Genomic DNA, 60,948 nt, shown 5'->3' on the forward strand with positions numbered 1-60,948 from the left:
TAATAACTAGGATCTGATTACTGAACTGTAACTGCTTTTTTTGACTGACAGAGAAACAGCTAAATTATGATTTCTGGAGTTTATCTCTGCCACAGCATTATAAATTTGAAAACTTTACGGCTTTTCTTTTAGCCTAGTAGGATAAAAATGTGAACCTCTTCATGTGTTAAATGCTCTCTCTTGGAGTGCATTATTGCTTAATATATCCTCGTTCTTCATAAATTAAAGGAAAAAAAAAAGTTAAAGTTAACTTCTTTTTCCTGAAACAAAGCTATCAGTGGTCTTGATTAATACACAGATGCTGCATGCTGCTGGGACTACACTTCCATTTTCACAGAGTGCTATGTTCTGCTTATGCTCTTGCAGCCATGCAGATTTATACATTTTGCATTTTAAGATAATGTATGGAACTTAACATTGTTATGCAAAATGTGTGTTTAAAGTAAAGTGTAGGACTTCTGTTACAGACTGTGAAAGTTAAAATGCACTGAATTTGCATAACATTTAGCAAAGTTAAACTTCAGAGTATCTCTTCGTAGCATAGGTATATGCGGGGAAAGAACATTCATCTCCAAGTACCATTTTAAGTATAAGTAGGTCACAAACCAGGAGCTGAAATTCTCCAAGTTATTCTGCACAGAATATGTTGGCTGTCCCTGGTTGTGCAGGCTGCTGGAACAGAAATCTCAGAGTCATTTGGCAGGAAATGCACACAAAGCCTGAAGAACATTTAAAGCAGGTTAGAGTCTCCCATGCCCAGTGTTTTGCTTTACATGCCTGCAAACAGATCCCATATTTACTGGGCTGACTACACAGCCTCGAGCACACCACGGGCACTCAGAAACCTTATTCATTACACAGCAAATTATTGCTTAGACTTGCCAAAGGCAATGGAGGATGTACTCAGAAAATTAAAAAAGTAAGGAGCAAGCCCCAAAATATGCAGGGAATCCCTGTAAATTCACTATTACCTTCTTCCTTTGTGCTCATCTTCACTTAACTGGCTCTGTATAGTTCTGGCCCTCATTAAGTAGATGCACTTTTCTCTTCATATACTGAAAATTGCCTTGCTACTTTGCCAGCAGTGCCATCCAAGTTGATGCCTGTTCATCTGTTTCTACTATTTCTTTTCCATTACTTCTGTAATTATCACCCGTGAAAGAAGAGGCCAGATATAGATATTGGTGAGATTATCATTAAGATTCTTGCAGATGCCTTTGCAAGAAGAGTGAAAAGGGAAAAGTCTGAGCTACTAACTTGTTTTTATCCTGCAGCAGCTCAAACTGAATCCCTAAATATCTTAAAGAAAAAAAAACCAAAAACAACTTATCTTTATTTTTAATACATACAAGTCCCTGATGCATTCAAAATGTTAATAAAAAATAATGAAAAAAAAAGTGAAATTCAGTAATTATTTTTAACAACCAAATTGGAACTATTGCTGGAATGAAGCCTGTCCATAAAGCCATAAAGTCAGGAAATACAATGTTACAAAACACATGGTAGCCTCCCCCAAGACCTGTGGGTTTTCTTCACAGCTAAAAACACACCACAATTTTAGAAGCACATCTGAACAAGGGCTGCTCAGCAGGAGGGCTGCATGAGCAGAACACTTAACCCAGCACAACATTAAAATGTGCTTGACATTGGCACAGACCCGACGAAACCCTGAAGCAACTGAGCATCTGCTTGAGAAGCCTGTTCTTGGGCTTAAACAATGAAAAGTGGATAATAAACAGCTTTTTGAGCACCTGAGTTCCTGATTCCTACAGGCCTATCCCCTAGCTCTTTGACTACTTATCTGAATTATCCTAAGGCTTTCTGTTACCTTTACATGTATATAAACTTCTCCCATGCAGCATTTTAGCAGCAATTTGCAGACAACCATGCTTAAAAAAAATCAACCAAAAAGAATCCAAAGTGAATATTTAAAACTCACTTTCTTACCTTATTTATTTAAAGGGTGTGAAAATTGAGTTATCCTGTAGACATTTAATCTCCTGTCAAATCTCTTCAAGGTAGTAAAAAACATCATCTTTTGTTTTTTGTGGACAGGGGGGACAGAGGTTAGAGCAAGAAGCAGTGAAAAAGGGTCAAATTATAAATAACAATAACTTCTACAGGCTTGTATTCAGCACAGTAATTAACTTCTAAAGGGCATTTAAAAGCACTGAACAACCTAACTTCCTCCCTGGACAAGCTTTATCAAACCTAAACCAACATGTGATTTCTGTACAGACACAACATCACAGGAGAACCTCTGGTTTATCTTCCTGAAAAACAGGCTCCTTACTTGTAGTTGGAACATATATATATATATATATATATATATATATATATATTTCTCCAACTATTCTGCAATGAATTCTTCAGGAAATCATATTATCAGACTATTTAGGTGACAGGTTTTACAGTTGTCATACTCAAGGAGGAATGATTATTCCATTTATATTAGAGTAATCCCATGGGACAAAGGGATTTACAGCGGCAAAGCTACCCAATATACACTCAAGTGGATAAATTGTTTTCCTGCAGTGCCAGTATTTCAGTCTGATCAGCCAGTTTTTTTTGTACACCCATTAGAACTGAAGAAATGTGTGAATTAAGGTTTTGGTATCCGTATAACAAAGCCCACATATCAGTGAACATTTATGAGCATCTACAAATGAAACTTCTATATAATTTTCTATATGTAGCTCAGATAAATAGTAATCGTGCAATGAAAAACACAAAAGTAGGAGCAAAGAATTTAATAATTCTCATTCCTCAACTGATTCTTGAACTTGGGGATTGGGGTTCTTGTTTTCTGGAATGATTAATAAAAATCATCAGTTCATTGTTAAACAGAGTTAGAAAACTTAACACAACACTTCCAGATAATGCTAGGAAACTTTGAGAACACATGCAAAATTCTGCACCAAAATCAATTAAAGAGAAATTGATAGGTTATCTTGACTGAATTTATAAATTCTTCTTCATGAATTCAGATCTGTGAGTTTAAGACAATACCTTAACTGCTGTCTTTGTTGTGACTGATCCTACTATCCCCTTCATAATTTTTTATTCATGAATCATGGCTGAATTTAGACTTAAGCCTTTCTTGATAACCTCTGACATAGGGGATCAAAACTCAAACATTACCTATGTTCATTTGTTTCTTCAGAAACTCTTAGAAGTGCTAATAGTATCTTGAAAAAAAAAACCCTCGACAGTTTACTAAGAAATCTAAAACAATCCCCTGTCACAACCTTGTACTAAGAATTTACATTGTTCTAGTTATCATACACCTACTTGATCTCCATTTAAGGATCACAGGGTTTTTTGAATGGCATAAATCTACCCGGGTTTGATGGTATAAATTATACTGGATCCTATTCCTTGAAGTCAGAGAAGCATTTTGGAGACCTGCTGAGAAGTTGATCCAGAAGATTCTCAGAGTTACATTAATTTCATAGAAACCTCTTAAAAATTGTTCTCTTTAATTTGCATCAGTTGCATAAAAGTAATTTCAAGGGAAAAAAAAAAAGTAAAAATGTCAGAATCTTATATAAAGTTTTGGGAACTTTTTGGAAGATGTAAAAAATCCCTAAACTCTCAGTCTGTCTGCGCTTTTCCTATTTGTCAAAATTTCCTCTAAAGAAATAAAAACTAACCCAAAGATCCCACCTAGCCATCTTCTATATCACCATTACATTACCTCGCAATAACAATCAATGGCAACCACATCCTACTTTTCACTACCACTCATATGGCTGCTTATTTCCAACTGCTAAATTCCACTTGCTCTTGCAATAAAAACAAGAATTTTTGGTTACTGATGGAGCAAATGGGAAGCACCCATTTATTCTGCTTCCTCCATCTTTTTTCCTCTACAATTTAATTCTTAGTAGCAGCTGATCTGAATAAAAGGTTGCAGTTTGGCTATTTTGGGCTCATGGCTTTCCTGCAGGAGCTTGGACTCCCGGTTCATAATTCAGTGAGCATCTCCAGCCCCAACAGAGTATCTCCAAGTACAGCATGACTACTACAGCCATCTGACAGAGAAGGATTAGTAAGAAAAAGATTGGATAAGGCATGGTACATTCAGAGTTACAGGTCCTAGAGGGGGTTCAGGCATCTCCAGTGACCCAGGAATGGGAGGACATCCCACTGCCACAGGAAAAATAGCTTGGGCTCACAGTCAGAGTGGGGAACAAATGTCATTACATCTCAGGAGCAGCAGGACAGTCCTGCCTGCCTCCTCGGAAAGCAAACAAACCAACCCAAACAACTTTAACACCTTAAAAAAGTTAATTTTAGAAAAAAGTATGGAAAACTCCAGATCCTTAATGTGTTGCTTGAACTGTTTCACCTTATTCTATGAAAATATGGGACATTGCTGTGGGTTTAATGATAGGGAAAAGATAAAAAACAAAACCAAAAATCCCAAACTTTTTATATACAGAAGTTTTAACATCTAGCTACTCTTTTCCAATAAAATACCTATAAGATCTTCTATGTAGTTCATATTGCATATTCATGGTTGTAAAAACACTGAACAATAAGTCCATAAGTACTCATTAGTGTTTAGGAAGTCAAAGTCTGCTTTTGCAAAATATAAAATAATATTCAAATATAAATAATATAAAATAATATTCTCTAACTTATTATATTCATTTTACATTGATATTAGTTATGCAATCTGGATGTCTTCACTTAGTATTTAATGGTTTAGCACCTGCCTGTGTTTGGGGTTTTTTAAAAAACATTAGCAAGTGACATAGAGAATAAACTCCAAGGGAATAGTTATGGTCTAGTAGCACAATGTAGAAGTAAAAACAGAGATTCTCTTTTTTTTTTTCCTAGTAGAGTGAATTTAGTCCATTAAATAAAAAGCATAATTCTTTAAATGTTTAGTTTTTTTGAGGGTTTTTAAAATTATTTTTTGTTGCTGTTGTTGTTTTCTTTTTTTTTTTTTTTTCTTTTCTTTTAAATAAAGCACTGCAGGCTTAGCTGTATACTGGATTTTAGCCAAAGATTCTATTTGAGGGTAATGTTCCTTGCCTCATATCTTCTGAATTGTGACCATACCTCTCCTTTGTGCATGGCTGCTGCTAAGGAAAATACTCCTCAGTGGTGGCATAATGCAAGTGCAGATGAGTGAGTCAGAGAAAAACAGACCTAGATTATCACAAAATTGCAAAAAAATAAAACCCTCACGAATGAGCAGATTGCTTATGTAAGGACAGTCTGTATTATTAGCATTGAAAGTATTTTGAAGTGCAGTTAATCTTAGCTAAACCCAAAAATTTTACAGTAGGTAAAATTACCAATGCAATGCATATCATAAAATCATTAATGACAGACAGAGGATGGATTATTTGCACAGTTTTGCTTATTTTTAACTAGATAACTGAAGTAAAAAAGAAGAAGGTTGTTCCAGTTAAGAACAAAAGGGAAAGAAAGGGAGTTACATAATGAGAAACAATTGCTTTTAAACCTTGGCACAGTGCAAAGGACAATATTTGGTTGTTTTTTGTTTTCCAAAGATAAACCTTTAAGAATTTTTGCTATTTTCAGTGCATCATTTTATAAAGAAATTTTCTTTGACACACAGAGACAAACCCAATCAACCAAGCAAATTCACTTTTCTTTCTCCTCTCTAATTTGATGTTTAAATACAGCATCACATACTTAAAATAATAAGTTGAATCCAGCAGAGTTAGGCTCCTGGACATTGTGCTGTAGATTTGAACTCAGTACAGTGGCATAACTGTTTTGACATGGCCCACTGGGGCAACAGTCAAGAGGGAGAGAACTTGAAGCATTGAAAGTTTAAAATAGCAAGCCTTCAAAATATGTTGTTTCTACTCTTCATTTCAGCAAATGATACTGTTTAGGGGCTTTCAATCACATTCTGTTACCTTCTTTTTTAAAATTGATTAAAGACAAGAGCAGTCTCAAGCAGGAATCATGGCATCTCAAAGGTGTGCTCCATAATCTCACCACCCTGCAATGAGCAGGGACATCTTCAGTAAAATCAGCTTGTTCAAAGCCCAGCCCAGCCTGCCTTTGAGTGCTTCCAGGGGCGAGGCATCCACAGCCTCTCTGTGCCAGTGTTTCACCACCCTCACAGTAAAGAATTTCTTTCTTCTAGTTTGAACTGCAATGTTATGGTACCATATGCTAATATGGTAACTTTGTGTTGAAAACAGCATAATGGAAAAATGAACTTGCTAAATTCATGCTTGATTACTGCGTGGTTTAGGCTGTGATTGGGAGACATTGCAATTTTAATTCTACTACACTACAGATGAACATTAATAATATACTTATGTAATTGGATGTGTTTCCTTAATCAGAGCTGGGAAAATGGATAGTTCAGTAAATCAGTTTTGGTTTTAGAATTGAGCATTTCTACACATCATTACTGAACTACCCTGACATAGAAGGTGCTAAAATATAAAAGAAAATACATTCTACTAAAAATTTCACTCACTAGGAGACAGATTCTGACAACTCCAATTCAGATTCAATAGACTTAGAGCAATAAACTGATATCCCATCAGAGTCACAACAATCATTCTATCCATGTCCCTGGGTAAAGGCCAAGGCAGTCTCTAAGTCAATTCCTATTTCCCTGTGTTCATGGATTCTGGAGAAACCATTAGGCTTGGATCAGACAAGGGAGATCTCAGTCACCTGACAGATCCCGAGCTCTCAGGGATGAAGTGGCAAAAATCCTGAGGTTACCCAAATGAAGCAATTTGCTTGGACACTGGAAACATGGAGCAGCAAGATCTACCAGGCGAACAAAACTGCATCTCCCCACTGCTGATACCAAGCACTGTTCAGGCAGAAGAGGAGCCAGCATTTATGTGAAACAGTGAGAATTAAGCTCTAACAAAGATTCCTGAGTCATACAGTAAGGTTTGTTCTATGACTGTTTGAGTTTTTTTTTAACTGTGGAGACCCTTTCTCAAATAGAACAAAATTAGGTTATATCATGAAGATCTCCCAGCTGCTTTTTTTGATCAGCAGAATTGTATTTTCCCAGTATGACAATATAGGGTTTGGGATCTTTAGTTATTGTTATTAAACAAACATTATTGAACAGGCAGTATCTCCTTAAGCCTAGATAACATAGGCAAACCTTGGTATTTGTTGACAGATATCACTGATGTAAAATTGGGTTATTTTCAAAATGTGTTTTAATTAATTTTTAATTTAAATATGTGTGAAATTTCTTTTTTATGTCAGCTATATTTCAGCTGACCACTAGAAAGATAATTATTGTTAATTACCCATGGCATACAAACTGGTACTTTTTAATAACGTTCTCACACATTTCACAATAAATATGTTTCAAAAACCCAGTTATATTTAATAAGCACAGAGTAGCTCTCTTTAGCCTGCATTTTAACGTGCTCTGCATTTCAATATGCAGAGCTATATCTCTACTCCCCTTAATGCTGCAAATGAAATAATGGCAACATGCCATAAATGTAAGTAATATGATGTTACCTTTGTCCTTGGCAATGCCTATCCTGCTTTTCAGTCACTTGATTTTGACACCCAGGGAAAATGTTATTGTGCACTAAAGCACTTTGCAGCTGCTACACTTAAAATATGTTTTAAAGGTGAACACACTTCACCTGGGGGCTAGGCTCACTATCGATTCCCTCAGTGGCTATCTGAACAAAGATTGGGAATGAAGCAATTACCTACCATGTGTGGAGATGAACTGAAAAGCCCCACAGTTCACCATCTACCCGAATTACTACAGCTCACTATATCTCCAGCTGCAACACATCCATCTAGCAGTTTATTTCAGTGCTCATTTTATCAAGATAACGTTGGTTGCCACATTCACCCATCTCAGGTATTACTGATTGTGGATCTTTCTTTCCTCCTCTGGAACTGGAGGATATTGCAGGCATTGCCAAGCTTGAAAGTGAATGCTGCCTTACCCAGAGCTGCAAGAACATTTTGTGCCAACTGGTAGGAAAGAAAGGAACCCATCTGCTTAGCAACTCAGGTGGTGAGCATGCTGTCCTCGAGCTTGGCTCCCTGCAGGCACTGCCCACGGACAGCAGGGTTCAAGGCACGGCCTCTGGAGGTGTTAAGGATGGGAGCTGGGTGGGATTGCTCTGCTAAAGGGTGGCATATGCAAAGATGTGCTGAGGCCACACCTCTAAGGGAAAAATCTTTGAGGCATTCATCGTGAACCAAAGTTTCTTGCAGCTTTTGTGTTCCTCCTCTGATTACTTCCCTAGCCTGAGGTCAGGGGTGAAATGATGAAGCTGCCCAGTAAAGGCACTAATATCTATTTTCTGCTGAACTTCTGCTCAGGGTTTTTTAAAATGGTGATGATTAGTGGAAGCTGCCTAATGGAGAGCTCTGAATTCTCATGATGATCTACTAAGCATACTGGATTTTTCTCTCCTTCAAAATACCAGTTTTACTGGAAGCTGATTTCTCTCTGTTCATTTGCACCTGTTTTTTTCCAGTGGGAAAAAAGCCAACAACTTAGCATTTGCACCAAAATTATAATGAAATTAAGTCCACTGGATATAGGGCATTAAAAACACTCTTTCCACACAATCTCTTTTTGATTAGTACTGAATGAAATCTGGCTATAAAGAGGTTTTACATTACAGCCCCATAATCTATTTGTAATGTCTGCTTTACGGAGACACCTTTCTTTTTCTCTGCACTGAAGTACAAAATAATTAAGTGGAACAAATCCCAGCAGAAGAAAAATGCTAGTTAGACTTTCTTATGGCCATAGCTATGTAACAGCACAAGTGTTAAATAAGTTGAATCAGACTGATAAAACTAGCATTATATACATGCAAATCCTCACAAATATACATTTACATACATATAAATCCTCACAAATTATTTTCTCTTATGTAGAAAATTATAATATTAGGAAAAAAAACCCCATGATGTCATGTTAAAATATTTATGGGAGACTAACACAGTCACTTGTCTTCTAAACATTCTTAAAATACTAAAGCTTTTGCTGTATCCAACTCCTAAAGATATTAAATGCCTGGAATTTCTTAATTATTAACACAAATCTATGACTGGATTGGGATTTAGCCTTACTAAGTTAAAACATTTCTATACGTCAAATTTTAATATTTTGAGTTAAGGAAAGCATCTCAGTTGCTTACATATGATAATGTGGTTTGCATAAGTAAAATGTAAAAATGATGTTTAATTAGGAAAAAATGTAGCAGCTTATTTCTCTGTTAAGTTAGAATCTCAAGTAAAGTTTAATTAACTTGTAGACTCTGGGTCTTTTTCATGTACAGTTTCTAAGAGGCTTGTTATAAAGCTGCTAGAAATCATATAACAAGACAAACCCTCATCCTGTTAATTTTAATTCTAGCTGTTACCGGGTTCTTAAAGTACATCAAATTTCTCTCTTTTTTTTTTTTTTTTTTTTTTTTAAACCAAAGGGCTCCTTTTAGCGAGAGCATTTGTTTCTTTTCACCTGAAATGTAGGGGATGCTGCTGGGTTTTGGGAGCCTCTTTTACCTCTGCTGTCTACGAATGGTGGGAATAGAGCTGTTGTCTCCACCTTCTCCTGCCAGGGAGGCCACAATAGCTCTAAGACACAAGAGCCCGATTTTTCTCTGCTGTTGTCCCAACCTTTGCAAGAAGAGTAATCACTTACCTCTTTTTCCAGAGAAAGATGATTTTTTTTCTTTTTCAACTTAGTCCATAGAGCTGTAAATATACATGTCTAAACAACTAAACCCCACCCCCCAAAACAGGAAGAAAAAAAATCAAAACCCCTACAATTAAATAAAATTATGTTTTAGCTATTACTTATATTTAATATCATTAAAGAAAACATTATGTTGAACATGAAGTACACAGAATATTTAAATGTATCTCTTTTAAAAACTACAGTGCTATTTCCTCTCATACAGAAATTGAGAAAATAATACTCTCATACAGAATGGAGAAAATAATCTTGCAGAAATAATCTGCCCCACCAGGAAAAGCCCAAAAATTAAAACTAGTGGTTTTGCAAGGCAAGAAAAAGGACACTTATAAATCATTTCATATTCAAAAGGGTTTAGCAAAAAAAGTATCTGGACTTCACAAAAGCCAATTCACAGAAAATACTTATGGAAAATGCATACAGTGTATTCCCAAAGCAGCTCAAATAATAACTGTTTTTGTGTGATAAAGGGGCAGTACTAAAGAAGCAAACACACACTAATCCCGCTCTGTCTCTGGGCAATTCATGGTATTCCCACAAGTTTCTGCTCCGTGGATGTCCTGGGTAGATGTAGCTCTGAGGCTTCACCTCTTTCCAGCAAAACAAATTCATTACAGTTTAGTATTGCTCGGAGCTGCTCAACCACCTATGGAGTCAATTCCTGCTGTTCCAGCTATGCAAGAACAGATTGACTTTAATCTCCAGTTTTCACAGGCACTGGCTGGCTGTAAACTGAATGGTTTTGATGGCCACGCATGTTTGCACAGGGCAGCTCTCTCTCAATACTTCTGAAAAGCTGGGCCACAAATCCAGCTAGAGCTGGCCAATCAAGAATTAAAAAATTGCATGAAGACCATTCCAAGATATTTGACAAGGAGAATCTTGAATAATTTGTATGATGAATTCCATTTAACTATCTTCAGAGCTCTTCAAGTAATGAAGAAAGCTACTGCAAACCTTTTAATTGAACTGTTTGCAGGTGTTTTTGGTATGTACAATACAACTAGTTGTAGGGAGTTGCATTTTTAAAGTTAGGTCAGACTTCTAAATATGCAGTTAGGCACCAGGATTAAAACAGCCTTATATCTCCTCTAGTGCCTACTGCAACTCCAAGTTGAGACTAAGCAAGTGGTGTCTGCAGCCTGAGGGCAGCTAGCTGGGGTTCTCACTTTGTCCCATATTAATGTCTAAACTCAAGCCACACAGTTCTGTTAATGAGTGAAAATTATTTTTCTTTTTTTTTCTTTTAAGTTTATCTTCTATTTATCTGTGTCTTCTTAGCCCTCCTATTTCAAAGCAATAGAACCTTAGCAAGATTCTCCCAAAAAAGCTTTTGAAACTATACCCAAACTGCCTTTCCTTCTGGGCTTGTCAGGCACAGACAAGACTCAGTTTCTGGCTTCAACTGAGCTTTCATGGAGATCAAGAGGAAGGGCTGGGGCAGTGCTACATCAAACACTCCCCACTAGTCACAAGGACTTGATTTAGAATCATCACAGTGCCTGTGGCCAGGTGTGTTGTGATGCCTCTCAGCAATTTTGGGCTTCCCAGTGTTCAGCAGAGACCTCATCCCAGGCTCATTCCAGGATGCCTTGACATCACAAGCCACAAGCTACTGACATAGAATTGGCAGCGTGGACACCCAGCATAAATCATGTTTGAGCTTGCAGGTGCCGCAGGATCCAACAGCACATGCACAGCTGGATATTGCAGGTATTGCTCCCCTCGTGAGCATCACTTGGTAAGCTCCTATGCCCACACATACAAAATCCCTGCAGCAACACTGTCTTCTCCCACTGAGCACTTCTTTCTAAGCCATCATGACCCAGCAGGGAAAGCAACCAAATGGGAGGCAGCAACAGTGAGTGTAACAGGCCCCACACCTGATACTTGAAACTGAAAAGCACAGCTGAAGGAAAATGCCTTCAGCATTCCCACAGCTCAAGCAGATGTCAGAGAGCCCTTTGAGGAGCAGGAGCATGTGATGGGGCTGCTGGAGTGTGCTAGTGACATGAGATGTGTGGCATTTGCCACCTTGAGGCCCTTGCAAGCTCAGCAGCATCTAATTAGCTCCCAGCTGGAAGCCCCATCCTAAAAACTCCTGCTGCTGGGTGAAAATTATTCAGATCAAGTTTCTGGACCAACAGATCCTCCTGGGTTTGGCTGGTAAAGATCTGCATCTCCTGCAGATTGCAGCATAATCCCTGTATATATATATTTCTTCTTCAGAAAAGAAAAAAAAAAAAGAAATAAGTATTTCATAAATAATATACTGGCAACCCCTATAAAAGTGATTCTCCACACTGCTGCCACAGGACAAAATCATTACATGCTTAGATGTTGAATGAGAAACCCAATCGCACGTTCTCACTCTCAAATCTGACTAGCTTTCAGAATACAGTTTCCCATCTTTATATTCAAATTCTGCTTGACTCATATCACACTTTAGAGCAATATTAATTTTAAGTACTGAGAGAAGAGCAAGCAACCACTAGCCTGGTAAAAGCTGGGCTGCAGTATATAGTTAGTGACCACAGGTTAAAAATCATCTCACTGATTAAGTAAATGGATCTGGCCACACAGCTGGTTGAATAAACATGAAAATAAAATTAAATAAACACTAATTCAATCCCCAACATATCTTGCAGGTCAGATCATGTGCTCCTTACCAGGTGTGATTGTGTTACTCAGTTAACACAGGCAATGTTGGGTACTGATAGCAGGTGCTGCTAACAGGTAAAGCTGTGGGTTAACCACTCCTGGCCAAGAGTGGCACAGAAATTTGTGGAAGTCAGGAATGCTGCCAGAATTACAAAGCAGTAAATCCTACAATGTTAACATTGTATCACAAACTGATATTCATAATTACTGTTATTTCTATTTTTAGTTTTTGACCTGAAATATAATTGTATACTGCAAGTATTTGCTAAAATTTGCTGCTGTTTCACCATGTAGGTGTCTCAGCAACTCTCCACCAGGATTACAAAACTGAAAATTCCAAATTTTTAGGCTCAAAGCACTCTCCTAATCCTGGTAGGACTCTTGACCTGGAAACTGCGGCTTCTGCAGCTTTGCCCTCACAGACAAAGCTCCAAAAGTGTGTTGGTTTGTTTTTTTTTTTTTCCCCTGACAAGAGATAACCAAACAATCTTCAAAGAGCCAAGACATCTCCAGAATGGAATATCTGTGCCTGCCAGCTGTGATGAGCAGCCCTACTTAGTCATGAACTGACTGTATTCCTTCAGTGCCTTGCAAAATGTCTTGTATTCACAGCCTGAGTTCAGTACAAAGGTATCCAGGAAAAGGAATGAAGCTTATATTCACATTCTATTTCATGCCTACTTTGACTTACCTCAAAAATGTTTAGTATGCAGAGTAAATTACTCTGTAGTCCAAAGCTTTGTTCATATTCCATTTATTAAAGAATAAAGAGCCTTATTTACACAGTAAAGGTAAACATAGCTGTTGTTGCTGTGTATACTTTTCTGGGGCACGAGGGGCATGTAGCAAACACTTTCCCCAGAGCTACAATGACAACATCAATGGAAATAAAAAAAAATAAGAAAAAACAAACTAAGGCTTTTAAACTAAAATGGTAATTTCTTTCGGAAATACCAGGTATCTGTCTGCTTAATAGCAGTGAATAAGAGGACCACCTAGAAAGAACATAGACTAGCAGGAAAAGAAGTTTATTTCTCTAGCACCTATTACAAATAAGGGATAGCAGCAGCACCTGTGCAGAATTCTCACAGGGCCACTTAAAACCTTCAAGAACAAGAAATTGGAAATAAAACTCAGAACTCAGCCTGGCAAGGAAGGGTTAACTTGCGTCATTGAATGACATTAATTTAATCACACGTCACTGAGAAACATCTAAAATAGATGAGATAAAGGGAAGGAAAAGGCCTGCAGCTTTTATTGAAACAATAATCTTCCTGTTTTCTACACACATTAGAAATTAGAGGCTTACAGGTAAGCAGGCTTGGTATTCTTCCTGAATACCCTGAAGGACTTGAAAGCTTCTTCCCTCACCTCCTGAAAAATTATTATACATTTTTTAAAAATTAAGTCCATGCTTCTCAAGTCTTTTCCCCTGCTCCAAGCAGTGAGGTACAAAAGCAACTTTGTAGTATTTGTCCATTTTCCTGCAGGAGGCCAGACTCCAGAAAGAAGAAATAACTGCATTCCCTAGACCTATCTCTTATTACCCACTCTCACCCTGGCACATCCTTTGAACTGGTGTGAATGGCATGGAGGTCCTACACAAGACTTATTTTTTTTTTTTTTAGCAGAGCAGTTATACAGTCTAAGGCTTATTTCTCTGGAAGCAGTTTGTGATCCACTAATACCAATTTATACAGTCTTGTGCAAAGCAGCACTACTTTGGTTGTAAAACTTAACAAAACATACAAAGCCATATTTTTTTTTAGCAAGTTTGAACAACAATTTTTTTTTTTTATATTAACCAGAATTTACTGTTTTCCTGAACTTTAAATGAAATGCAGAGATGATATTTCAACTTTGCCATGCTGCTAAGGGAGTTTGCTGGACAGCAAACTACTCCCTGAGAATTTCACCAAATGGCTGCTAAGACAGAATAGATGTTCCTGGAGCTTCACTACATCAGGGCTCCGGGGAAAAGCATCAGGTGGGCTCCTTCTGTGCTGGAGACAGAGTGCTCCCAGAGTCCACATTTATCTTTCATTTCACAGAGAATTAAAATGACATATTTTACACCAAATAAAGAAAGAATGCCAAAAAGCAGAATATTGAAATGCTCTGCAAAATTAAACAATCACCTTTTCTGATTTCAATTCTAGTCTCTCTCACCTTCTCACTTATTTCTATTTACACAGTAAGAAATAAAACTTTTCATTTTTAAGAATAAACAAAATCCTTACTTCACTGTATTTTTAAAGACTCATTTTCATAGTTCTGTCCTCAGAAAAGGGTTGTTGGGAAAACTATAAGGGAATGGAATAATGGAATGCTTTACAGATACTTCTGTATGCAAATAAACAGATCATTTCTCTGAGTGGATTCTGCCATCAGCATTCACCTGCATACAGACCTCCCCTGGGCCCTGGGTAATGCAATGTAGAGCATGGATGGCTGGGTTTATGGACAGCAGTCATTTCTCTCTGAAGCTTATCATCATGCAGGGCTGTGTCCTGAAAGGCAGAAACCAAGGTGAGCAGAGGAGCTCCCTACAGATATATGGTGGGCAGACAGTAAATCACTGAGGGAGGGAAACAGAAGATAGATGAGTACTGGAAGTTACATCCTAGCAAGTGGCATCCTATCCAATTCTTGGTCAGGCTGTTGCAGCAGTCAGTAGCCACATATTCTACCTCACTTTTGCTGAAGCTTGAATCTTTTGTGGGTTATTACAAGAAGAAATGGAAATAGCAAGGTGCAGGCAGGGATTTTCAAGCCTTCCCCCTCCCCATCCAACATTTGGAAATGCACTGAGCCCTGACTGTAGCACAGGAGGAGAGGAGGGGTTCTGCAAATGCCACCAGCATTTTAACAAACAAGAGTGATCAGGAGAGAGTCAGTCAGGTGGGGCTGGCTCTGCCCCTTGCTTTTGCCTTGACACATTGTGTGACTGCATAATAAACCTATTTTCCTTCACTTTTCTCCCAGTAACTTGTGGGTATTAACACTTCTTTTGTAAAAAAAGTTGTTTTGGAATCTGCAAGCAGGAACTCCCTAGTGTAAAGTACTATTATAAATTATTTCTATCAGGGTGATGCCTGGAACTTCTGATAAGTCCTGCCACACTGTATTATGAGGAAATACAGAGTAAAACCAGTACAAATCCCAAAGCTCTTATTAAACAAAATATATAAGGAGATAAGATTGCATGAAGTAACTGAGATATTGTAGTTTTCCAGGCTATTCCTTGTGAAAACTGTTGATGGACCCTGAGTACCATCAAACAGCTCTCTTTTACTGCATGAAACCAGGTCAGTGACAGCAATGCTCACCAGGAATCAACCTGGGACTGGAGAAGTAGGAAACACAGATTCCTCTGGAAGTGGAATTCACAGGAATGAATTTAGAAGACTCTGAACCTGCAGACTCTTAACTGGGCAGGTTGGTCTAGAATTAGCAGCATCTCTGGACAGTGGCAGACCATTCCTTCTACCTCTCACTGCAAAAAGGGAAGGAGGGAAGGAAGGAAGGAGGGAGGGAGGGAAGGAAGGAAGGAAGGAAGGAAGGAGGGAGGGAAGGAAGGAAGGAAGGAAGGAAGGAAGGAAGGAAGGAAGGAAGGAAGGAAGGAAGGAAGGAAGGAAGGAAGGAAGGAAGGAAGGAAGGAAGGAAGGAAGGAAGGAAGGAAGGAAGGAAGGAAGGAAGGAAGGAAGGAAGGACCACACATCACCTGCAAAATACAAATGGAAAGCAATGCATTTTTATTCCATCCATCCTTACTTTACTAGCAGACTTTTGTGCTCTGACAAATGATTGCCAGACTTTGTTATTCATGTTTTCATAACTTCTCCTGCAGTGTAGGTAGCCATTAAGTATCAGTCTTTAAATTGTCAAAAAAATCCCAGTTTATTTCAATACTTCTCATCAGAAAAAAATCTTTTGACCTCCCCTTGACAATTTTTAATCCATGTCAAGAGATAAGTCTATAAATTTAAGGCATGTATAGGGCTAAAGATACCTAAACTAAATACAACAGAGTATGTGTTATATATAGTATCTTCTAGTAGAAGTTGATAACATCCCTTAAGGACAGGCATTATCTCCAGCATCAGTGCCTGTGTATATATATGTGCATATCTATATATATATATATGCATATATGCCTGAAGTTTATATTGTTTAATAGGTATACTTTTAAGCTGTCTTCAGACCTGTATACAGCAATACTTACATTTCACCAAATCACAGAATCATTTGAGTTCCTTCAGCTCTGGAAGCCCTAAAGAAATTCCAGGATTTCGGGCAAGATTAAACTCTGGCACTATTCACCTTCTAGTGAAGAGGGTTTATAACAAAACCAGCCATGCTGTAACTTTGCTAAAAATTCAGTCATCAGTATTATGCAGAATTCTTCTGTCTGTCTTTGAAGTACTGTTTGGGGATTTTCTTGGCTTGAGAGTGTATCTTTTAACAGAGCCAATCCTTCTTTGAAGCCTATTTTAGCCAAGTGTCTTCACATCAGACAAAACAGACAACTAAAATATAAACACTTGCATCTGATCAAATGGCAAGAAGAAGGAACAAGAGGAATGCCAGGAACCAAGTGTGGCTTCTAGGAGAGAGAAACACTTTCATACAAAGGCAAAAGTCTTCAGCAAAGACTCGAGCAGAAACACTCATTAGTAAATGTCTGATAGACCTTGGCTACGAATAAAGCCTACAAGTTACTTAATAAGGTTGTAGTTTCAATCTAACAGATCTGGCTATGGCCTGATGGGAACCTGAACCTGCCTTGTCTATCTTCTCATGGCATGCCTTTTAAAGAAGGGACTAGAAGGCCACAGGACATCTAGAATAAAAATTACAGCAATATTTTTGAATTTATGAAGTTCAAATCAAGTAGGTTAACACACTAGAAATGAAATTTTCCCCATTGCTTGGTTTCTAGAGTTAAAAAGGTTGATGACTTTCTGAGCAGAGTCACTTTGCACAGCTTTTGCCATTTCTCTAATCCTCACTGCAGACTCAAGGAGTCTCAAGAAGGTGCATCTGGCTGCACTCTGCAGCCCCCCAAGCCACCCATTTCTGAGCAGCTACAGCAGATCTCCAGCAAAAGGAACAATTTCTCTGTCTTTCTGGAGGCTTCACCTTGCCCAGGCTTCTTAAAGGCACACAAAGCAAGGGCAGGGATAACAGATGCCATCTGTCATTACTGATTTGGGCACAATATGGTCTTTTTTTTGTTTTTTCTTTTAAAAATTACTTTCAATTAATGGAATTAAGTGATCCAGTTTCCTGCTCAGCCCACCACAGGACAGACTTTGTGCAGCTGAAGAGATAGGTGGGAGGAAAAAACTGAAGCACAATGGCAATATAAAATATTACCAGAGAAAGAACATGGGAACTACTAATACTGGCATTAGCTCTAGAACCACAATTTCTGACTGCAGGGAGAGTGTGCAACTCTCAGAACAATAAACCTGCTTACTGGAGTTCATGGGAAAACTTTCTAAGGCATTTCTTCAACCCTCTTCAGATTTACAATACCATCACCTGAAAGATCCCTTGCTCTAACTCCCATGCTTTATCATGGAAGGGCAGTCTTTAATTTCTGTGAAATGTCCCAAGTCTTCTGTAGCTGGCATGGACACAGCAGCAGATCCAAGAAACATTAATATCTACATTACCAAAGAACCAATGCAATGCCCTTTTGGGCTGTTCTGACACTGCTGCATGGTATTCGCCCAATACATATTGTAGTTCTCCCCAAAATTGCCCACAGGAAATATGAATCATAAATGCCAGGTCTCCATGCTTCAGGTCACCAGAAACTTTTACATTTTAACTCAGATGTCACTTAGTGGTTCTAGCAGCAGGAGGAGCAGCAAATTTGTCTCAGTTATCATGACCATAACAAGCAGACACTAGAGAGCTCCACACAAGCAGCCTTGGAAGGTAAGGGCTGTATCACATTTACGGCATTGATGCCCTGTGAAGGCTGACCTAGAACAGAGTCTGGACAGAGATAAAGAATAAAGTAGGGATTTATTAGATTTATTAGATTTATTAGATTATTTATTAGATTTATTAGAAGACCTCAATGGATACACCTTGAGCAGCACAAGAGCCCAGCCAGGGCTACACCCAAGATGAACCCAAAATGGTCAAAAAATGGACAACTGGTCATGGGGTCTCACACATTTATAAGTTTTGGTCCATTGGCATATTGGAGTTAATTGTCCAATTACAGCTTTAGGTTATGAAGTCCCATCCCTCTTTTCTCTCTTCAGCCTACATTGTTTCTGCTCTTGAGACTGAAATTTGGGTGGTTGTCCTTCGTCCCAAGCTAAGAAAGGAATTTTTTTGACTGCCTACAGTGTGAGGAGAGCTTACCAACACTTAATATGAAGCTCTGAACTACGCAGTAAAGCAGCACAGAATCTGAAAAATACAAAAGCTAAAACCTAATGCATCAGGATAATATATAAAACATGCTTTTTGGATCTATTTTAGAGGTAAAATTCAAAGGTGACTCAATTTCAAGTTAGGAGCTTTACACAAACTGCTGGTCTTGGGTTGTTAGACTGATATCACAGCAGGGGCTTTGGTAAGGGTAATGGTCACTTTGTGGGGTCAGTGTCAGGGTTTGGACTTTTCCAAGTTATTGGATCACTAACCTTATCCTCCATCTGAGATCATACTCTGTGAAGGTAACAGATCAGAGCCTCTGGTTCACTAAGATAACAATCACTTATTTGAGCAGCAACTTCACTGAACTTATTTCAGATACAGGAATCTGCCAGGCCTGTGTGGGCTACGCTGATAAAATGGAGAGCAGGGCTCTCCAGCTGCTCTTTCTTCCCTGCTGCCACGTCAGAGTCCTCATGGGCCTCTTTGACACAGCCCCTCTGTGAGGCTGTGGGCTTTAAAAGGCCCTGGCTCAGCTCCTCTTGATCCCAGTGAGGTCAGGGTGACATTCTTGCCATAAAGCATTAGGGAAAATGAAGTCTCAGCTGAACACAGAGAAAAGGGGACATCTCTGCTTTGATAAATGCCTTTCTGTTCAGAGGGATATAGATTGAGTAAACAGCAGTCCTCTAACATGGCAGGGGCAACGCTCTTTGAATACTGCATTTCAGGAAAATAAAGCAAGACAGAGGCAACTTCAGCACTGCTTCAAGCACTTGCAGTCCTACTGGACATAAGAGTCAGCAGTAGAACTCATTTTTGGGCACAGATTTTGAACACAGAGGTTAATTATATGATTAATGGCAGTGGAATTGAAATAATAATGAACTAAACAAAATCCAGTTTTTCACTAGGTCAGGCAAGAGAAAATGAAAGGCAGAAGAAAAAAAGTTGATATTTTTGTCTGCCAATGTAAGAATTGATATATTAGAAGAAATAGTGTGTTTTAGTCTTTCTTTAGAAGCAGCAAATAGCTTCTTTTCACACAGCATTAAGAATCAGTGGCTAAAGTGATTTCACCAAATGGGGAATGTATCCCATTCAAAGACAGCATAATGTGCATTGTTATGGCTTTTTCATTTCTCCTGAATAGCAGCAGGTAGCTATTGTTCTTCTCACTTCATAATCTTCAGAGGTTTTCAAATTTTCCATTGTAGATAATACCATCCCAAAGGAGATTGCATTATTATTGGCTTCTCTGACATTATTTCAAATCTGTCTTTCTTTGGTCATGTTTTGAGGTGAAATAAGTACCATCATATCTGCCTGACTCTTGATATAGAGTTTTATTTTCAGGAGTTGTGGAGCTGTTCAGGTGGATTTCCTTTTTTTCACTAATTATTTGCTTCCTAGTTAATGGGGTGAAGGGACCCCACTCTCACCTTATTAAAAAAAAAAAATTAAAAATTCAGCAGCCTACGTAATTCTTCTGTGATTTCAGTTAAATACTTGTGTGGGTTTTCCCCCTCCTTCACCTGCATTTACTTGTGGAGATCTAAAAAAACCCAAAACCACTGTACCAGGAGACTAGAGAAACCCTAGGCCTCTGCATTGCCTATGTGTGATAAGGCCCTTTACTATCTCTAAGGAGTAAGAATTAGTGCTGCAGCTTTTCAGCCTTCATTCCTTTTTTAAGTTCCTTAAAGTTCATAACAGCAGAAGAGGTTTTGATATATGGGGAAAAAACAACTTTGATAATTATCAGCCTTCAGATTAAACAGCTGGATTTTTCTAATGAAAAAATCAGGGTACATATTCCAGTTCCCAAGGATCACTAACATCCCATATATTAACTTTCTTCACTCCTAAGATACAAAAAAAAATGCATACTGATGTTTATATTCTATCCCTAGTCCAGAGGAAATCCTTATTTCAATCACTAGCAAAACAACAAAACAAAACACAAACAAAACCCCCCCCAAAAACTAAACAAAAAACCACAAAACAAAAAAAAAAAAAGAAAAACAAAGAAGAAAAAACCCCAAAACAAACAAAAAAAAAAAAAAACAAAAAAAAAAAACAAAAAACTTTGCATTGTCATACAGAGGTACACGGTCCAGATTATTTTACTTGATTTTCTTTTGGTAAAATTCCCAACAAAAAACAAAACAAATAAAACACAAACAACTTTACAAATATATTTTTATATATATAAAATATATATATCCTCAAGATATTTTTAATAGTAACAAAAAAAAAAACAAAACCAAAACCACAACCAAAGTTGCAAAGCAGAAGCTTTCCAAAACCTAAAATTAATTAGGATACTATTAGATTATTACTCTCTTAATCCTTCAATTTGCCTTTAGTTCACTAAGGAGTAAGTTGTAAGATTTGGTTTTCTTTCCCACAGCTAAGTTATGCTTCCCACAGCTCTAACTTGAATCAGAAATGAAAAAAAAAAAAAAAATATATATATATATCTAGAAGTTAGATAGGTGACAGAAGAGAGATGCTCAATTCCAGGAGTATCCAAACCAAAGTAAAAACCTTGATAAGATCACTTGATTGTCACTTCTAGCTAGTTCAGTTGATGCCAAACCAAAACTGCTTGAATTTGCTGACCCCTCACTCATTGCCTACCAGGCTGATTTTCATATCAAAGACATTCATAAGGACAAACTCATCCTTACTTTCCAGGGCCCATATCAATCAAAATGCTTCAATAAGGTCTATGGATCGATTCAGTCTCCTATTTGCAGGACTGAAGTGTGAGCAGGTTAGCACCCTTAGCTGAATAGTGTGATGTCAAAGCAAAAAACCTATACAAAACAATTTGCTCAGCAGTCAGCTCATCAAGCTTGCTTGGGTAACGCCAAAACATAAGCTCTGTAGCAAAATTATATGCCTGAAGCATACCTAACTTCCTGAAGTTTTGCAAGGTTTAGTTTTGAAGGTTATTTTACTGACATTTTTAGCTTTTGGAGCCAAGTCTCACTCATCTGAAGAAAAACCGTAATTTTTGTTCGTTTTCTTGCCATAAGAAAGGTGTAAGCTTCCAAAGTCTTAAAAATGCTGGATCATTCTAGTCCAAGGTAAACGAAGTACTTCTTACGTCCAAGTGGTCTGACAATATTTTGAGTGGAAGAGGAGAACCTAAGGAAGACTGTCAGAGCTATTAAAAATAAAATAAAACAAATTTAAAGGAGCGAAAGGAGGCTATTCCTGGTTATTTACTCTATATAATCACAATGCTTCATATTCCTGTGCAGATATAAAATAGGATTTAATCCCATCAAAATCCCACCAGGAAGTCTTCCTGCAGACACCAAGAATGCCTCTGTGCCCAGGCTCTTCTCACAGCATTTAAAATGTTTACGGATCAAAGATCCAAGAATTACCCTCAGGACCCATGAGGGCTGCACATGTGAGAGCATTGAAGGGGGAAACACATCAGAAAAAAAACCCCAACAAAACACAAAAAAAACAACAAAAAAACCCCAAAACAACCAAAAAAAAAAACTCAAAAAAAAAACCACCCAGTGATTTATGTTATCCTTGGCACTCCTAACAACCACACCTAAACTTCTGACCCACAGATATGGGCATAATGGGAAAGAGATACTTTAGCCATGGGACAGATATGTAGAAGTCCTTCACAAGGCACAAATGTCACATACACACAAATGTCAGTGCCAATTCAATGATAAATTACATCCATCTTGACAGAGTCTCAGGTCTCACCTCGTGGCCGACCCCATGACCTGAAGTATAATATCTTCCAACAGACCCTGAGGCATTTCCTCCGTGCATTCAGAAATCCCCTCTTGACTGTTCACATGTGCCTCACAGGAATCACTGTCATGTCAGGTAAGATTGTGTCAAATTCTGGTGTTTAACCTCAGAATCGCCCTGCTCCCCCACACCAGGGGATCATGCACATTGCTTCCTCTCCAGTCTGTTACAGGGATGTGCATTTCCCTCGTGGATAGCTACTGCTTCCAGCCACTTCATGCTCCAGCTGTTCTGTAAACAGCTGATACTTTGTCTGCAAGTTGCTACCCCTGGCAGTGGGACTACACCCAGGGATTACTTCCCTGCTGATGATAGAGGGACAGATGCAGAAGAAAAAATCCTTGAATAGGTGCCTTACAGCTGAATTTCCAAATTTTCTGCTACTGATTTTAATTTATCAGTGCTACCAAGAGTAGTTGGAGACAAAATCAACTTTATATTAATCTATATAGGAACACAGTGTTTCTGGCCTTCTTTACTAACCACTATCTTACCTTGATTACCTCTAAACAACCTACCTCAGAATTTTCTACCTAAGCAAACAAAAAACAAAATTTGAATTATTTTTGAGTGCTTTCATGAATAAAAGCAGTTACTTCAGCTACTTTAATTCACAACTTGATCTTTTTTCCCCAGTCACAAAAACCATTATATATACCTGAAGGCATCTGCCAAATCCTGCCTGGATTGCATGTTCAGCAGAGCAGTTACTTGTTTTATAACTCACACTGGTTTCTACACTGAAGCCTCACCAAAAGGGGTTGTTCCACACTATCTGAGCCAAAGAGCAAGTCCAGTGACAACAACCAGGCTCAGCAACTGAGTACAAATCTGTTGGCAAATCCTCTGCATTTCCTCTGCTAGCATTTAGGAGCTTTGGGAAGATCTGTCTGTCTTTTTTTTTTTTTATCAGAAACCTGACAGAAAGCTTTCAGATCCATCACAACATTCTGCTTCTCCATTGGGCTCATGATGTTGTGAGATATTTCCCACATGGGAAAGAGCCACAGGTGGAGGGTAGGAACGTGGCTGAAGCATAGGGCGCTGTCACCTGCAGGCAGGATGTCCCATGGCTATGTCAGAAGATCGTGGCATGTAAACAAAGTGATGAAGACTGAAGGTTGCAGGGCACCACTGAAGTCAGTGCAAAGTTATTCAACTCTGCAATTAGTTCCTGGGAATGTAATGATAATGTTTCAGTAGTTGTTGCCCTCTATTTGCAGCCTCTCTTGGAGAAGAATTTGTTGCATTTACAAAGGTTGTGGCCAGATGACAAACTCTGATAGTTTTCTTCCATTTCTGACTTCTTTGATTCCTAAATACACACAAGATAGCAACCTGATTTGGATCCCCAAAGTATTCAGTATGCCGCAATTCTTTTTCTTCCAAATGGATATAAGTGCTTGCTCAGAAAGCTGTAAGGACAGAAATTGATTTTGTATTCTCCTTTCCTTGGTCCCTTGGGAACAGAATGGTAAACAAAGAGGAGACTAGGTGAATTCCAATGTTTGCAGCAGGGTAATTAAAAATTGTTCAGTGTATAAGGGGAGTTTCTCAAGGTTACCATAACCATAGAATCACGGAAAGATTTGTGTTGGAAGGGATCTTAAACATAATCTCATTCCAACTCTCTGCCATGGGCAGGGACCCCTTCCACCAGAGCAGGTTATTCAGAGCTCCATCCAACCTGACCTTGGACACTGCCAGGAATGGGGCAGCCACAGCTTCTCTGGGCAACCTCTAGCAAAGAATTTCCTTTCAACATTTAACTAAAATCAACAATAACAACAGAAGGTTTTACATAGTAATACTACTTTGTTTTGTGGCAATGCTGAGTATGACCTGTCACTTTTAAAATATTTATCTTTCTTTCCGATATGTTAGAATGTTTCTGGTTTTGTTTTGTCTATAGTTTTTATATAGGAAGTCACAGAAGATACATGCAAATGATTTGCAAGTAAAAGAGAAACTGTAGTGATTAAGGAAGAAGCATAGAAAGAGCAACATAGAAATACAAAAACTTCAGAAACGTACAGTGCAGCAAGACACAAGGGAAAAAAGTGGGGAGGGGGGCAAAAGGAATTCTGAGATAAATTTGTTATATCAAGGCTCAAAAAAACTACAATGTAAGCATTAAAAAATCCCCAAATAATTGCAGATTTATCCATGTTCTCTTGTTGTCTGGGTTCCATTCCTAGATCCTGCAGATTAGGGTTAATAACCTTGTTTTTGAAGCAGAAGTAAGAATTACATAAACCACGAATGGCAAATAACCCAATGAAGGGACTCGGTGCGTGCTTCTGCTGAATATAATACAGATAGTGATGTCTTACAGTGGGAAGTCTTAACTTACTCTGAAGCTCTCTAATAAAGTTTTCTCTTCTTTTTTGTAGGTAAACAGTGACAAGGTCAAGTCTACAATCTGTCTGAAATTTTATGTGAATTTCTCACCAAACATACTTGAGGTCTAAAATTCCATTAACTTCCTACCTCTGGAAAATGCAAACTGCAACTTTGTCAGAATTTCTTTAAATTTGCATTTATATTCAAAATTAAGGTTTATTAATAAAGAACAATATTTTCATACAACAGAACTATGTTCAAGCATCTCATAAAGCAAGTAATTTTTTTTCTTACTTTTTATGGTTTTGGTTGATTTAACTGAACCCTTTTGAAAAAAACTACCTAGGTAGTGACATGCAACAATACAATCTGACATTGTAGTAGGTTTTCTGCTTTAGGGGACTTTGAAGTGATCTTGCACTGAATTCAGTTCACAGCATGTTAAACACAGAGGAAGAACATGCTTGTGTCAGGACCTCACAGAGTTGAAATTTTTGCATATCTTTACCTGAGTATTGGATGTCAGGCTCAAAAAAATAAATTCAGCTTTTGTCATCCTTTCTTATGGAGAGGAGTTAACCTAGAACACTACGGAAACCCAGACTGTTGCAAAGAGCATAAGAGAAAATATGCTGGGAAAGAGGAGGGTTCCTGAGACACTGAAGGACAGCAGCATGTTGACTTAATTGGGGAGGAAGTTGTTCTCCGGTTGTATTGTTGCTGCCACCATATTTTTCTTCATATTAGTTCTGCTTTCATGTCTGAAATGTCACTTTGGGGACTGCTGCCAGATGTTGTTTGGATGAAGGTGACAGAAAGTGTTATAATACTAGATGAGTCTGGCATATGTGCATCATCTATAATAAAGTTCTACCTGCAAGAGCAATGATAATTTGCAGAAACTGATGAGCTTTTACTGAAGAGGAGAAGCTATGGCCAGCACTGCATAAGTAGCATGAAATTCTGTCTCCCACTGAGAGTTCACTGCGAGTGTGTCTCTAATAGCAAGTTTATGAGTAATGGTATAAATGTATGCTAAAAATATTAAAAATTTTTAGCCCTGAGAAAATTCAATTCAGTGTTTCTAATGCTCAGTCCTGAGCACTGAAAGTATTTGGTAGTTCTGGGCATAAACCAAAGATGGCTGTATGGATGCCTTATAGTCTTTTCAATAGAATATTTTTCTGCAGAGAAATATTTAATTTTATCAAATTTTTTTCTTTTTTTTTTCTCTACAGCAGATCATGACACTAGTTTTCTTTTTATTACCTGCATTTTTAATTTTGCTCTTCTTTTTTCTCTTTCCTCTGTACTGTCTACTCTATTTTACTCTTATATTTGCCACTGGAAAGGGAATAGAAAATAATGTTTTGTCAGATGTTTTAAAAAAATATGTTAAGAATAATTAAAGAATAAAATCATCATTATGCCCTTTGGTTTCATAATTATCTGTATGATAATATATATTATTTTAAAAAAAAAGTAAATACATATTGATATAAAGATAGTTGTAGACACATGAAGATATGTTCATAAAGAGCACACATAGCTCATCTTTGTACCCTATGTCAAAGGTGTAAAGAGTCTCAGAAGACATTTAAATTACAAATACTCCTATTTTAAGTCCCTGGAGTAATTTCCCTTTAAGTGAGATTAAGATCCAGTATAAGTATTATGAATGGGACCATTATTCAAGTCAGATGACAGTTCCCATTATAAAGCTCTGATTTTGGTGGCCTATAATTTTGCTGAACTTTAATCTTTTAGTCTGACATGTTCCTCACTGGCAGGATGGGACTGGAGGCTATATGGTTGAGAAGGATGGTCCATCTGTCAGAAATACAGCCTGTCTCCTAAAATTAAAACTTCATTTTCTCTCCTCACAGCATATTCTTACTCCCTGTCTCTACTTTCAAGAGATACTCCAGTGTCCTTGGGGTCAGTCTCTGCTTGCCACCTACCTACAGCAAGATGAGGATCTGGGCAGTACAGAGAAGAGGAAAAGAGAGGAAACTGGAGGGAAGTTAGTCCTGCTCCTGTTGGAAACACTGTTGTCAGGTTCTGCTTTTCTCCCTCTTCCCATTTTATTTTAGACCCCATTTTTTAATATCCCAGCAGGAGGCCAAAGAAGGAATAATCCTGAACTGCCTTGCCATCCCCTCTGTTAAAGAGAATACATCTAAATATATATTTATTTCAGCCAGTAGTGAGAAGCTTGCTAGTGAAACTGTGATGTGACAAAAGTAACTTACTAAACCAATTTCTATTTATTCCTGAGTCCCTGATTTGCAGAACATCTGAGTATTCACAGCATCATCTGCCAGCAGGAGAATCTATACATTCAACTAACCTAAAAATTAACTAATCATAAAACAGCCTGAAAAGATAAATTGACTGTCTCAGTGGGAAAGAAAATTGAAAGTTAATTTTGACCAGTGTTATGAAAATAAATTTCAAAAAAACTCAGATCTGCACTTCATCAGTTCTTGTGTATCTCTACTGTAGCGATTGAACTTTAGGGCATGTAAAAGATATTGTAGGTTAAAGGGCAACAAGTGTTAGTTTGTGGGAATTGTGCTGGCAGCATGGATTCATAGCAAGAATACTTGAGAAAATTTGCTCCTAAATGAAACAGAGGGAAAGCTATTTCATATAACAGAGAACAAGATGGATCTGCTTACACAGTACAGAGTTAGAAAATGTGCAACTCCAATGTAACTCATTCAATTGCAAAAAAATTAATTGTAATATCTCAGGATTGAGCTTGGACTATTACACTACTGATCCACACACAGACGTTTACATTTTAGAAACTCAGGTTGGCAGGGTATAACATTCAAAAAAGTGGTGGAAATAAAACTGAATTAGAATATCCTGCAAATCTGAGTAATGCACATATAATTTCTTTTTCCCTGTTCCTCAGTAGCTACCAAATAAAAAACAATCCATACGTGCGAAAACATTATATCAGTGGCTCCTCAGTAGTCATACAGAACTATTTCAGCAGCTACCTAAATCAGCCTGCAATCTGGGTCTTAAAAGAACTGGGAAATTAGCAGCAGCAAATTATCAGTGATGGCTGGAAATTTTTTACTCTAAAGCCCATCTCATAAATGCAGGTCAGCTGTTTGGGCATGTTTAATATTATATTTAGAAACCCATTTTATCTCAAACAGGTTTCCTTGGGACTTGTGTACAGAGGACTGGAGAAAATCATCATTCAGAAGTGGAAGGCAAGAAGTTATCCGAGAGCATCTAAAGTGTTAACGTGGGTGGTGTGGTTTTACCCAGTAGTTCTCAGCATAGACTAGAGATTTCTCTGTTTACTAATATTTGGATGTCCCATTCTGAGATAGGCTTGGGTGATGCTCCTCAGGGGGAAAATCACCTTTGGACCTTGGTGCTCTCAGAAAAAATACCTGATGTTAAAATATTTATGTGAAAGACATTAGATTTTTCTTTCATTTTTCATTTACTCTCAGGCAGCCTTGGGTATCATTCAGTTTCTGGTATACTTCACAGGATCAGTGCTGAAACAAGCTGAAACCTACACATGACCAGACTATACATGTTCTGGGCTAGAAAGACACACCAACACACAAACAAATGTACAAATACATAAAAAGTAAAAAAAACCCAACCCCACAACCAATTAAAAAATAATTAATACCTCCATATATGCACACACATTAGTCAGCCATAAGGAAGAGCTTCAGCAACTCAGAGAAGAGGGTGAGCTTCTCATCTATTTCAGGCTAACCTATAAGCAAAACAGATAAATGTGTTAACTACTTTCCCAAGTGTAGTCTCAGGGGATGTTGAGAAGAAACATATGCCAATAATTGTAAAGAGGGACTGCTGCTCACTTTTAATTGCAAAACATACGAGAAGGTATGTGGGTTTGAAATACTGTTTCAATACTTGAAAAATAAGAACATAAAAGCAAGTAATTGAACACTGCAACAACTGAAACTATTGTAAATATTAAAAGGCTGTATTTTTCAGTACTTTTTTTCAGAAAGTACAGTATTACTGTATTTTCAAAGATAAATACATAGCATTTATCTTAGAAAGCTCAGACAGTTTACCTAGCTGTATCATTATCATGCCATTCATCAGCCACTGGTTATTTGTCACTTTTAGCATTAATTGACTGGTGATCCTCTTATTCTCTGTCTCTGTCCTTAATATCTTCTATGTTAAATTTCCTAATGATTTTTTTGTTTTCTGTGATAGTTTGTAAGAAAATTCTTGCTGTTTGTACTTTTAGCTAGATAGGGCTGAGCAAGGTTGACATAGAAAATTAATAAACAAAAAAAACCCCTGTGAATTTAACTGGGAAGTTACAATAAACCTTAAAAATATTAAAATATTTATAGCCATAGACTCAAAAGAATTTCATAACACACAAAACTCAATGCTCTCTAGTTCAATTAGTCCACTCTTTTCCCAGGCTACAGCACTGCATGGGACTGCTGTGGCCAGAAGTAGGACTTGGCACTTGGTCTTGTTTAACCAATGGTCTTGGCCTATCTATCTGGCCTGTCTGTATGTTCCAAAAAAAAATGTCAATATATGTGAAAAATTAGTAGCATCCAATATTGTTATCCTGCATCCTATTATTTCTCTATTAAATTTTGAATAACTGTTTAAAAATTGTGGCTGCATTTGAAAGAAAATTAGGACTATTAAAGCCATTAAGTATTTACAATGTTCTTGGGAAATGGGCAAATACTGAATTAGTTTCATTACTTTGAAAAAGGATGCAGCATCAACCATTATGAGACACTTCAGTACATCTATAGGATAGCAACACTGTAAATACCTAAAGTATGTGGAAAGATTAGACCTAAAGACTCCCACTAGGAGACACAATGGAGAGAAAATTAGACTTTATTAATTCCGCTCTCCAAGGAACAAAACGTTTTTTTCTCAGTCAGTTGCATCAGGCTTTGTATTGCTGCTTTAAAATTAGCTATGTCCAAGTCAAATTCATTTAGCTGAAAACTCCTTGAGGTACTTTTGATCTTCCATAAATCAAAAGCTCTTGTGAAGAAACTTAGCTTCAACAACATTCCTGCCACATATTAAACTAAAAGCCCGTGAGATGTTCTTAGCAGAATACAGGAATTATGTTACTGTAGATTAGAACAAATACATTCTTGGGGTTTTCCTTACAATTTTCAAAGCAATGCAGAAACTGTTTTCTTACTTTTTTCTCATGGCTTTCTCCAGTGGAAGAAGAGTTGGTGCAAGTATTCCTGGAATTCACCATCCAGAAAACCACAGTACAGCACTGACAAACTCCATTTGTCACTCTGTTTAGGAGACAAGTGCTTTGCACAGGGATTCTTGCCTTGTTCTGGACACTTAAGAACATCAAAGAGCCCATGACATTCAAAAAGATCCAGTGCTCTTCCATAGGTCATCTCACAAAATACTTTGTCTGGTCTAGCAGGCTTGGTTTGATTTGCTTTTGGGATTATTAGTCCATTGGTTAAGCTTCAGTTATTTTATTCAGTTTTCATTCATAATCAGGGGATTTGAAAGAACAGTAACAATCAAATACTCCACTGTCAACTGAAGAAAAGTGCCAATGTTAAATTCCAACTCACAAGGATAGCATCTTAATAAAGGTTGTAATCTGATGGTGATGTAAACCATTGAAAGAAATATATCACATTTATAATGTAAGGTGGTTCATCAACTGCAAGAATAACTACAAGAATCCCTTACTTTTTTTTTTATTTCAACTTTGATAAGTGGCCTTCAGTGCTGCTTCTATACTTACATCATGCTTGTACACTCTAATATCACATAAACAGAAAAATCACCCACTTGCTTCTATTCTCTAAAAGCTTTTCCAAGTGTTGATCATTACTGTGCAATAATTTGGATATTTTGATTTTAAAATACACCATTAATAAATTATTTAGACAACTTTGGTCATACCTGTACACTCATTTTCCTGCCTGTCCTTGCTTCTTATGCAGTAAACTCTTTTTTCCAAGGGAGGTGTTTTACTGACTCTAAACTTTGCACCCTACAGCACCACATCTAACTGGACTATCAGAAAAATATTCTCATCAAAGTGAGTTCTGGAAAAAGCAGAAGACTGGGTATCAAACTCAGTACTGCTCTTAATTCTCAGTGAATTTACTAAGCTAAACTATGTGCCTGTGCAATTCTAGTTTAGGAACCAGTTTTGATCTAGGTTCATTCACTGCCTGGCAGTCCATCAAGCATTTCTATATTTGTGTCTAGTTTAAAATCATAAAAAGAAATCTGGTTCTTGAAAAGAGCCATTTCTTGGGCTGCACTGAAGATGGCTGTTGGCAAACGCCTGTTACCGACAGAAGCATTAAACATTCTGCTTCAATGTGCGGCTGTGTTGGTCTTTTAATTGATTGGGAAATTCCCAAGAATCTGTTTCAAACTTAACAAGCACATTGGAGAATTCAAGATTCAGCAGCTCAAAGACACTTTTCAGTGATTTCTTGTGCTGCAACCTGCATGTGGGGGTTGTGTGTAACTAGACTAGACCATGCACCTAAGATTTTGTGACAGCACTGTCCAAGAGTTAGAGCATCAGTCTTGTGCTAGTTTTTGAATATGTAATCAAAAATCGCCAATAAATTAAATGAAAAACAAACAAACAAAAACCCTCTAACTGCAGAGAGAAATACTTCCCAAGAAAAATCTCAAACCAAAGTATGATAAAACAAATACAGATTTTCCAAGTTAGTGTAAAACAGAGGGGAAAAAGGGAAATTTGAATAGGAAAACACAATAATAATAATAATAACCACCATCATATCAACAGGGACAGACAAAACAAGTAAACAAAACTGCAAGAAAAGTGGAATTCCTTCACCTCTTCTTGAAAAAATTAAATTTTTATGCAGCTCAAAGTGGTCTGGATTTATTTTACCTTAATTTTACGTTAGGTTTCTACCATGTGAGCAATGTAGGTCAGTTTTAAAGGGAAAAAAAAAGTGACATTTTGAATCAAAAAGTCAAAGTTTCATTTTACAAATGTCAAAATGAAATGGTTTGGCATTTCCAAAATGAAACATTTCATTTCAGAAAGGTCAAAATGATATGTTTTGACATTTTTTAAATTTCTCCTTGCATTTGTTCTGACCAGAACTATTAGTCAAATTCAACCTTGATTAGTTTCAGGCCCCTTTAAGCTCAATTTTCTATCCTAATTACCAGTCATGAAAAAGGATTTGCCCGGTGTCATTACAACAAAGAAAACAATACGATCTTTAAAACTCTGCTGGCACTGCTGCTGTAGCACACTCTCTGTCCCTCTCCTGCTTTGCCTCAGCCTCCAGCATCCAAGTACCTACCCACGTATTTTCACAGCTGGGAGAGTTAGCTTTGCCCTACTGCATGCCTTAAATTAAAAACAATAGCACAGCCAAAGGCACAATGCCTCAATTAAACCAGAAGCTGGACAGAGAATTAATTGTCCTAATGGACAGTTTTCAGCATTTTTATGGTGCACATATATTGCCCAGGTGTTACAATTACAGTCACTATAAAAATGCTTATAGGTGAATAAATGCACCATGTGAATGCGAGGCAGAGTAATCTGCCCATTGCCCTTAGCAATAACATGTCAGCATTTCTTTTCAGTGTCTCATGGGCAGTCCACACTAAACTCAATATTGTTAGTTTAGCATCTTATGAATAAATAAATCATATTAAGCATGGCAACCGGGATTGAGGTCAAAACACTGAATAAGAATAAATAAGAGAAGTTATAATGCCTGCTTGCTGTGTTGTTGGGACATGTGTGTAGCAGAGTGAGAGATCAGCTTTCCCACTATTCTGCCAGTGCTCTGGGATCAGTGAAGGGTGGGCAGGGGACAAGAGCAACACCATTGTGCTGACTGCACACACACCACTCCAGATTTACAGCAACATCGCACAGAAATACCTCACCATGGAGCCAGGGGTTCTTCCATGAGCATTGCTGGAATGGCAGAATGCAAAAGGGATTTATTCCTTTGGCATGCATTAAGGACAAACCCAAGGAAAACAGGCAAAGGGATGTAAAGAGAACCTATGACCCTTTTTCCCCAAGCATATCAGATCCTGATGAATGTCATGGATCATATCATTCTGTCTGTGGTACATTCTGTCTACAGCCAGAGTAGAAACAACACAGGTCCAGGAATCCTGCTGTCATTAATGCTTTTTGCAAGATTTTTGGTTTGCTTGTTTGGCTATCAGCTCTTTTAATGAATATTTAGAAACTTGTGGCATAAAGATATTCTGTAGAGAATCTTGGGAAGTACATAAATATATTTAGTAATCTTTCCCTTACTAGATCTTGCCTGCACAGAATATCTGTACAGAAATTTTCTCTTTCAGTCCAGTTGATGTCTGCTCTGTTTGTTCCCTCCTCATGACACTATCCATCTCCTTTCCACAAAAATCAAGTAAAACTATGGTGCTTGTGTCCTCCTCATGCCCTCAAAACTGGCAGGTTGTCAATATGTGCTATCCTGCACTGTGTCTCCTGGAATCCTTCTTAGACTGATGACTTTCAAGCCCTAAAACATGGCTATGCAATACTTTGTACATAATGTTATCTGCTGACAGAATCAAATAGCATGTTATTAAAGTTTGAAAGGCTTTATCTATTTTTCATAAGCATTTTAATAGGCACTGCATTCCCTTTTGCCTCCCATATGTTCATCAGCCAAACTGATCTCAGAATGGACATCGTATACTTAGATTTTATTACAATAGATCTCCCAGAGGCAGTAGAAAGAAGAAACAAGTGCTTAGCTCTACTTTACCTAGGCTTCAAGGATTGCTAAAGGACTGCAGCACAAAGGCTTTAGGTTTTGTTTGGTTTGGATTTTTTTTTTCTTTTTCACTTTTGTGGCTGATGCTCCAACACCAGATTTTGAACTATAGCTGTACTCACCCCTCATGGCTATTTTTACAGCTATTTTCCATTTCTCTATTTTCTGCTTGGGAACACCACTGTTTTAAGTATTGTGAAGGAGCAAGTTCCAACTCCAATGCTGATGGAGCATGGAAACTTTGTGTTGGTGTCCAGATTTCTCTCCCACAATTTCACCTATCATAATTCATAAGGCATCATGTTGTAGTATCAACCAAAAGCAGTGCTTCACAAACTGCACCACCTGAGACAATCCTTAGATTTTCACTTGGCAACCCCCCAGAAAATTTACATCTGGCAATTCCATTAGTTTTAATTATATAAATTTTCATAAATACACATTTTCAGGATACAAAAACATTTTTTTCATTCAAAAGAAAGCTTTCAACAAGCTCTCAGCAATGGATTATGAAGCTAGTAAAACAAAGGGCATCTTACTAGAGGATCGATTGCCTACTTTTAGAAAATATTGGATTCTTTATCCTTCTAAATGAAAGGGCTTCAGGGATAGATCAGTAATCCAAGGATGAGCAATCCATGGCAAGTCTACCTGATATTCAAAAAAGAACAAACATTCTGTCTTTTAGGACATATTGGCCACATCTACACCATACAGCATTTGGCCTTGCTTCCACATGGGTGATGTGGCAATAACAGCAAACATTTGGTTTCCATTCATGTAGGAATCAGGATAAGCCCTGCTGGAGCCATTAAGAGAGTGCTTTTAAAACATGAAGTTATGTGGACAGAACTGAGGGCCAGGACCTCTGGGTCAGCACTAGAGGACTGTGAGGGAGGAAGGGGGAAAAAACTGGAGCTGTTCTACTCACCCTGTCTAGGATAGCAGTTCAATCCTCATCAGAATCTATTTCCAGGAGCACAATTGAGTTTTTTTTTTAGGAAAGCTGGTGGGGGCACTTGGACACAGAGCCAGGGAGCTGGCTGACAGGTTAGTGGTGTTTTATTTGTCAGTATGGCTGCACCTGTAGAGACATCAGCCCTGTTATGTGTGTGACATGTACATTTCATGTATGCTGCAACACAGTAATTTCACATATTGCCAGGAGGGAATGATACTGAATTAAAAAATAAATTAAAAGAAGGAAGGAAAAAGGCAGTGATCAAAATGATGCAGCAATGCAGAGAGATTTCTTTCAGAGCCAGAGCAATCACTGTTTTCCTTAAGGCTTGTAAATGCTTTCACCTTACACTGAGGAATTAGGAATAATATAACTATTTCAGTGGCTCAGTGCAGTACATTTCTGCAGTAACTTGCCTGCCCTCTACCAGCATTTCTTTCTCTCCCAATGGTTCACAATTTTGGTTTTTCCCCACATCTTTATATAAAGATCTTTATATTATGTAAATGACACAGAGCATATATATACCTTTTGCTTTGTGTACTATATTTCCTTTACAGGAAACCATGATATTAAAAAACAAAACAAAAAAAAAAAAAAAAAAAAAAAAAAAAAAAAAAAAAAAAAAAAAACACCAAAAAAACCCATTTTACACAAAGAACAAACCATTCATAACAGTAATGTTTCCATGTCAGATTACTAATTCAAATTTAAGCAATATTAACTAAATTGTGAAACAGATGGAAAGACTGATTTACTATACTTTGAATCACATGGTATTTTTTCTGATTCTCAGATGAATGGTTTTCCATTCATTATCCTAGTCTGGGTGGGTTTGGTAGAGCTTTCTTTGCTTATGCCTGAGCCAGTCTGCTATTGATTAAGGAGAGGCAAGAAAGCACTGATTTGGTTTCCCCTCCATGCATTTGAGGCTATATTATGATTTCATCAAAACTCACTCTTAATTGCATCTCTATAAAATATCTTCACACATCTCTATTATGTGAACAGGAATTTTTTTTTTTATTTATTAAAAAATCAAAACTGACTTTGGTGGAGATATTTTAATATAAAAACTAGCACAGCTTCATCCTACTATGATGATGAATGATAACAGGAAATGGGCCAAAAAAGTCTCAAAGAATTTCAGAGCCCTGTTCCACGTGGAACTGAAGTATGTGCATAAATTCTCTGTGGAATAAGAACACGAAATAACATCAGATTTATTTAATTTCTTTAGTTAGTAATCATGATTATCTTGTATACCTGAGATGCAAAGAAAAGTATTCCAACTTCATACTGAGAATAGTTTCCTCTTTTCATTAAGTATCTAAAACAAAAAATTAATTCAGTACCTACAGGAACTCATAGGAACACTTTTATATAGGCAACAAGGAAAATTTACCAATCCTGACACATTCACCAGCTATATGAAATAATCTGACTAAGATTTGGTGCCAGTTATGTTCTGAGATGTAGCAACTCAGCAGAAAATATGCTCCTCAATTCCACAACTAACTTGAGCGGATCAAGATAGGCAAGAAAACCGGTACTTCCAGGTCAAAAGTTCTTAAATTTTTAATATATAATGAAAGAAAAACACCCTAACCAAGAAAATCATAAGCTGCCTTGTCCTTATTTCAGCTTTGTAACAAGTAACCTTACAGGGTTGTTTAGCTCATCTGAAGGCAAAAGAATATGTAAATATTGAAAGATATAATGGGTCAGAAAGACAAAAATATTAATATTATTTCAAAATATAAAAAAAATAGAAAATGACAGAGAAATAAGCACCTTCATCTCTTAAAGGTTGTGTCACCCAATAGAATCTTATACAGGATGAAAGCTGTAAGGTGATAATTGCATGATGATGTCAGTTTGTAATGTGCAGTAAATGCAGGACACAAAAGAGCTTCATTAGAAGATGGGTTTTCATTTTCTTGCCCCTCTTCACTCGCTGGAAACTAAGAATTCAAAAGGCATCTTGAAGGAGGTCAGCATGTGGTACCTCTGGAGAGGATTGTGACAGTAACTAGGATGGACTCAATCAGAAGGTACTGGTGAAATGGAGTGTGAGCCCTTAGAAAATCTGTTCCTGTTGCTATGTTATAAGAAGAGAAGAAAGAAGACTTTTTTTTTCTTTGTTTAAATCTAGAAGTCAGAAATCCCAGTTTGCTATCTAAGGTTAAAACTAACAGCTGGAAATATCTTGGGAAAATTTCTATCTATAATTAAACAGAAAGGGAAAGGATGCATATCTGGAAATGTATCCACTGAATATAAAATTGTCCTAAAGAGGTAATTTTAAATTTTTATCTCATTAGTGCAATTCCTTTTAAATACAATTGAAAAGAAAACCTGGTTACCTTTTGGTTTTATTTACCACGTGCACACAAAACATGCAATCAAATTGCACAGGACATGGAATAAGAGCTGATGTGTGAAGATCAGGGCTGGCTTTGTTGCCTGCTGAGCACTTCAGTGCAGATCTATGTAGGACAAATTCCACTGGAGAGTGTCTTTTATCATTAGCTGATCCCAGGGTCTCATGGAGATTTCACTTCATTGACCAGCTGTGTCTTTCCTTGTTCTACTGAAAAGCACAGTCTGGTGGGATTATTTAACTTTTTTTTTTTTCCTTTTTATTTTTCTCCTCTCTCAAGACAGATGTTAGCTATGCGAGTTAACCACTGGTTTTACAGGCCTCAGAGGATTTGTGTATGATCACAGAGGAACAGGAAGAAAAGAAGGAATAAGGTCTGCAAAGAACAGCTTTCTGGAGCTCTGACCAATAGGCCTGCATGCTCAGAATCGTAGTTTGGTTTTTTTGTCCCCACTGATGCCAAGTAGAATTTTTTCACTTATTTAAATCCTGTTGTACTTTAAGAATTTTTAGGGGAAGAAATAAATAATGATTAAAACAAACAAAAAAAAAGGTACTTTTAATAGCAAAAATTTCACGTGGGAAGACAAGGGAAGGAAAGGAAAAAAAAGGGAAAGTCAAATTGCTAGTATCACATAAGCTGAAGAAGGGAGGAAGGGCACATCGCAGGTTAACATCACAAACTGTTTAGCAGTTCAGAAGACATGTAGATTCCTATTAAATAATTCAGTCTGAACATCAACACCTTTTCAGGCTAGAGAGTTCTTTTTCCACAGGAAAAAACAAGTGCCAGTTACTGACCAAAATGTCTGGCCTCTTCTTGCTCATAGACTATATTCAATTTTCACTGCTTATTTATAGAGGAGAATTAAGGTTAACATCATATAGGACAGGAATAATCTTTAGATTTTCCACTGTGCTATTTCAGCTTTCTTACTGCAGTTCTCCATAAGATGTTATTTGTTTTGTTTAAGATTTACTAACAGCCAGTTTGCAAGCTGAATTATGCAAAAGGCTTATTGAAGGCAAGATCACAATTTCCCCTCTCCGTGGACATGTTTGAACTGCACTGTGAAGGAATGAATCTCGCCCTGAATCTTTCCTCATTCCCAGACTCTAAAAGGAGGAGTGTCAAGGAACTTCAGAGGATGTCTCCCTCTTGAGTATTACAGTTTGCACAATGATCTGGTTTGTGAAATGCTAGAACATGAAACATCTGGAACCCTTTGCCAGGGAAAAACACAAACCCGAATGTGCTCTGGGTCATATGTGCCCAACATCATCACTAAAACATGTGTCTTATGTAAAGCTGCATCTTCAGTTCAGGCTTGGTACCATATCTGGGGCAGAAGGGTCCATTTTTTTTAGCCCTTCAGAGAAGAATGCATTCCACTTTGAGCTGCCTCTCCAAATCTTGTGGATTAAGAGCAACTGAACGTGCTCTTGCCCTGTCTCAAAATAGTGCCATGGATTAGGGAGCTTGTGTGTGAACAAGAGCTGCATGCAGCACCAGAGCTTTGCAGCACTGGCTTTCCTGCTACAGAGAAACCTCTTTAGCACAATCTTTATCTGTTTATTTTAGTACCAGATAGTAAAATTAATTAGCTTTATTAAAGAGCAAGGAACTTGATACTCAAGAAAACAAGCACAGTAGCAGGATTCCAAAAATATGCCTGCCACCTGGCATTGCCTGATATATGTGGTTGCTTACAAAACATAGCTGCAGCTGTAAATTTTATTTTTTCCTATAGGCAAAATTGATGCAACACTTTTCTCTGTTTATCTAAAAGTATTTGCAGTTCTTGACTCATTAACATATTGACTGGAATATCCATAAACTGACTTAAGACTCAATTTATTAGAAACTTTTTTTTCTTTCACATAGTTTTCTCCAATTCCTACCTATCAAGAAATCTAGATATCTACTGTGCTTCCATGGGAAGTTATTTTCATCATCCACATTAGAAAAAAAAAACAAACCAACAACAAAAAATACACCAACAAAAAAAAAACAAAACTCCCCCCCAAAAACAACCCCAACAAAATAACAAAAAAAAAAAACACAAACAAAAAACACCCCAAAAAAAACCAAAAAAAAACCCCAAGCAAAACACCTCAAGACAATCTAAAAAACACCAAACCCCCACACATTTCCTGTGTGTTTTCATATTGGCTAAAACCCTAGTCAAAGACTATGCTTAAGATAGATAAAATCTCAGCATTAAGGGACTGGTTACAATGAAGAGCTTCACAAATATGAGGGTTTTTGCCCAGACAAACACTATAGCAATGGAGCAGTTAGCAAAGCTCACTTCTGGATTAATAAACTCATATTAAATGTGTTACTGTGTCATTGATGACAAATGTACAACATACTCTATACAACTGCTCCTTTCAAACTCTTTATTTAAAACAGCCTTTAATTAAAACACTTAAAGAAACACTTCCAACTTTTAGATGTGCAGGCCAGCTAACTCAGCTTAATGATGTGCCTTTTCAATATTTCAACTTATCAATAATTCCATTAACTAGATCACCAATATTCCACAAACAAATATCCTGAGATATCTGCATTTCCTGATTTATACACAACATTAAAAATATTTATGTCTCATCTGCATTAAAATGTGAAGACCTGTTATCACTGCTGTGGAACATGTCTCAACATGCAAGCACATCTAGAACTTTCAAAAACTTTTTCCCTAGGAAATGAAGGACTTCATTTACCAGGGATGAAGGGATGAAGTACTAAGTTGAATTAAAGCCTTTACACTCATTTGGGTAAATGTATTTCTGCCCCGTCATGCCTTTTTTTTTTTTTAATGCATTTCTTTGTCCATTATTATCTCAATGATGAGGAAAACACGACACCTAGATGATTCAATAACTGCTGCACTGTGTATCCATATTGTAAAGCTAGGCTTCAGAAAGCAGGACCCCAAGAGCTTGCTAAAGTACAAACCTTTAATTCTTTGCCAGAAAGGCAAGGGATTCTGCTAGTACCACCAAATCATAAGCTCACCCTAATTCTGTCCTTCACCTCTTCCAGGATGCTTCCTTTTGATATGTCCTTTGTTCAGCAAACTAACTAATGGGTGCAACCAAGAGACAGAAACATGCTGAGGACTTTTGGCTCAAAACAAGACTATAAAAAGATTAGGCCAGTACTCAAATTTTACTGCAAAAATATTTGTTGTACACTCATACAAAGCTATCTTATTTTAATGTTGACTTATGCTGCAAAAATATCCCTTTTCTTCAAATTATTTAGTCACAAACAAATATTACACAGGTAAGTAATAAAACCTTGGATTCTAGTAGCTAAAACTGAGTATGATATGAAACAAACTAAACTATGATCATGAAATAATAATAGCAATTTTGAGATTCAAATTAGTCTATTATTGACTGAAGCAAATTCTCTTGTTGGACAATAAAATTGAAATATATTGTTAAATACCTTCTAGCACTCTACCATTCTTCTACTTCTCTTCTCCAACTATTTTCGCATTCTCTTTTTTTTAAATTACCTATATACTGGGGATGTGTTCTACTGTGTAACCTTGGCAACAAGTTATTCCCTTTCAGAACATACTGTACATTCATATTTTTTTACATAATAATAATGCATAGCTATTATCATCTGAAAGCAGCAAGTAAAGTGGTGTATTTGACCCTGAACTTTTCAGGTCATTATCAGGACTGGATGATAGCTCTCAAAGAGTGCTACTACTTTTTTGAAATTATTACTTTGTTGCTTTATTTAGAAAGTTCCTAAAGACACTTAAACATAAATTTGGATTCCAAACAGGAAATAAAAGCCTACCACAAAATTTAAGTGACATTTAGGTGCTTAAAGCCCAAACTGTGATCTCACCAGTGATGACATCAAAACATTTCTCTCTACTTATAAGGTGTGGATTTTAGTTTGAAAAAAAAAAAATTATCTATACAGATAACAGTAATAAGGATCTTTGCTTGTTAGGGACATAAAACCCCCACAAGATTCTTACACTGCAACACAGACCCTCAGACTCTCAGTGCTTTACTTCACTGAAGAAATTTTACTATTAGCACATGAATGTAATCTTGGTTTTCTTTTACAAAAATTAGAGCTCTCTCTCAAGCCAGTCATGCTGGGTCACCTGCTTCTGTTTTTCAGATAAGACTGATCTTGAGGGACACCTGTGGGTCCCATCTTCTGCTTGAAATCTAGAAAATGCTACTCCTAATAAGCCTGTAATGGGGATGCAAGAGTGGAAAAGACGGGGGAAATGGCACATTAAAAAAAAAAAAAAAAAAAAAAAAGAAAGAAAAGAGAAAAGGGGAAACAAGCAAAAATAAAATTTCGCAATTCACTTTATGCTGATTCTCTCTTTCCCACCTTTCATCAAATTATTTTATTGCATCACAAATAAATTGTTAAATAAATAAATATTTCTAACAAAAAATCAGCTCCCCTGTTTGAAACAACTAACCTATCTAATATAAAATGCACTTAAAACAGAGTGAGCACTCCATGTAACAAGATCATAGAGATTATAAAGTTGCCTCATTTTATTCATATTACAAAACTGCCACATGTAATTTGGTAATTTTAGCTGTCTTTGATCATCAGACGATGAAGATTTATCTATCATAAAGGCTAATTACTGCTATCATCTTCCATAGACAGTGGTCTCTATAGGCCCTGCTTGTACTTTTTGATGGAGAGAAGAGGGCCAGACTTTGATGATTTCAGACCTGTCTCATCAAAGAGCCAGTGGGGCACTACCCTTAATGTATTCACTTCTGAAGAGACAGTAGGAGCACTGCCATCTGCTTTGCACCACAAAAATCCTCCAAGAAAGATCTGTTCAAATGAAGACGTCTTACCCTTCATCCGCGATACGGGCACAGACTTGTGAGCATTTCAGAGGGAAAAAAGTTAGAGAGGAACAAAAAAAAGGAGGTCATGAATATTGCAATTGCCCCACCTTATCAGAATCTGTCTCTCACCAACCTTTGTGACCTCTCTGCAAGTAATTAGCATGCTCTATGATTCTGCTATTAGCAACATCCTCAGCTTAGCAGTCTAATGCTATTAACGTGCTGCTTAAAAATAGGATGGAATGGAGAGAGATTTGGAAAGTATGGAACATTTAACTGCAAAATAAAATAAGCATTTTCTCTCATTAAATATAGCCAGAATTCAGGGCATCGTTGATTGGTTTTAAATCTCGCCGATGAAAAGAAATGAGTGAACAAACAGGCTGAACTAAGCTGTTATAAACAAAACATTCAAACACTCCAAAAAATAGTTCCTTAAATCTAAATTACCTCTAATTCCTAAAGAAATTAAGTAACTAATTTCATCTTGTTTGGGTTATTTAATTATCTGATAGAAATAAAAAAGCAGGGAGCAAGGCTGAATCAAAGAAAAGAAAGATTGGCTTTTTGTCTCACAGTGAGACACACAGCTTAGTTGTTAATAACAAAATGCTATAAGCCATATGTTTCTTGTGGTTTTCTTTTAAGCTTGAAATTAGAATGTGCTAATTAGAGTGTGGGCCACATACAAAAATACAGCACTCCACTGGAATTGTGCCTGTATGAGGACTACATTGTTGATGAGTAGAAGACTGGTGCTATAATTATCTTACAATCCAAGAAGTAATTCACCTTAGTAATTTTTGAATATATCTAGAGCCTGGTTCACAAATCACTTAATTGCTTTTATGCACCCTTGTGCTGCAATTTACTGTATATGAGAAAAGTGACTTGTATACCAATATCATATAATTTGCCTTGCATTTACCAACCTTCCACATCATAGTATGGCAACTAACAATATTCTGTTTCAGCTTCATTTCCCAGGATTTAAAGACCTCGGGAGATGTGAAGTTGACAGTGTTTCCAGCTGAGAGCAAATAGCATATATTCAAAAAAGGAACCATGAAAAGCTTCCCATAAAGCTAGTAGGTAAAATAGTCTTGTCAGTTTGAGCAGCATTCCCACAAACTGCATTTTACTGCATTTGTTCATTATTGAAGCATAACCTGCGTTTACCCTTCAGAAAAAAAAAAAAAAATTAAAATAATCAGGGAAGCCAAGATGTGAATTGGACAAGAAAGAAAATGCAGTCAAGTACAAAACACTTTCTGATATTTCTTTTTGTATGTTCCCAGGGATGACATTATCCTCATTATGGAATATGTATCAGACTATTACTTCCAGACAGACAGATGCCGTTGTGTGAAACATACTGGTCAACAGATTCATCTGGGAACTTTTCTCCAGAATGTTGATGAAAAACAGGTTTCTGTGAAAAAGGGTGTTTTTTAAAGGGGGAAGAGAAGGATGGGAGGGTGGGGGTGTCAATTTTTTAGGCATTGATATTGCTCCAAATTGACTAGATCTCAGATATTTATGTTCCAATCCAGTGAGAAATCTTTTCTAGTTCTGTTTGAATGTAGCCTGTATGATAGCAAAAATTCTGTGGTCTTTTGTGGCAATTGCTATAAAAAAAAGCACATAATGATTAGCAAACACAATAATGACAGCAGTTTTGGGTTGGTACAACTAAAACCTAATGGCTGACAAAATCCCACCTTTGCCCTGTGCAATTTCTCCCTTCTGCCTCATTTGTTTTTTCATGGCATTGAACACAAGATCATGTCTTCACTAACCAAGTTTATGTTGAGAAGAACTTCTTCAAATACAATTTCACAGAATTGCAGAACAGTTTGAGATGGAAGGGACTTCTGGAGATCATCCAGTCCAGCTCCTCTGCCAAAGCAGGGTCACCCAGAGCAGGTTACACAGGAACATGTCCAGGTGGGTTTGAAAGTCTCCAGAGAGGGAGAATCCATAGCTTCCCTGGGCAGCTATTCCAATGCTCTACCACCCTCGATGCAAAGTTCTTCCTCTTGTTGATTTGGGACCTTTTGCATTTTATTTCAGGGTCATTGTCCTCATCCTGGAAACCACTGAAGATTCTGGCACCTACCGCTTGGCCCCCACCTTTGAGATATTTTTGTACATTGATGAGATCCCCTCTCAGGCCTCTTCTCCAGACTAATCAGGCCCAGATCCCACAGTCCCTCCTCATAAGACATGTTCCTGTTCCTTAACCTTTTTTTTGGCCTCTGCCGGATTCTCTCCGGTAGTTCTTTATCTGCAAACTGGATACAGCACTCCAGATGTGGCCTCACCAGGGACAAGCAAAGGGGCAGGATCACTTCCCTTGACCTTCTGGCCACCCTGATGCCCTCCAGGATCACACTGGTTCTCCTGTCCACAAGGGACATGCTGTCAGCTCAATTTCTAATCCCGTATTTAGATGTTTACTTTAGACTACATTTGGTTTTATAATCAGGCTGTTATTTCTTCATAGCTTTTTCCAAGGTTAAAAAAAGTCCTAAAGGTATAGCATTCTCTCCTGTCAAATTCCTTATCTGCTTTAGTGCCTTCAATTGGATCAAAGAAATGAAAAATTAAACTAAAATCTTGCCCAATACCTAAGTTTTCACCAGTCTAGATGCATTTCTCATAGACTAACAAAATAAATGCTGTAATTTTCTGTTAATACTCTACTAATTCACTACTATCAACGATAGAATGGTTCACCAAAATGTAACTAGAACATCAAATTTTATTTCATCTAAAATCTTTTGAAGATCACAAATTTTCAATCACTTAAATTTTTGAGAAAGCCATAGTTTGCAAAATAATTTCCTTTGCAGTCACTAGGTACTTGGACTTAAGTTGCACACATAGCAATTTCAAGAGGATTTTTCTGTATTTTAGTCAAATATATTGACTGATGAAGATGATGATAATAAACATAACATGTGCTTTAAACAGAGATTTAAATAGCAAACAAATGTAAAAGCTGCTTGTGATAGTAAGTGCCCTAAGCAATTAGCAAAAGTTGTCATATTAAACTAAAAAAGGAAATGTAATATTGTAAAAGACGATAAATAATTAATGGCTTTACACTGAAAGTTAAGGGAAATTCACATTTTTATCCATATGTTTTATTCAAATTGCTGTTGCATTAGAGAGAACCTGAGTAGAATAAGACATATTTTTGCAAAGTTCAACCATTTCTGATGGCAATGAGATTTGTGTCATATTTGAGGTGAATCTACCTTATATCAGTTTTGGGCTAAACCACTTTTCTAATTATATGCTGTACCATCAAGAAGTTGTGTTTGTGAAAGATAGCTACATATCTTTATCTCCAACCTGGCAAATCCTCCAATGACAACAAATACACACAACTTCAACACAGGGCTTGTCCTCCTGCTGCAAACCACCAGTAATCCCATCTCAGTGCGCTTTCAACTGTTATTTGTCATTTGAAGCCTTCACTACATGTGAATGTCATCTATAGGATGAGGTTTTCCACTGCCATGAAATGGAGATTTAATATTGATAATTACACAGGCAGTTCACTATTCAAACTTTGGCTGGTCAACAGCAGCCTGTCATCCTTAATTTCTGAGTCAGCTCCAAGCACATTAATTTTCCCTGTACATAGTGGAAAATCCATCATTTTAACAGATTCTGGGATAAATTCTGGGGTTTTATGCTCGTTTCCCAGAACTCACTCTCATCCTTGCCAGCATGTCTATTTTTTTCACTACTTATCAATACATAGACTTGAATTAGAAAACACAATAGGTTTGTCCACATTCAAATGCCGGTGTATGTGAGACTCCTGTCAATTTTAATTATTTATCTTTAATTCTTCTGTCTTACAGATAAAGATTTAATCACTGTACAGACTTAGAGACTAAGGAGTGGTAAGGAGGTTTGGGGTATTTTTGGTCTGATATAGCTGGTTTCTATTGCCAGAAAACTTCCCAAGCTGGCTTAATTCTATCCTTTCCCCTTTCTTATACATCATACTTATGTATTTACAAAAATATAAATATCATTAGATACATCTTGCTAACATTTTTTGGGGAACACCCACATATGATCACAATGGGATCTGATTATAGTACTCAAGATTACTTCATAAACTAACTTGTATACAGCCCTGGTGGTAGCTTTACATTTCTTCCAACACTACTTTTATTCTTTCCTTGTTAAATGACCTGTCATATCTACACTTTATTTTTATAGTCTTATTTTTCTTTGTAGGCATATTTTTATTCTTTTTGGCCCTACCTTTTTTTCCAGTAAGACAGATTTGAAATAGCTCTTGTCCATCTGTGGGCTTTAAAGAAATTATTTATACATATTGTAGTAATAGTTTCCATATGTGTCAAATAGTGATAAGCAAAAAGAAGAAAAACTCTTAGGAAAAAAATAATACAACTGAAAATAAAACAACTGCATATGTGATCCCCTTTAGTTTAACAGGGCAAGGAGACCTCTGCTAGACAGCTGAGAAGAGAAACTGTCTAAAAGGACAATAATCCTTATGTTATTTAATGCTGCAGATATAGTAGGTTTTTTTGCAGAATACCACGAGGACAACAGGCTTCAACTTCACCTTTGAGTGGCAACACTTGGCACACTTAAAAGATATGATTATGCTCTCTATCTCCACTATAAGCCCCTGAGGTCTTCTGATAGTACTTAAATAAATCCCTTTCTCCCTTTACAGCCTATAGGCAACATCCCTATAGCTAGCATTACCTTCACTTTTCATCCACACAGAAGAACAAAAAAATTAATTCTTTATTAGTGTTATCTATAAACTTCCTTGCCTATCAGGTTAGAGCAAATGCATGTTTTGTATTTTGCTAATTCATAATAGATACAAGTTATCATATATCCTTCTTGAGTGGAACAGTGAAATAACACAACTTGCATCCTCAGAAGAAAACAGTGGATAGAATTAGGGTTTTCTTTAATTCAGTGTTGCTCATGTACAAAAATATATATATCTGTTTAAAGGCCTACTTCTGTTGATGTATATGACAAAGTGTAAGAAATATTTTATAGACTCAAAGCTCTAAATGTCTTTCCCTCATTTTCTTTGAGATTTTTCAGGCCTGCACTCCTGCAGTCTGCTCTGCTTTAGCTGTTGGGTTGGTTTTGCTTGATCAAAAGCAGGAAAAAAAAGCATTAAGTACTCCCTCTCTTCCTCACCGACACAGATGCTGCTCTCAATCAAATAAAATCCAACTCATGCACACATTTTTGAAACCTGATTCTGTGAAACAGGTTGGGTTGTATCCCTCAGAGTACTTAGGCTGTCATGCCACCTATTCTTGGAAGCTACCACAACGTAGCCCTAACAGAGGAGTCACCAGCTCTTTGCATTTTCCTCACTCTGAAGCAGAAGCTGGACATTAAACAGAACTATTTCAGTGAGACGACACAAAGCTTCCCCTTAATATCTCTGACAAAGGTATCACCAGTAACAGTTCTGTGCCCCAGAACTTGTGCAGAGCATAGGAAGCAGAGCAATGCAGTATTAATCATCACTCTGCAATGTTGGCACCAAATTCAGACCAAAACCAAGTCTCCACACAGTTCTACAGACTGCAGTGTGTAGTGCAGCCCTTTTATACATGCAGAAATATTTTCTTTCCTTGCCTGATTTTTGTGAGAACTCAAAGGTGAATTTTGTCACTGTGTATTTGTGATCACCTTTATGTTTATTTCAACATAATTCCACTATTTATTTTATGCTGGTTAGCACATAAACTTGGTCTTAATAATTAGCATTTCAAAGAATAAGTTTACTGAGGCTACTGAATAATGATGTATCCTTCATTATCTTCATGTCTTTCTCTGAATGAGTCAAAACTGCACAGACATTTACAAACATAATGCTCTGATAGGGTTCCTGACACTATCCTTGATGTGTGTGGATGAATTAGATGAGATTCTCTGCCTTTGTAGGATACCTTTTGCTCTCTCTGACTATGAGTTGCCTCATGTAACCTCACTAGAGGGTCACAGCAATGAATATGGCTTGACCCTGCTTTGCAGCATTTGAAGTGCTGGAAGGGAAAGGTAGACACAGCCTATTCTGTCTGCCCATGGCAGAGTTGATAGATGATGTTGGCCTTCTTATTTGAACTTTTACATATCCTCGAGAACTTCCCAGGACCACAAAGGCCAGGTACAACAATTTTGTCAAAATGATAGAGTTAACATAAGCATCTCTATTTTTCTTCCTAGATATTTTCTGCTATTCTCAAAGAGTAAAGATCATGTCAATAGCTCTATGCCACAATCAAAATTCCACTGTGTTTCCAGGAATGTGGTGTCTATTAAGTTGTACAATAGACAGCTGAGAAGAGCTCCAGTCAATATTTAGCAGACAACTGTCATCTGAGGAAAATCTTTATAATTACAACACCTCTTTTTTTATTTTTTTCCCTTTTGAGCCATTTTGTTTGCAAAAGGGGCACAACTTGGAATTTTGTAACTCTTAATTGGAAGACAGGCAGTCCAAGGTAATAAGGCCATGTTGCTCCATCAACATTTCACCTTTGCCTGTGCAGGTTTTTAAAGCACTCTGATGTAAAGCTATTATTCAATTCTTTCTCCCTGCCCCACCTTCTATTTGCAAATAAAAGCTATAAAGAGGTTATTTCTAATTGGCTTCAATTCTACAGGGGTCAGGACATCTTGCATCACATGATTTATGACTGAAGGCAGCTATTGCTCCAACTATCAGTAAGGGATAATTCTTTCCTAAGCAACTTATTGCCTTCTGCTGTATCTGACATTATCTGCCTTGTATAAAAGACAGTCCCCAATACTTTACAGAAAATTTGTATTTAAAATCTAAGCCTAGTTTTAATTCAACAAGTCATGCCTACAAGAATTTTATGTAAGTTCTAAGTGGTTAGGATTTGGTTTGTTTTTTTATCATCACATAAAAATCTGCTTTTGATCTAGAGATCATGAGTCAGTAAGTATTTTTTTAAAATAACATTTTTGGTTGTGAAATTGCCTAAATGAGAAATGAGTAAACACTAATGTAAACACCTAATATAGAATTTTAGCCATAAATTTTCAAATCCATATGATTTCTTAATTTCAGCTCTCTTTGTTGGAAACCTAAGTATCACTGCTTCATCCAAGGGTAAGCATAAACCTGGAGACTTTAAGCTATTTCTAGCTGGATAAACCACTGCCACTGTGTATACTGCCAGTCCAATACTTCCACTACCATTAACATGCAGGAAAGAAAAACTGGCACAGAAAACCCAAGTGCAGCCAGGAACTTATCAGTAGAATGGTATTAATAGCAGGCATGACCTGAAAAGGTTAAGTTAATTTTTAAACTAATTAAAAATGGTATAGACACAGAGAAAAATGTGTACTGGCTCAATATTAACTGGTCATGTCGAAGATGAAATGGGAAACAAGTTATTATTATTTTAAACTGTCTTTGTGTCAACAAATTGTCTTTACATGCATCCAAAGCAAAGTATCTCATAGAGATTATCTGTAGAGATTTGATTTTCTTCTTGGTAATGTGACTTTATATAGAGAGAGGTCTGAAGCAAGGCAAAATTAACAAAAACCTCTGCTTTAAAGGTACATATATGGTGTGGGCATATATGTGCATGTAAATAAATATACATATGACTTTTCCAGTAATAATTCTCTTGTTACTCTTACAAAAAAAAGGCACAGCAAGAAAAACCAAAGCAGACTCTGAAAGTATAACTACACCACAGAAAATAATACTTCATGATTATCCTAGATTTACTCTATCGTGGACCAAATAAGATCTCTGAAAGAAATGCCACAACTTTCTGTGTATGCTAAACCACAATAGCTCTAGATTTTTAGGGAAAAAAAAAAAAAAACCAAAACAACAACTATAATTAAATACAGTGAGCTTATTTTTTAGAGGTCTTGCAAAACAGATGGTAAACTGTACCTGTTGTATTGCATGACTACTTGAAAACAGCAAAAATCTTAAAATGCAATAGAGAATCAGAATGCCCCACATCAGCTAATAAAACACATAATGCTAGTGGAGACACAGGATAAAAGCACACAACATAGGCTATTTTATTTCATTTCAACTTTACTGCTACCTCAAAAACCTACAATTTACTATTGCCAGCCCTCCCAACAAAGAAATCAACAATAACACAATAAAACCCAAAACCAACTAATAAGCCTTAACAAAGTATAGTAAATCAAATAACAGGAGACTTTGGTTAAAAGATTAGTTTTCTGTATGAAGACATAAACACAAAGAAGGGAATGGCCAACTAGGCCCTAATTTAAATTACTGTCTCATATACAAAATAGCTGCATAGATAAAATTCTCTTCAGTGACTCACATCAAATGTACCTTACAATTCTGCCAGGAATTTATTATTATTGTACTTTTGAAATACATTGTGTTGACAATGATCCTAAAGTGTTTCCATGAACTGCCATATTTCTTTCCAACAGAAAAAGCATAAGCTGTCAATCATCAACATCCAAATGGTTGAGAACATCATTACTGTGTGCTGGAAGTAAAAATAGCAAGTACACAAGGTAAAAAGAAAAGCAGTGGACAACAGCAGACACAGAAGGTCAGAGATCTGAATGCTGTGTGGGATGACTCAAGAACCTAGTGACATTTTAGTGTCTCTCTGAGCCACAAAGAAAGAAAAAGAAGTGAACAGGTTTTGTTATGTCCAAGGTGATCTTAAGCAAAATCTGGAATAGTTACATCTCACAGTCAGTTGGAAAGATTGTTCTCTCCGAAGGGAATGTGTAGGTTTCTATTTTAACATACTTGCAGGATAAGAACAATAATCCTATTTCAGACAGCAGATAAATATTATAAAATTCTAGTTAATTTCAATTTAAAAAGTAATGGATTTTACAGTTCCCCACAGAAACATGTCTTCTGTACCCCACTGCCATTAAGACAATTCTAGTGTTGATTTCCTTGCAAGCTATGCACACTTTGATCCCAATAAAATGAGGACAGCATGCCTCAAAGCTGGAATTCCCGAGGCCTTCTGCTTCCTGTCAGCCCTTTGGGATGCCAGCTGGCAGCAAGGCAGGGCTTATGCAAGATGCCCAGCTTCCTTTTGGAAATTTACCCAAAGCAATGTGTTCCTCTAGAACCTGGGGGCTGACAATTCCTGACTGTTCCAGCAGAGAGGTTTGGGGACTGCTTGTCAAGCAAAGGATAAATCTGAGTAGCTTCTGCAATAGGACTTGTCAATTTATTAAATAAATAAACCCATAATGTGTCTGCTTGTGCTAGTAGAGGATCAGCTGTATCTAGGTACATCTCCTGACCCTACTGTGCAGTTTGGGCTTCACAGCTTGTCCTTTACAGGACTTACTTGAACCTTGCTACTGACACAGCACACGAGAAGTTACACACTTATGACACATTCAGAGATACCCAGCATTGGAGGTACACAAAGAATGGAAATGAGCAGATAAGAAACTGTTGCTTTGATTTTTTTAAGGATTTTGTAAGCTTTCTGATGTTTGCATTCTTGTAGCAAACTTTCTCACACACTTTCTGTAAACAACTTATTGTTTAGCATTATTTTATGGAGGAGGAGAAATTTAATAGACTGTTGGTTTGTCCAGTGTCATCGGAGCGGTGGAACTTTCACCCTCCAACCCACTGTCACCTTTAGAAATCCATAAATGTTGGAATCAGAAAATAAACTTCCTTTTTCTACCTCGAGAACAGCAGCATGTTCGTGTCATGTTGTTTCGTGTCCTGTAGTGACATCAAACTTAAACTGCAATTTGTGTGAGACAGTTCGAAGAACGGCAACATGTGGCTACTCAAACAATTCCATCTGAGTGAGGGCAAAATAATTGATGAAAATTCTAGTTCCATTTCAGGCGGTTTCTGTCTGGAATGTGAATGAAACATTCCCTCACATTTTAAGGACTGTCCCTCTCAGAGTTTAGTAATCTGAAGTTAAGGAAGTAGCCACACCTAGACTGCTCCCTTTATCATCCATTTCTATTGATCAAGGTAGAGAATACCTTACTAATCAGAAAAAATATCTATACTTCTATTCCTTGCAAAGGGCAGCAGGCAACAAAAATGGGCCCTGCTTGGACTGGGGTACCAGTGAGTTCCTTTCAATCACCTGGAGTTTTAACATCAGATTAAACAGAGTAAGAGTTTTGCTCTGCATTTACTGAACCATATTTCTTTCTTTGTACCAGCACATTTTTTTAGTATTGCTTCTACCAAAATGTTAAAAAAAACCCCAAAACCAAAAAAACAAACAAAAAAATCCCCACAAAAACCTAAAAGAAAGAAAACAACATCCCCCTACCCTAACCCCATTAAATTTACCTGGTGATGGGTATTTGGATAATAATGCAGCAAACTGAGTATATAAAAGATTTCCAAAAAGTACTGATTTGAGTCCCACATCCCATATGCGTGTAGCTGAACATAGCTTATTTGAGTATGCAGTGATCCAGGCATGAAATAAATATACTTATGCACAAAATGTATTTGAATCTCACACTGAATCTTAAGCATATTTAATTTGAATATACAATTAATTATGAATTATTGATTGAATCCTGGTTTTGCTGTCTCTACTTCATAAATATCAATAGCAATTCAACCCAACAATAGTTTCATACCCTAGCTTATCAAATTTGAAGGTATTTACCACCATAATATTGCTATAATGGCATAAACATGCAGAAGTATATAGAAGCATAAAACTAAACTGTAAATATAATTCTGTAATAAAATAGTACATATGTGAAGAGGATTGACTTGGCTTCTATGTGAAACATTTCTCAACTTTAAAAATTCTTATACATATTAATGTAGAGTGGGTTTTTTTTTCCTTTTTGCATTGAATTGTAAAGTAGTTTATAATGAGAAAATGACTCAGTTATCCCCACTTGTGCTACATTATCTGCTGTGGGATGGAAAAGGAGTTGATAATGAATATATATATATATATATATATATATATATATAAATGTGAAGGATTTGGTGTGGGATTTAGACAGAACACAGGCCTAGTACTGATCACCTGCCTAAGGCAGATTTTCACCCATAGCACAGAAGGCAGCATTAAGTGTGTGAAAGCAGCAATTCCTTTGAATTATTGATGGATTATTTGAGTTTTTGTTATTGAATCTATCTATTGGCAGGTAGGAAGATCCTAAATTTTTCTTCCCTCACTATGGATGACTTGAGACAGGTGCTTTGAAAAGATACATTATTTTATCTGCAGATAAAAACTATGAAGCTAAGCAACTGAAAGAAACAAGGGTTCCTCAGAAACTTTTTTTAACATTTTCATTCTCTCCACACTGAGGCCTCCCAAGAACAGCAGTCAAACACAAAGGAAACCACTTAAACAATTATTTTAGTCACACCCAGTTATTTTAAAAAATAGAGAGACAATTATAAAGTTCTTATTTTGAACACTATAAAACGTGAAAAAAAAAAAGTATTTCACAAATGGCATTTTGGTTCAACTTATGCCTAATAACACATTCTTAGAGTTCAAAATAACTTGAATATGTGTGGGGATTTTTTTTTATTTTTTCAAGGATAAAACATTTTGGTTTTGCAAAAAAAACCAAAAAATTACCTTTCATAGAAAATGGGAAGATAAAATTACTTCCCAATTGATCCCAAGAAATTTTCCTAACTCTCTGCTATTGTGCAACAATTAAGGAACAGAACACCAGAACACACAAAGGCAATAGGTTATGTTAGGAGCAGATATAAGTATTAAAAGCCTAAAGAAAAAAATCCTATTAAAAACACAGGACCTGTAAAGGAACTCTACTTTAACTGCAATGCACACAGCTCTTATGTCAGATACTTTGTGCATAATGAACTCCAGAACTTAAAAAGGAAGGGGTGTTGTGCTCCAAGGCTCAAAAGCAACGGCAGAACCATGATGATCAATATTTCTCTGCGGGAGCTCCAACAGTGTTAAGGTTACCTCAAGCAATCCTGGTAATATCTCTGAGTCTTTAAACAGAGTCCCTCAAGCATTGGTATTTTGGGAAGCCTTGTGCAAACTCACAGAAGCTTTTCTCCAAAGTTCCGTTTTCCCTTGTTGATGCACATAATTTCTCTATATGTTGTAATGTCAGGCAAGAGTAATTTAGGAGCTCTGTTTTCTTTATTCTGGCACTAGTGCCCAAAATGATCAGCAAGACACTTCATCAAAGCCCCAAGGAAGGTGCAAACATTCACAGAGAACAAATCACGAGCAAGCAGCTCTAGCACCTCTGATTATGGGCTGAGTCCTTGCCAGCTGTAACTATTCTGTCTTTGTGAAAATAGTCAGACCTTTTTATCACTGTTTCTCAATGCATTGGTAAATGTGGCTGCATGGAATGGTTTGAACAAGAGTGTATGGACAAGTTCTTGCACTGTGCTGAGCAAAAGTCCCATTGCTACTGTGCTATCATGAATTAGGGTGGCATTAGGAAACCTGACTAGCCCATTAAATTTGACTAAAGCATACAGACTTCTCAGTAGCTGACCCTACATAAGGCTGTGGTTTACATCTCTGTTCTCTCAAACAGGCATCCCTTTGCCACAAGAAGATTCTTGTATTTTAGCTCCCCATATCCTCCAGTGACAATTAACAAGTTTGTAAAATTTTTCTAATTCACCTACAACAGAGTTGCAATGAATAAGATGGAAAAAAAAAGTGCTTTCTATATCTTACAAACCACAATATTTGGGTACATATTAAAGCCTTTTGCATTCTACATGCTTTATTTTCAGCTGGCCATGGGTGACTGACGGCAGGGAAATGCAGAAAAATTCCGGAAACTGCCTGCTGTATTTGCTCTGCAGTATGAATAGTGGTTCTTTGGCTACTCTTTCGAAATGGATCAGATAATAAGAACCGTGAGGAGTTAGTACTGCTGGTTTTTTCTGCTCTTGCAGCCCCAGTTCTTTCGGGAGGTCATACATTTGATTCAGTGAACAGCTTACAGATCAACTGAATGTGCACAGCTAAGTCCTTCCATCCAGACTTGTTTGGAACTTTCTATACACTTCAATGCTCCCTTTAGCTCTCAGATTTTGTTTATTTTAAAACAGCATCACTTAGAATAAGTGCCAAAGCACATGGACTGCTGCTTCTGAAATTACAGATGGATGGAGGCTACCAGAAGGATGTTGAACTCAGTCTCAGTGCTACTATTACATTGTACTCCAGAGTAATTGAGCTTTACTTTTTTTTTTAGAAATCCAGGTTGTAATCCATTCCTTTTCAAAGGTCTTTTCCAAGGTCTATCTATGCATCATTACAGTTTAACAACGTATGAAAAGTACAGGAGGTACTCGAGCAAAGCATCCAAAGCTAATAATGTAGTCTTACAAAGTAAACATATATTTGCTTTTGGTTTAGAATTTGAGTTTCATTTAGCCTTCAACTCCACACATTTCTGTAATTTTTAAATTAAAAGTTAATTTTTAAGATAACTATCTGCCTCTTTAGGTGTTTTTGCTATCTTTTCTCATTCCAGAAAGGCATCAATTATCATTTTGCAAACTCCAATTCCAGATGAGCTTTCAGTTAGCCCAACAGAATTTTCTTACACTTCTCATGATGATAAATCCTTTTCTTGCTTGAGGTGAGTGGAACACCCCATGGTAAATGCCCAACAGCATCCTTGAGCGATAAGATTTACAGAGATACTAGTTCTGCAAAATTTCACATCAATACACTCCACAAATTACCTCTTGAGCTGGGCTAAAGAGATATAATAGTGTTTAAATATATATTATTCCCAGAGGAAAAGGAAATTTGATATAACCATGGCTGGAGGGGGAAAGCTACTGGTGCTGGAGACTTGCTGTACAGAGTTATGAGAGTAATTCAGATATTGAGAGCTCACATCTTGAATGCCTTCAGGAAAACAAGGTAAGTACTATCCTCTACTCCTCAGCTTGTGTTATTTCTTAAGTGCTCCCAAAATGTCAGCTCAATGGGTCTGATGAGGAATATTTGAAGAAAAAATTGTTTTCCTAACATAGAAAAATTAATTTTTTAATCATATTTTTCAGAAGGAGTCCTGTAAGCAGGAATTCTGGAATCACTAATGATTTTGGAATTCATTGTCCATCTAGTTTGGAGCAGATGCAGAACCTAGATCTTCTGCAATGGTGCAAGTGGGTACTCCTGAATCAATAGATGTTCACGATTAGCTGCTGCTTTTTTTTTTTTTTCACTGTTCTGCCTTCCCATACACTCCTAATGATACTTTTTTTTCTCCAAAGCAGAACAAAAATTTTTTAAAATTAAATACTTTCTAGCCAGTACTCATACCCATCCAGCATCTCATGCCCCAGTGTTGGTAAAATATTCTCCTTATAAATTTTGACTATGCCAGTCTAAGCACAGTGAATTGTAACTTGGAGCAGTGCTTCCCTGTTTTTTTTTTTGTTTTTTTTTTTTTTTTTTTTTTTTTTTCCTAGCAAATATAAAGATGCAACTCTATAGTGGTCAAGAAAAATAACCTTTTACATAATTTTACTCTTGCCTCCCATTAATCCTGGCACAAGCACCCTCTCAGCTTCGTTATTTAATTCCTTCAATCACATCTACGACATTGCTTACCATAGCACATATATATTAACACCATCATATATTTTTGAGAGATAATGTTCATATGAGTTTTGAATGAAGCCAATTAAAAACCATCACCAGAAAATCCTAAACTGCAGTAAACCATCATTTTTACCAAATATTTAGACCAAAGGAAACTAACAAAACAAAACATACAAAAAAGCAACAGCAACAACACAACTCTAAAATCCAAGGACAAGAGTAAGCAGAATTTTTGGGAGTTGACTATCTTTGGAGAAGAAATAGACGTGGCACTTGTAAATTATGAATGTTTCTATGAGTCATTATGCAGCATCAGATGTTCAGATGGGAAATAAAGTTTCCTATTAAGATAGAACATCTAATGTTTTTACTTATAGAGACCACAAGCCATGCTGCTCACACAAGCTTTTCCAGAAATAATTAATAACAAACCCAGAAAAACAGGGCATCTCTGCTCCGACTTTAGATCTTCAAAACACCTAATTCCTAAGTTGATATAACACTAATTTTTAAATAATTTAACAATAACACACCTTATTTACAATACTTGAAACAACAGAGTAATCTTCTTAGTGTCCTCAGAAGCAGTCACCACTTGACTGAGCTGAGCTCAGTGGATTTCTCATGTCTAAGTTCAACTAATGTGCATTAATGAAACACATCTTTAACTTCTTTTCCTGTCTGCCACACAGCCTGTGCTCTAAGTCCTCTTTCAAGTGTTTCAATATGTTACGCAGTGATTGCTTAATGCAGAACAAACAAATAGTGCTCTGAGCACAGCTGAAACACAGGATTTCCATCTTCAAGCTGGATGACCCTACAAACTCAGTCTGCAATTTTTTATGTCTCTCTGGCTCACTGAATTACATGGAAAATAAACAGCTTCCAACCTACCTGCAGGTTACTAGAATTGAAAAGTTGTCCATTTGCCGAGAGGACACTGAACTCAGACCTTTGACTTGCTCTCACCACTGCTGTATCAGCAAAAGTGGGGAAAATGGGCAGGATATTCTCTCTAAGCTCCTCCTTCTGAAGTCAGATTTAATTAATTAATGAAGGAGCAGCTGTTTCCTTTTAGACAGACCCACTTGAAAAAGGAAGAGCTCCTGCCTAAGCGGTAATGTGGCGCCAACATCCCTGATTTAAATATGACCATGTTCTCAGTGAATTCTTTTGCTTATCTCAGAAAACTCTCCATTCTGAGACACCTAACATCTTTTGAATATCCCCTGAGGGGAGCACAGTTCTCATATTCAGCTCAAATACCAATGCCATTTTGGTTTTAAAATCCCTTTTTCTAAGTCCAGAATAAAGCCTAAATTACTTCAAAATACAAATTGATTCTAATGCAGACTGTGCTCCTAAATCAAAGAAGCAAAATGCCCACAAAAGATATATATAAATTTGTCTCACATCCCAAACCACCAGCGTGGACTAGAGACATTTAAAAATCCATTTCTAATTCAAAGATCTTAATAGGTGATATATTTCTCAGAAGTACTGACTGCCAGTCACTTAATGCAAAAAATCTTTACTGCCTAGAAGAATCATTTTAGAATTCTTTTTAAAAGGAACCTTGAGCCTTATGCAACTATTTCCATGAATGCACAGATTCTACAGAAATTCTGGGTTGGATTAGGCTCAAAATAAGCAATTTCTTGTGAAACAGAGACAGAAAGTGGCTAATTACAGTTCAAATAATTGGTACTTTCTCATTGAAAATATAGAAAATCCATTTAGTCCATACAAAGAGAGCTTACATGAGTGTTTACAAAGCTTATAAAAACTAGATTGACTGCTGGTGATTATTTTAATAATAAAAATGTTTTTATCTCGCTGCTGTTCTTTTAGAATGATACAAATTTAAGTGTTTACTGTATATTTTCCATTTTCTTTAAAGTAACTCAATTGTTTTCTCAGGTCTGTATCAAAGGAATTCATCTAAATCAAATATAAAGTCAGCATTTAGTTTGACAAGTGTCAGTTTTATTTTCTTATCCCTATCCCAGTTTCAATGCCTCTTTAAGCATATAAGTAAATCCTTTCTTCTTCACACACAATAGTTTGAATTTCTGGTACTATTCTGTATTACTATCAACATTCTTTAAAAATTCCCATTTTTGGAATTTTGATTTTTTTAAAAATCCATTTTAGCATTCAATGGCATTAAATGTATCTTTCAAAATTCACATTTTATAATTATATTTAATTATTAATATATTTACATAATAATGTTAAATATTAACATAATCATGTTTTAAAATCCTACTTTTCCTTCACCTTAAACATGGTAACACTGAATAAAACCTATTTACACCGCATTGCTGACACTCTATACACATAATGCACAATATTGGTTACAGTATACTGTACTCATTTTTATACTAATAAAAGATTTACACTAAAATCAAACAGATACAATAAATCTGAAAAAATGGAACATTTTTCTAAAGGGGAATGTAACACTGTATCTAAAATCAGATTACATATGGAGCTGTCTTTAAAGTGAAATTTTGCAAATTGTCATTGGATTGACAGATATTTCAAAAACCTAAACTTTGCACTTCTGCCCAAGTTGTGGCTCTGAACTGAGATTGACTGAGGTTTGGGCTGAGAAATGACTGCAGGTTTGTTGCATTTAGCCTGTTGATAGACATTTTAGTTTGTGGTTAAGACTACCACAGCATTAATGAAAAGAATCAGATATATCACAGTCTGCCCCTGAGTTTTGTTCCAACTTTTCCCCCTTATTTGCCTGAGCGTGCCATCTGCGCAGTCTATAGAAAGATTTCACTGTATTAAAAAAAAATTTTAAAACAAGTAGGTAAATTCTGTGGGAAGGTTTTCTTGGTGGTTAGGAAAATAAATAAACTGCTTGTGATTCTACCCTGGAGACAGATGAGTCTTATTACAGTCATAATAATGTTGAATTTTTTTACTAATTCTTGATTTTTCAATGGTGTACTTAATCTTGGAAGTACTATTTACTACAAAGTGTTTCTGTCAGCTTCTCTTTTTCTTGTTTCTTTCCACATGAATGATTAAAGATACATTATTAATTTGGTCTTCTGCTCAGTGAGGACTTTTAAGGTCCTTATTGTGAGGCCATAGAAGATAAGGTACCCAGTCACACCATGTACACAGTTATTTTGACCAATATTTTGTCCAAAGATCAAGTACCATTGACATGATTTTTTGTGGTTACACATTCTAAAATAAAATAACTTAGCTTTGCTAAGTAAACAGATCTGTCCCAATTAATTAAAATTAATAAATAAATTAATTAGTTCAGGAAAAGGAAAAAAGGATTTTCTGTGGGTTCTTTCCCAAAAAAAAAAAATCCCAAGGTTTAAATGAGAAGCAAAGCAAACATTTGGTTAGTTTGGTATTTGCTTAACTGGAATCTTCAATGTTGAAAAAAAGCTGAATAAGTTAAGAACTCTAATCACCTTTCATTGGGATTTAAGCTGCTAGGTGAGCAAGATGCTTTGGAGATTGTTATGATCTGCAGAGAAAAAAATGTCAATTTTCAAAATGAACAAATAATTGGCAAAATTGTTCCCGGTTTCATAAAAGATTGTTCTGTGGGAAAAAGCTTAATGGCTTTATCTCATCTCTGCTAGCATAGAAGGCAGGCTTTTCTCCTGAGAACACACATTTCTGTTCTGGGGGAAGATTGCTGAGTGAAAGGTCTATTATCTAACCTTTTCACACCTGCTTGCAGAGTGGGACCAACAAAAGAAGAGGAGACAAGTACTTTCCAGAAAAAGGGCTGTCTGTGGGCAGAACCTTGAGTAGCAGCCTAGAAGATAAGGAGCTAATGCTGATATCTCAAACACCAATGGCTGAATAGCCATGGAGCCAACCAAGGGCTGCTGGTAATGACATGCTCTGAGAAAGGGCAGGATGTGGCTGGGGAAGGGGGACATGTGGAGGTAGGGCAGCGATTTTTCTGTGGCAATTATGCTTTTTCTGGCTCCTGGAGATAAGCACAGCACAGCAAGAGCACAGGTAGAGGAATGAGGTTGAGAAGTGGGTATGGACTGCTAACCAAAGGATGACCCAGGAGGGGGGAGCAAGACCACTCCTTAAGACCCATTTCCAGAAAGGTCTAGAAGAATGGACTGTACATACAAACTGAATTGAAAAAAAAAACCCAAAAACTATCTCCAGGATGATGGACTAACATACCAGTTTCCTTGCTGCATATAATTTACAAATCAAACTTTTTGTGGACCCTCTGGCTTTTGTGGTTTGACAACAATGTCTATGAACCTTGGGTGCTCCCTTCCCTTAAAGGATGGGGATGCATCACCTGTAGCTACATGGAAAAAGTATTT

The 60,948-nt window shown here is 36.9% G+C and overlaps 3 long non-coding RNA genes across 5 annotated transcripts; 1 reads left to right on the forward strand and 2 right to left on the reverse strand.

Moving 5' to 3' along the window:
* Positions 1–6,732: 6,732 nt before the first annotated feature.
* On the reverse strand, positions 6,733–11,517 carry LOC135294977 (uncharacterized). 2 transcript variants are annotated; one of them, XR_010357015.1, is made up of 3 exons: positions 11,067–11,517; positions 9,485–9,642; positions 6,733–6,826 (listed from the first exon to the last, which is right to left on the reverse strand). It is a non-coding gene; the product is annotated as an uncharacterized LOC135294977 (long non-coding RNA). The 2 variants fall into 2 exon arrangements; XR_010357016.1 differs by lacking the exon at positions 6,733–6,826 and adding an exon at positions 7,798–8,092 and having other exon boundaries at positions 9,529–9,642.
* On the forward strand, positions 11,292–13,178 carry LOC135294976 (uncharacterized). 2 transcript variants are annotated; one of them, XR_010357014.1, is made up of 4 exons: positions 11,292–11,462; positions 12,370–12,457; positions 12,677–12,754; positions 12,856–13,178. It is a non-coding gene; the product is annotated as an uncharacterized LOC135294976 (long non-coding RNA). The 2 variants fall into 2 exon arrangements; XR_010357013.1 differs by lacking the exon at positions 12,677–12,754.
* Positions 13,179–21,062: 7,884 nt separating this feature from the next.
* Positions 21,063–57,639, reverse strand: LOC135294975 (uncharacterized). Its single transcript, XR_010357012.1, has 3 exons — positions 57,503–57,639; positions 28,593–28,682; positions 21,063–23,994 (listed from the first exon to the last, which is right to left on the reverse strand). It is a non-coding gene; the product is annotated as an uncharacterized LOC135294975 (long non-coding RNA).
* Positions 57,640–60,948: the final 3,309 nt, after the last annotated feature.

The sequence above is a fragment of the Passer domesticus genome, chromosome 2 (assembly GCF_036417665.1).
Source record: "Passer domesticus isolate bPasDom1 chromosome 2, bPasDom1.hap1, whole genome shotgun sequence".
NCBI classification, from domain to species: Eukaryota; Metazoa; Chordata; class Aves; order Passeriformes; family Passeridae; genus Passer; species Passer domesticus.